Source organism: Manis pentadactyla, chromosome X (genome assembly GCF_030020395.1).
Source record: "Manis pentadactyla isolate mManPen7 chromosome X, mManPen7.hap1, whole genome shotgun sequence".
In the NCBI taxonomy this organism is placed as follows: domain Eukaryota; kingdom Metazoa; phylum Chordata; class Mammalia; order Pholidota; family Manidae; genus Manis; species Manis pentadactyla.
In genome coordinates this window covers 15754420-15826508 of record NC_080038.1, presented here as the reverse complement: position 1 = coordinate 15826508, position 72089 = coordinate 15754420, and the positions used below count along the sequence as shown (strand labels likewise).

Sequence of the window (72089 nt, the reverse complement as noted above, 5' to 3'; positions counted from 1 at the left end):
CATGTCCTTTATTCAGTATCAGGATACTAGAAATAAGAACAGAAAATAGCCTCAGCTTTTGTTAAGAAGCAAACTTAATCAAAAGGATATTGGTCCTCCATTATTAAACTTGTAAATTAAGACTATATCTTATACTAGTAACCATAAAGCCCCCTTGGCAAAAATAATAGTAAAAGCTATAGTCATACATGTGCCTCAAGTCTTTCTCCTTTTTCCCTTGGCAAGTGTGGAAAAATGGGGATGGGAAGCCAATATAGCTGCATGAAATGCTTCCGGAAACAAATGTTTTTCAATGTTTTTGTTCCAGAGGATGGAACAGGCTGTTGTAATAAATGGCTGAGTACAACGGAGTAGACACAGGTTTTGGAGTCAGCCAATCTGCTGAAGCACCAGGTTGGCCATTGGTTAGATAAAACCTGAAACTTCCACTTGGAGGTTTCTTTTCCTCCTCTGGATTCCAGCTACGCTGGCCTTCCTGCTATTCTTTAAGTATACCAAACACACTCCTCCCTCTTGGCCTTTGCTTTGTTGTTCTCTGCCAGAAATGCTCTTTCCTCAGATATTTCATGGCTTATTCTCTCATTTCACTCAGATCTCTTCAAATGCTCTCTCCTCAGAGTAGCCTTCCCTGACCTTTCTAAAGTAGCTCCTGATTCTATTTCTTCATCCTGCTTTATTATTTGTCATAATACTTCTAACCACTTAACATTATATAAAGTCATATTGTAGTATATTACTTCATATTATATCATTCTACTTATAAAAATAATGCAACTATTCATCTATTATTCTATCCCCTTTAAGGGAATCTAAGCTTCATGAGGTCAGGTCATTTGCTTGTCCTATATACAGTACCTTAAACAAAACAGTGCCAGACAAATAGCAAATGCCCAAAAATATATGTTAAATGAATCAATGAATGTCTGAATAATATTGATTTTGTAGGATTCCTTTAGAGGACTAATGAGACAGCCTATAAATAGCACAGCAGTAGATGTTCAGTCAATGTGAGCTGGCTTTATTCAGTGGTGGGAGAGCAATATTATCTAATTTCCTTCATGTTTACATGAAGAAAGATGGTAAACCAATATAGCTATATGAAATGCTTCCAAAAACAAGTGTTTTTGACTTAGCACTACAATGCTGAGAGGTGAGTATTTTTTTAATTGTGGTAAAAAACACACAAATTGAGATCTACCATCTTAAATTTTTAAGTATACAGTACAGTATTGCTAACTATATGCACATTGTTGTACAGAATACCTCTACAACTTTTCCATTTTGCATGACTGAAACTCTATACACATTAAACAGCAAATCCCCATTTTCACCTGCCTCCCTGCAGCCCCTGGAAACCACCATCTATTTTATGCCTTTATGAATTTAACTACTTTAGATACCTCACATAAAGTAGAATTGTGTACTATTTGTCCTGTGACTGGCTTATTTCACTTAGCACAGTGTCCTGCCAGTTCATCCATACTGTAGCATGTGACAGGATTTCCTTATTTTTAAGGCTGAATTCCATTGTGTGTGTGTGTGCATGTATATCACATTTCATTTATCCATTGTTCAAATATCAATGGACATTTAGGTTGTTTCCACATCTTGGATATAGTGAATAATATGTCAATGAACATGGAATGCAAATATCTCTTCAAGATTCTGTTTTCAATTCTTTTGGATAAACACCCAGAAGTGGGATTGCTGCATCATATGGTAGTTCTATTTTTAATTTTTTGAGGAACCTCCATACTGTTTCCATAGCAGCTACATCATTTTACTTTCCCACCAACAGTGCACGAATGTTCCAATTTCTCTACTTCCTTGCCAATACTCCCTACTTTTCTGTTTTTTCTTCTTTTTATAATAATAACCATCCTAAAACATGTGAGGTGACATCTCACTGTGATTTTGATTTGCCTTTTCCTAATGACTAGTGATGTTGAACATCTTTACATACACATGTTAGCCATCTGCATGTCTTCTTTGTAGAAATATCTATTCAAGTCCTTTGACTGTTTTTAATCATGTTATTTGGCATTTTTTGCTACTGAGTTATAGAAGTTCCTTATAGTTTTTTGGATATCAACCCCTTATCAGACACATGGTTTACAGTTATTTTCTCCTATTCCATAGGTTGCCTTTTCACTCTATTGATTGTTTCCTTTGCTTCAAAGAAGCTTTTTATTTTGATGTAGGCCCACTTGTCTGTTGCCTGCAAATTTGATGTCATATTCAAGAACTCATTGCCCATTTCATGAAACTTTCCCCTATGTTTTCTTCTACAGCTTTTAAATTTTAGGTCTTACATTCAAATCCTTAATCCATTTTTAGTTTATTTTTGTGTATAGGGTAAGATAAGTGTCCAATTTTATTCTTTTCCACGTGGAAATCCAGTTTCCCCAACACCATTTGCTGAAGAGACTATTTTTTTCCCATTGTGTAGTCTTGCCACCCTTGTTAAAGATCATTTTACCATATATGCATGGGTCTATTTCTGAACTGTCTCTTGTGGTCCATGGGTCTATATGTCTGTCTTTATGCCATCACCATATTGGTTGGATTACAATAGCTTTGTAATGTTTTGAAATCATAATGTGTGATATGCCTCCAGCTTTGTTCTTCTTTCTCAAGATTGTTTTGGCTACTTGGGATCCTTTGTGAATTTTAGGACCGTATGAATTTTAGGATTTTTAAAAATTCTGTAAAAAAATGCCACTGGGATTTTGATAGGGACTGCATTGAATCTGTAGATCACTTTGGGTCATATGGGTAAACAATATGTCTTTCAATCCATGAACACAGTCTATCTGTCCATTTATTTGTGTCTCCTTTAATTTCTTTCAGCAATGTTTTATAGTTTTCATTGTATGTCTTTAACCTGCTTGGTTAAGTTTATTCCCAAACCTGTTACTCTTCTTAATGCTATTGTAAATGAGATGATTTTCTTAATTTCCTTTTTGAATTGTTTGTTGATAGTTTATAGAAAGAAATTGATTTTTGTATGTTAATTTGCATTGTTCAACTTTGCTGAATTCAGTTATCAGCTCTAAGAGAGGAAAGTATAATTCAGAATACTAGATTCTCTGTGAATCTGCTAAATGTCCTCCAGGCTGGTCTGTTCATACCCTCCTGTTCTTTTTTCTTTAGTTAGTCTCTCCTATCTGCTTCTCCACTCCCCTAAGATCATGAAAGATATTAGGGATCTTTAATTAGGCAGAGCCAAGCTTCTTAAGTGCCAAGGAACCAGCCATAGTGAGGCCGTCCATGAGAACAAGACAGAACCCAGAACCCGGGGCAGGGCAAGCCAGTCCTGGCTGTTGGTGTGGATCTAGCCACGGTGCTTGGTTGTCCTGGGGAGCAGGAACCAGAAATGGCACCAGGCAACCTCTCTGTCCTAGCAAACCCAGATTTTATAAGGCATTGCCTCTGTTTCCTCAGTAACAGCCACCATGAAGAATACAGCCAGCTACCATTTTTTTCATGTTGCAGGCTTAAAGAATTTCTAAGGCATATTCCCTGAGGGTTTTAAAGTAGCCACACACTGTTTTTTGGAACTACATAATGATTCCCTTAGATTAGGGAAATTTTCTGCATTTCATATAAACTCTTTCAATGTACTGATATAAAATACTTTTTTCTTAATTCAGGAGGGCCATTTAAATTGGGCTTTAGATTAAGGTGGATTTTAGGTGAGAAAGGTAGCCTCACTTGTCAAAGAACAATAAAAATGAGAACAGTGTAATATGCCAATTGGCTTTAAAATGTTTATGCCTTGATATAATGATTTTACTTATGGAAACATAAACTAAGAAAATAACCTAAACTAGGGAAAAGTTTTATGCTCATATACATTTATTATAACATTATAATGGTGAGAAACTAAAAGCAACCTATGTAGCTAACACTGGAAGGATGGTTCAACTAACCATTAAAATTATGCTCATAAGAGTATGATAGCACTGAAAAGTACTTGTTATAATATTAAGAGAAAGAGGATATTTAAAAATAGCATATATAGTTTAATAACATATTTTCAAGAAATATACACAAAATTTTATACACAGGACTACATCTGACAAGAAACATACTATAGCATTGACTCCCAGCTTTTCATGTATGAGAACCCTTCTTAATATCAAAAATTTATCATAGACTTCTGGTTCCAGTCAAGATAGAATAGCCCCATTCCTCTGAGGTCCTCCCTCTTACACCTAAAAATTCCTGGATGTACCATAACAAACAAGCATAGGAAAACTCTGAAAGGTGGAAAGAAGAAAGCAGACTGCTTAGGGACCTTGGGAGTGATGAAAAGACAGTGGTGAAGTTCCATGGGTTTTCTTATTGCCTCCCATGTATCACCCATGATAACAGAGAAGTCTCTAAAGCAGAACCACCAATAAGCACAGACAGAAAAAATTTGAATAAAAGCCCGTTCCCCTTTTCCAAAGGACTGAGAAAGGTAACTTAACAACAGAAAACCCTTTTAGCAATACTGCCCTACTCCAGCTAAATACCAAGAGAGCAATTGCACACCTCCAACAGACAGTTTCAGTGGAGCCCAGCTGGGAGCTAAGCTTTTGTCCTCACCCTGCAACAACAAATCAGCATATAGTCAGCCCTTTGCTTCCCCCTTCCTGGTGTCAGCAGGGCCCAGAGAGAACATGCAATTATATGCCCACTCAAACACAAGGCAGTGAGAGTTGGCACCCCATTTTTGCCAGAAAAGTGTCATCAGGGCAGTGGGGCAGCTGGACTTCCACTCTACTCATTTCAGTGAAGCAGTATGAGATAAATTCATGATTCTAAATAATCTATGAATCAAAAAGGAAGTCTTAAAGGAAATTTAAAAAAATACAAAGAACTCAAAGCAAATGAACATACAACATATCAAAATATGTAGGACACAGCTAAAGCAATGCTGAGAGAGAAATTTATACCACTTAATGGTTACATTTGAAAAGAAGAAAGTCTCAAATCAGTAATCTAACTTCCTTCCTCAATAAATTTTTTAAAAATAGCAAAATAAACCCAAAGTAAACAGAAGGAAGTAAACAATAATTATGAAAAGAGAAATCAGTGAAATTAAAAACAGGAAGACAATAGAAAAAATGATGAAACAAAAAACTGTTATTTTAGAAAAAAACAAGTAACATTGATAAGCCTCTAGCAAGATTGACAATGACAGAAAAAAGACAAAAATCACCAGTATCAGAAATGAAACAGGATATCACTATAAATCTAGCAGAGAATACTATAAGGAAGTTTGTGCTCATAAACAAGTTCTTAAACTTAGGAAAAAAAAGAACATTTACTGAAAAACTATAAATGACCAAACAAACTAAAGATGAAATAGATTATCTGAATACCTCTATAATAACTAAATAAATTGAGTTCATAATTTAAAATATTCCAAAAAATAAATCTCCATATTCTTTTACTGGAGAATTCTACCAAACATTTAAAGAATCAGTACCAACTTTCACAATCTCTTCTACAGGAGAATGGAACATTTTACAATTCATTTTATGAGGCTTTAGTATTGCCCCTACATCAAAACCAGATAAAAACCATGCCAAAAAAAAGAAAAAGAAAATTATAGACAAATATCTTTCATGAACTTAGATATAAAAATCCTCAACAAAATATCAACAAATCCAGAAATGCATAAAAACATTTATTCCAGATATGCAAGTCTCTTTCAGCATTCAAAAAAATCAGTGTAATCCACCATATCGGTGGACTCAAGAAGAATTATCACATGATCATATTAATCATTGCAGGAAAAGTATTTAACAAATTCAAACACTCATTTATGGTAAGAACTCTCAGCAAAGTAAGAATAGAAGAGAATTTCCTGAACTTAATAAAGAACATCTACAAAAAACCTAATGTTTTCTCTCTAGATCAGGAGCAAGGCAAGGATATCCACTCTTACCACTGTTATTTAACATAATATAGCCATACCTCATTTTACTGCACTCCACTTTATTGCACTTCATGGATATTATGATTTTTTTTTTTACAAGTTGAGGGTTTGTGGCAACCCTGCATCAAGCAAGTCTATTGGCCGCATTGTTTCCAAAAGTGTTTGCTCACTTTGTGTCTGTGACACATATTGGTAATTCTCATAATATTTTAAGCTGTTTCATTATTATTATATTTGTTATGGTGATCTGTGATCAGTGATCTTTGATGTAACTGTTGCAATTGTTTTGGGGTGCCATGAACTGCACCCATATAAGATGGCAAGCTTAATTAATAAATATTGTGTGCGTTCTGACTGCTGCATCAACAGTCTGTTCCTTGATCTCCCTCTCTTTGGGCCTCCCTATTCCATAAGATACAACAATATTGATATTAGGCCACTTAATAACCCTGCAGTGGTTCAAGTGACACTAAGTGTTCAAGTGAAAGTAAGGGTTATGCTTTAAATCAAAAGCTAGAAATGATTAAGCTTAGGAAGGCATGTCAAAAGCCATGACAGGCTGAAAGCTAGGCCTCTAGCACCATACAGTTAGACAAGTTGTGAATGCAAAGGAAAAGTTCTTGAAGGAAATGAAAAGTGCTAATTTAGTGAACACATGAATAATAAGAAAGCAAAACAGCCTTATTGCTGATACGGGGAATGTTTGAGTGGTTTGGATAGAATACCAAAGCAGCCACATTATTTGCCCAATCCCGAGCATGGCCCTAACTCTGTTCAATTCTGTGAAAGCTGAAAGAGGTGAAGAAGCTACAGAAGAAAAGTCTGAAACTAGCAGGGGTTGGTTCATGAGCTTTAAGGAAAGAAGCCACCTCCGTAACAGAAAAGTGCAGGTGAGGCAGCAAGTGCTGATGCAGCAGCTGCAGCAAGTTACCCAGAAGATCTGGCTGGGATCATTAATGAAGGTGACTCCACTGAACAACACATTTTCAGTGTAGATAGAACAGCCTTCTATTGGAAGAAGATGCCATCTAGGACTTTCATAGCTAGAAAGAACTCAATACCTGTCTTCAAAACTTCAAAGCACAGGCTGACTCTCTTGTTAGGGGCTAATGCAGCTGGTGATTTTAAGTCTAAGCCAATGCTCATTGACCATTCTGAAAGTCCTAGAACCCCTAAGAATTATGCTTAATCAACTCTGCCTGTGCTCTAGAAATGGAGCACAATAAAGCCTGGATGACAGCACATCTGTTTAAAACATGGTTTACCAAATATTTTAAGCCCGCTGTTGAGACCACCTACTGTTCAGAAAAAAGATTCCTTTCAAAATATGACTGCTCATTGACAATGCACTTGATCCCCCAAGAGCTCTGATGGAGATGTATAATGAGATTAATGTTTTCATGCCTGCTAACAGAACAGCCATTCTGTTGCCTGTGGATCAAGGAGTAATTTTGACTTTCAAGTCTTACTATTTAAAAGATACATTTCATAAGGCTATAACTGTCATAGATAGCAATTCCTCTGATGGATCTGGGCAAAGTAAATTGAAAACCTTCTGGAAAGGATTCACCATTCTAGATGGTATTAAAAACATTTGTGATTCATGGGAAGTGGTCAAAATATCTACATGAACAGGAGTTTGGAAGACATTGACTCCAACCTTCATGGATGACTTTAAGGACTTCAAGACTTCTGTGGAAGAAGTAACTACAGATGTGGTAGATATAACTAAAGAACTAGAATTAGAAGTGGAACCTGAAGATGTAACTGAGTCAATTCTATCTTATGATAAAACTTGAATGGATGAGGAGTTGCTTCTTATGGAGCAAATAAAGTGGTTTCTTGAGATGGAACCTACTCCTGGTGAAGATACTGTGAAGATTGTTGAAATGACAACAGATGATTTAGAATATTACATAAACTTAGTTGATAAAGAAGCAGCAGGTTTTGAGAGAATTGACTCCAACTTTGAAATAAGTTCCATTGTGGGTGAAATGTTGTCAAACATCATTGCATGCTACAGAGAAATTGTTTATGAGAGGAAGAGTCAATTGTTATGGCAAACTTTATTTTAAGAAATCATCATAGCAATCCCAAATTTGTGCATCCACCACCCCAATCGGTCATCAGCCATCAACACTGAGGCAAGACCCTCCACCAGCAAAAAGATTACAATTCACTGAAAGCTCAGATGATGGTTAGCATGTTTTAGCAATAAAGTATTTTTTAGTTAAGTTATGTGCATTTTTTATACATAATCCTATTGCACACTTAAAAGACTATAGTATAGTGTAAACCTAACTTTTATATATACTGGGATGCCAAAAAGTTCATTTGACTGGCTTTATTGCAATACTGCAGTGGTCTGGAACTGAAACTACAGTATCTCAGAGGTATACCTGTACTGAAAATCCTTTTAATAACCGCATTTTCTAGTTTCTATATTTGATGCTTTAACCTTGGGCCTTCATGATCCTGGAGGGATTGCCCCTCCCATTCTTAGCCCATCCTAGAGATAGTAAAGGGCTTGCCTGCAAATGTGCCTTTCATGTGTAAACCAACCAACCAGGGAGCCCATATCCAACCACCTCCTCCGTTACTGAGGACATATACTCAGGGCCACTATTCCCCTGCCCTAAACACCCCAAGGCTAAGTATCAGACAGCTAGGGACAACCCCCTATACCTTAGAGCCCACAGAAATTATTCAAATTAGTCAGCCCTAAACCTGCTTACTCTGCCTTACCTGTTCCTTCCTGCAGTAACCACGGCTAAGGCTCTTACCTCCATTTTCCTCCCCACCCACACCTTGGTGCTTACCCATGTAACCCCGTCCATGGCATAGGATGACCCCCTCCTCTTGGGATCTATGAGCATAACAAACTCTTTTTTCAATGGCAATCATATCCTGGTCTTTTGGCCTTACACCCGAATTTTAAAACATAATTTTTATCATACCTACAATTTAAAAAAGTTGTAGATACTAAAGTTAGGCAGGAAAATGAAATAAAAGGCAAATAAAATTGGCAGAAAGAAATATAATTGTTCCTCTTCAAGATGACATGATTATCTACGTAAGAAATCTCAAGGAATCTACCAAAGGAAAAAACCCAACTCAGAGAATAAGTGAATTCAGCAAAGTTTCAGGATAAAAGATTAACACAAAATTCAACCACATTTTATACACTAACAATAAATATTAGAAATAAAAACACAATATCACTTAGAATTGCTCAATAAAAAGAAAATATTTAAGTCTAAATCTAACAAAACCAGTATAGGAGCTGTGTCCTAAAAATTACAAAATGCTGATGAAATAATCTTAAAAGGATCTAAATAAATGGAAATGCATATCATGTTCATGGATTGAAAGATTCACCATGGTAAAGATGTCAGTTCTTTTTAAACTGATATGCAAGTTGAGTGCAATTCCTATTTAAATCACAGCAAGGTTTTTTGTAGACATAAACAAGTTTATTTCAAAATTTGTATGAGAAGGCTCTGGACCTAAAATACCTAAAACAATTTTGAAAAAGAAGAATAAAGTAGGAAGAATCACTCTACCTGATGTTAAAGCTTACTACATAGCTATTGTGATCAAAACAGTGTGGCATCAGAAGAATGATGGACACATAAATTTATGGCACAAAAGAGAGAACCAAGAAACAGACACATATAAAGATGCCCTACTGATTTTTCCAGTTTTATTGAAAAATAATTGACATACATCACTGTATAAGTTTACAGCATACAGCATAATGGTTTTATTTACAGGTATTGTGAAATGATTGCAGTAATAGGTTCAGCTAACATCCATCTTCTCATAGAGATACAATAAAAGAAAAGAGAAGAAAAGGAAAAGAAAAAAAATTCTCCTTATGATAAGAACTCAGGATTAACTCTTAACAGTTGTATATATTGTACAGCAGTGTTAGTGCTAGTCATCAGGTCATACATTACATCACTAGTACTTATCTTACAACTGGAAGTTTGTACCTTTTGATCACCTTCCTCCATCTTTCCCTCTTCCTACCCTCCACCACAAATCTGATCTCTTTTTCCATGTTTTTGTTTTTTAGGTTTTTAATTTTTTTTTTGCTTCCAGACACATAAGTATTTGTCTTTCTCTGTCTGACTTATTTCACTTAGCATAATGCCTTTAAAGTCCATCCATAGTGTCACAAAAGGTAGGATTTCATTTTTTTTATGGCTAAATAATGTTTAGTTATATATATATATATATGTACACACACACATACACCACATCTTCTTTATCCATCCACCCATTGATGGACATCTGAGTTGTTTCCATGTCTTGGCTATTATAAATAATGCTGCTGTGCACGTGGGGATACAGGTATCTTTTCCAGTTAGTGTTTTCATTTCCTTTGGATATATTCCCAGAAATGGATCATATAGTAGTACTATTTTTAATTTTTTAAATATCCACCACACTGTTTTCCATACTGGCTGTGCCAATTTACAGTCCCACCAACAATGTATTTTTCTCTACATCCATGCCAGGATTTGTTATCTCCTGTCCTTTTGATGATGGCCATTCTAACAGGTGTGAGGTGGTGAGGTGATACCTCACTGTGGTTTTAATTTGCACCTCCCTAATGATTAGTGATGCTAAGCACCTCTTCATACACCTCTTGGCTTTTTGTTCATCTTCTTTGGAGAAAAGTCTATTCTGCCTTACTCCCTACTGATTTTGACAAAGGTACAAAAACAATTCAATGTAGGAAGGACAGCCTTTTCAACATATGGTGCTGGTACAATTTGAGCATCCATAGGCAAAAAAAAAAAAAAAGAAAGAACAAAAAAGAAAAAAAACTGTCAGCCTAAACCTCATATCTTATAGAAAAACTCAAAATGGAGCATGGGTTTATATGAAAACATAAATCTATAAACTTTAAAAAATAAACATAGAAAATCTTTGGAAACTTGGGTTGAACAAAGAGTTCTTAGACTTGATACCATAAACATAATCCATAAAAGGAAAAAATGATAAATTGGACTTCATCCAAATAGAAAACTTTTTCTCTGCAAAAGACCTACTGAAGAGGATGAAAAGATAAGCCAGAGATTAGGAGAAAATATTTTCATAGCCTATGCCCAACAAAGGGCTAGTATCTAAAATATATAGAAAAATCTAAAAAGTCAATGAAAAAAACAATTCAAATAGAAAATGAGCAAAAGACATAAATGGATATTTCTTTGAAGAAGATACACCAATGCAAAGTAAATAACACATGAGATGAATTTCTATATTATTAGCATTAGGAAAATATAAATTCAAATCATGATGAGACATTATTTTATTCCTATCAGAATTCCTTATATAAAAAATAGTGATAACATCAAATGTTACAAGGATGTTGGGAAATGGAATCAATCATATACTGCCCAGGGAAATGTGAAATGGTACAGCCTCTCTGGAAACAGTGTGTTGGTTTCTCACAAAATTAAACATCCACTTACTATATGACACAACAATTACATTCTTGTGCATTTATCCCAGAGAAATAAAAAGTAATAATCACACAAAAACCTGTACATAAGTGTTTATAACAGCTTCATTCATAACAGCCCAAACTAGAAACAATGCAGATGTCTTTCAACAGATGAATGGTTAAACAAATTTACATCCATACCATGGAATACTACTCAGCAATAAAAAAGAACATACCATAGCTATATGTAACAACTTAGATGAATTTCCTGGGAATCAGGATCAGTGGGAAAAGCCAATCCCAAGAGATTAATACTATATGATGCCATTTATATAGCATTCTTGAAATGACAAAATTAGAATTTGGGGATGTTTTGATTAACTCTGGGTTATTACATGTCTCATATATAAACAGTGCATGGATTAGAACTAAATTACAATAAAAATATACAACAATTAGAAATATCCAACAACAATAACACTAACACTTCACTGCACAGTTTAACTTTATTTTAGATTGAGAATCTTGCTGTCTTTCAGGACCACCGTCATCAGCATTTCTTACTGTGAAATGAATAATTGCCAATTCATATAAATTTCTTATCTGTAGAAGTTTGGATCAAAGAAAAGCCCTTTGCTTTTAAATCACTTATGAATATTAAATATAAGATTAAGTGTTTGTTGGGAGATTCTAAAAACTTCAGGTGATCAAATTATCCATTTGATATAAAGATTCACTATTCAAAATATTTCTTTGATAAAATCCCAATGCAATATTTTTTGTAAGTTAATATCTCATCTTCTTTGTGATTATGATAGTTGGTGTGGAGCAGGTCCAGGCCTTCTCCACAGCTGAGCCAGCTAATAAATCTTCCCTGGGACTTGCATTCCTATGCTAGTTAGGCCTGGGCTTTCTCCTGGACCCCTGGACCCTGCTCATTTATAGTGGCTTCTCCTCTCCTCCCACAACCCAACATTTTGTCAGTCCTAGTTGAGAGAGATGAGATAATTTCAGGTTAAATATTAGAAAGAAACATAGATCAATATTTTCTCAAGACTAACCTATTTGTGGGATAGAAAAGAACAAAAATAACAACAATAAGAACTACTTTTGAGGTCCTGCATGTTCCAAATAGCAAATAAAACCTCTTTGCAAGACAAACATCTTTTCTAAGACACAGAAGTTTTTGGTTCCTGTTGGCTGGCAGACTTATACATATGTATGTTACCTCTGCCTGTCAGTCTCCAATACCCCAGGGTGAATTTTTATTAATTACCTCAGGGGTCAGACATGGACCTGCATGATCCTTGATGATAAGTGCAAGGGATCCAGATTAGAAGCAGGGCAAAAACAGAGAGAGAAGTTTCATTTCTAAAACACTTTATGCCAAAACCAAGCATAAAAGCAAAAGAGTGGAAGGTAAAGAGTGGGGTAGGGCTGTGTGTAAGCATGTGGGAAAGCAGGCATTGGGCATGATTGCTCTCTGGCTGTTGATGTTTTCTTGTAGTAACTTTCCAAATACCTTTTATATTTTTATAAAAAGAAAACCAGGGTCAGTTTTGCTGATTGGGAAGGCCGACAACTACCTATGGGGCATGACTGCTTCAAAATACTACCCTCATGCAAAGGCCATCATACCATAAATTCCTCACTGGAAGTGCATTCCTTTGCCTCTGGAGTTTCTGGTCTTCAAGAGTTCCCTATTGAAATACTGCATCTGAAGTCCTTTCTGGAGTCAGTAAGCTATAAATTATAAATGAAGAAAGAAGGAAATGTTAAGAGGTGAATGCCTCTGGGACTCATAATATCATAGCTTGATATGCTGAGTTCAAGGCCCTGAGAATTTTGCCTCAAGTAGCGCTAAGTCTGAGGCCTTAAAACAACTGGAAGGAGAGATAGGCGGGGCCAAAGAAAGGTTCTGCTTTTTTTTCTAATACCAGCAGGAGCAGCAGCAGCAGCTACTGTCGTTGCATACTGCCTCCAATTCCTCCCATTAGGCTGATGTTAAGGTGAAAGAGCTGATCACAGCAAACAGGTGAGTTTATGGCTCTTATTAGCTCCAGGGGCAAGAAAGGAAAGTTCTAGGCTTTTCTGCCAAGAGCCACCCTTTCTGTTACTATCTATCCTAACATGAAGTAAAACTCATTAGTGAAGTCAGAGTCTCTTTGTTAGATAAAACCTGAAGGGATAAATAGATTAAAGCTTGATTTCCTGTTGATATGTATGTACGTATCTATTTGATTTAATCAAATCAGCTTTTTGTTATTTACAATCATATTACTTAAAATTATAAAAATTATAAATGTCTGATTATAAAATTAATAGGTGTTCATTAGAAAGAAAGAAATTTGGGGAAATGAAAAAAGGATTTTACAAAACCTCAGTTCTACCATCTAAAATTATCACTGCTGATATTTTAAACTTTAATTTACTATACCCAGAAGGAAACCAACTAAAGTGAAACTGAAGGAATTAAATATCTTTTCTTAAGTGATTTCTTTAAAGAAACCATAAAAATTATGAACAATAGGAAGAAGTGGATTATTATTTGATTTTGAAAAAACTTTCATAAATTTTCATAGGCATGTGCTTACATTTATAAGAATTAAAAAGCCAACTGTCCTATAAAAATTTAAAAACACTAGCAACAAAAAGCATCAGGATGATAGCAAGCAAGCCAATCAATTACTCTTTTTTAAGGACTATATTCACCAATGTCTACTTTTAAGATTATCTTTTTAGGAAATGATTTTGCTAAAGAACAGATTTATAAGCAAAATGCACCATAAATGAAAAATGACTTCCAGGGATCAACAAGCAGACCATGCATAAATGGCCTATAATTTATTGTAACCACAAAGAGATTACATAAGAATTCAGAGAATCAGTTGGCTCTCCCTTACTCCCTGAATTATCTGATCAGTGAAGGTATGGTTTTGTTATATATTGTTTATTATATCCATTTGTTTAAAATCAGACTGTATTGTAGGGTACTTATTTAAATCTTGACCTTCTAAAGTTTTCTGTTTTCCCCACATACCCTATTGCCATTGTTTTTTTAATTAGGAGAGCCAGAAGATATCTTCATCTAATTAGCCATAAGCCATAGGTGTAATTCTGTGATCCTAATCATGTAATTAATATGATTTGCAAATTGTGTCCACATTCCTCTTTAAGATGTTCACTCCTTGCAAGCTTCTTAACCCCACTCAGATGAACTGAAAAGGTCACAGCTTTATGCAGTCCCTTCCCTCTACCCCATTTAGGCTTCAAAAAAGATTAGGCTTAGGAAGTAAGGATAGAATTGTGAGACGTCGGGCAAGTCACTTTACCTCTGTCATTCTCAGTTTCTACCATAGGAAAAATGAGAGCATTGAACTAGGAAGTGTATTTCAAAGCTTATCATTATTACTATTATTGTTTATGCAACAGCCTTTGAAATGCAGAATTGTATGCACAATGCAACATGTAAAATGATGGTGCTCAATGAGAAAAATATGGAGCTAACTTGGTTAATGGCTAGAAAGCACAGAACACTGCTGACTTCCCTTTCCCTATATGTGCTATTTATAATTCACTTGAACAATTTTTATTGAGTACATACTGTGTGTCAGGAAATCTTGTAGATGCTGGAGATACTAATCACAGAGTTGAGAAAAGATGTGCATGATTGCCTCTTATTTGTCAATTCAAGATGTTTCCAGGACACCTCTGGGTATGAGGGAAAATGAGGGCTGAATGATGATTCCAAGTTTTTTTGTCCTGAACAACTGGAGGGATGGTGTGGTTATCAAATAAGATGTGGAACACTGGGTGGATCAACTTGGGGGGATCAACCAGGAATTCAGCTTTGTACATATTAGGTGGGGATGTCTCTTAGCCGTCCAAGTGGAGACATCAAGTAGATAGTAAGATATATTATTCTGAAGTTCAGAGAAGAGATTTGGGATGGATATATGAATATTATGAATATGAGAGTCATATTGTAAATGGTATTTAAAGCTGTGAAACTGGACGACAGCACCAAAAGAGTGAGTATAAATATTGAAGAGATAAAGTCCAAGGACTAAGCTCTGGGAAATTCAATGATTAGAGGTCTATGAGGGTGATGAGGAATCTTCAGGGGAAACAGAAAAAACAGCCAGGGAGTTAGGAGAAAAACTAGGTGAGTTTGATGTCCTAGAAGCACAGTAAAGAAAACATTTCAGGTAGAAATAATAATAAATTCTGTCAAATGCTACTGCTAGGTCAAGAAAGATGAACATTGAGAACTGACCATCAAGAAAACTACACAGAACCTGGAACTTGAACACTGTTTTAAAACTATGGAACTAAAATCCAATGACTCTTTTCTAGTCTGAATCTCTTCATGGGGTCCATGTGACCCATCATGAGAACTTCTTTGCTGCCAGGGCATTGTCTATCACCTTTGCTGCCTTCTGTGACACTGGCCACTCTTCTATCCTACATTGTATCACCTGCTACCATACTCTCTGCTAAGACATTGATCTGCAACAGTTAACTTCCTTCTGTCATCGATGACTGTATTCAAAATTGCCCCTAACTTGAACAAACTGAACCCTGCCCCAGGTTCCCAGGCCCAGGCCACACAAGGGTCACAGTGTTTTAGAATACCTTCCTTGAAAATTTCCAAGAGGTCCTCCAATAGCTGAGACTGGCTGTTGAAGCCAGCAGTCTCTTTTGGGAGGGCCATTCCTGGACCAGACCAAGGGCAAATATTCTTTCTGCTCTTCTCACTCTGCTCAAAGACTCTTTCTCCATCTTTCCCATGGTGGTGGTATGTGGTTAGAAGGGGTACAGTCAAGGTTAAGAGAGATCATATTCTTGAAGTGTAGTGATTGTGGAATAAAGGGTTCAAGAATACATGGTTAGAATATCTGTTGTTCTAAATTTGCTCTATAAAATTCTTAAATATAAGCTTATTATGACCAGAAAAATGAATTATAATTCATATTTTCCTGCATATTTTGGGTAATATTTACATGTATGGTCATCATCAGTGAAGCACAGTTAACAACCTCTGAGAGAATCATAGCATGATGGAGATGCAGGATCATGAGTAATGAGGTAACTACCATTAAATAAAAGATATTAGGAAGTAAAGAGGTAAAAAAAAGTATATTATTTCATTGTGAAGAGGTTTCAAAGAGTCATGGTGCTGTGAATAATAACAGTGTTGTTATCTTTTTCTCCTAGTGGGAGATATGATATTATCAAGGAATGGCATATTTGATGATAAAGAATATAAAGATATGATTCCTGGATCTGAACAAGAAATGGTGTCTGGATACTACAAAGAATCTTCATGTGCTTTGGTTGGATAACAAACAAGTATGTAAGCATCTTGTCTCTAAATAATTCTAAATATTCATTATTAAATCAAACAGGCCCATGAATTTTATCACACATTCTAAAAAATAAAATTGTTTGTATAGGCAGAGACCTTGCAAAAAATATTTGCTTGGGGCCCCACATACCCTAAGTGAGACCCTAACTGTGTCATCAGCATTTGGACACCCCCAGCCAATCCCGTGGGGCATACTGGCTTTCCAGCTCCTACACCTGCCAATGCCAAATAAGCTTGGAACATTCACCTTGACAGCCCATCTTAAATTGGAAAATGTCATGACTCACAGTGTGAATTTATAGTTTTGGAAGCATTCAGTTTCCTTGGGAGTTCTAAGGTAGGAGCATCCACCTTGCTTCCCCATCTCTTTCTAAGGCTGTCACCCATGAAAACAGCCCTAGCTCTTAATAAGAAGGTCTTATTTCAATTAAGGTCTGGTTAGAATTTTCAAAATCAAAGAACCTTTACTAAATGCTAATATATGTAACAACTACATGCTCTTTTGGAAACTAGTTGGTATAATGCAATATATAATTACTTCTAGAAGATCTATTAAGTAAACATGTTAATCAGAGTCTAAGAATGGAAATGCCCTAAGTGTTTTACTGTAGGTGAAATGGTTAAGTTTGGTATATTTACTTGATAGAACACTATGCTATCATTTTATAAAATGTATCAGCAGATTCTTTGGTGCTCCTGCCATTAAAAGGTGAAATCTGTTTTCCTTCTCTTTGAATATGGGCTGGGCTTAGTGACTCACTTCTAATGACTAGAAGCGATAGAAGTCATGTGTGATTTCTAAAGCTAGATCACAAAAGATAATACAGCTTCCACCTGGCTCACTCTCCTGGGAAGCTCAACCTTGGAATCTCACCACCATGTTTTGAGGAAGTTCAAGCAACATGGAGAAGTCACATGTGGTGTTTCTGCTGGTAGTCCAAACTAATGTCCCAGCTAGCAGTCAGCATCAACTGAAGACATGCAAGTGAGCAGGTCATTAGCCAATTCCAGCCCCCAGCATTTGAAATGCCCCAGTTAATGTTAAGAAGACCAGAGTTGAGATATCCCTACCAAGCCCTACCCAAACTGCAGATTCTTAATCCAAATACCTCTTCTTCTCTTGAGCCACTAAGTTTTGGGATGGTTTGTTATGCATCAATAGATAACTGGAACAGACTGTATAAAAACCGGGAATATAAAGCTTAGGATATATTAGGTGAAAAATTCAAGAATCTATATATAATTGTACCTATCTAAATGATTCTTTGCATAGTCCAAGGACTGGAAGAAAATACCAAAGTGCTAACAGAGTTCATGTTATAATGGTAATATCTTCTCTATTTTCCAAATTTTCACATACATATATGGAAAAAATAACTGAAAAACTCATTTGTTACTTTTCCTGAATTTTTCTGGTTTAATGTAAGTTTTGAAGAAACTGTTAAAGAGGGAACCTTCCTCCTGTGGGCTAACTCGGTCTTTCATTGTGTGCCAAAACATCCCCGACAGCTTTTATTGTTGATCAACCAAGCATACACTGAATGCAAGGCAGACATGATTGAAATGTATTCATTTATCATAAATTGAAGATCTTAATTGGAAACAGACACCCAATGCAGACATCTCCCATCTGCTGTTGCTAATGTTGACATTAAAAATGTCAGTACAGTGAAACTCATTAATTGCATATTCTGGGGACCACAAAACCATTAGCTTCAATTTGAAAGAGTTCAGACGATCAGCTCTCACATTCTGACTGCAGGACAAGAGGGTATTGCACATACCTATATATGACACTCAGAATTTTCTAAGAAATGAATGGTAAGCAGCCAAGATCTATTTTCAGAAGCTAATTCACCTACTCTCCACAATAAATCCAAAGGGGTACTCATTGAAAACTGACCAAATGTGGAGCAGGGAACAAATTCAGAGCTCTCTTGAATAAGTCTTCTGTACTACAAAACTTCCGAACCTACATGCCCAGCTATGAAAACAAAACAGTTTTCAGCAGTAATTTAATATAAGTCAATCCTTGCTTTGGCATCCCTCTATGGCTTTAGATCAGGGCTACTCAAAGTGTGGTCCCTTGACCAGCAGCATAACATCACCCAGAAGTTTGCTAGAATGTAAAATAACAGCTCCAATCCAAACCTACTACATCAGGATCTCTGTGGTAGGGCTTAAGTATCTGCATGTTTACTAGCTCTGCACATGACTCTGATGTTCACTAAAGTCTGAGAAACATTGATCTGGGTCACCTTCACACCAAAACATACCTCTAAATTTTGGACCTCAAGACATTACCAAGAGATATATGCCCATGTTTTAACACCTTTGCTTTCCTCCCTGCCCTGCCCCCCACCAAAATGGTACCCCTGGCCTGGGCATGGACAACCAGGGTGATGATACAGAAATAGTATTGTTCATCAGCAGGCAAAATTCTGAAGTAGTTTAAATGTGCATTTATTTTCCTCTACTCCTTTCTTCTCCCCTTCCTTCTACTGATCCCTGTTCTATTTCTTCTAGAGAATTCTTTCAGGCATCAGGGTTGTTTGTTTGTTTTTTTTTGCTTTTGTTTTTGTTTTTTTGTCCCAGGCTCCTCTAGACTCCTACAATACAAGGTAATGTTCAAGTCTACCTGAACCCCCCATGAAATATAACTGTCCTCTGTCTCTTTTTCTCAATGCCCTACTTATAAAATGATAGTGATTGGTTTGTTATTTAAATAAATTTTTCATAGGGGAGGATGGAGATAAGTTTTTTCTCAAATAAACTTTATTGAGGATTAATTTACATATAAGAAAATGTGCCAATTTAACTGTTCAGTTTTGACATATTTTTATACTCATGTAACTACCACACAATCAACATATAGAACATTTTAATCACCTCAAAAATTTACCCCCTGCCCCTTTGCAGTCAGTCTTCCCCTAGCTCTGGGAAACCACTGATTTGCTTTCTAGGAAAGATCAGATTCCCCATTTCTAGAATTTCATGTAAATGGAGCATATGGTATATAGCCTTTTGTGTTTGGCTCCTTTCACTTAATGTATGTTTTTGAGATTCATCCAAGTTGTTCTTTTCTGTAGTTGTATGGTATTTCATTGCATGTATATGCCATGATTTGTTTACCCAGTCACCTGTTGAGAGACATTTGGGTTGCATACAGTTTTTTTGGCTATCATTAATAAAGCTATGTACATTCACATGTAGAATGTCTTGGATATTTGGGTGTGAAGTAAAGTACACCTGGACTGACATCTGAATAATACACCATATTTTCCAGTGATAAATGATAGAAAACAATGATAAAAGAGCAGGACATTTAGATTCAAACATGAGAATGAAGGGTTGAATTTGAGAACATTCAAAGATCACTGTTCTTTATGGCAACATATCTCATTTGTCTGTGTTGTATATTTAAAAAGGACACAGCTATAGCTAGGCTCTTTAGCATTATCCTGTTGATTTATTTGGATACAGTGGAAGACAGTTCTTCTACCTTTTCTTTCCACTGCCTTGATGTACCTGTGTTTTGCTAGTAAGATGTTCAAATATTAATGTAGCCCCAGTGGCATGCATACAGAAGTCCAAATGAAATGCCAAAGGTTACTAAAGACTTTTGAACAAACTCTGCTCAAGTGGGCCTGTTCCATTTGTAAAAAAACATTTCCCCCCTAAGCTGTTCAGTAGTGTATTTTGTGGATGTACACAGCTGGCCTGTGGAATATCCTTTTAATTTGTCAATACTGATCCATGAAAGCTGGCATTATGTAGAGGCTATGTGAACATTAGTTCAAAATTATTCATTTTTTATTATGTGTTTAATTTTTTTACATCAAGATTGCATACTCCTTACCATGAGAGCTTATTTTCAAGCACTTTATAAAAAGAGGAAGGAGGACTATAAAATGGGATGGTTCTCATTCTTTTTATTGTAAAAGACAGCAAAGCTTAAAGCATCCAGCAGTACTAAAAAAGCTGCATTGAACTCAAGAATTTGGAGGATGGTGGAGTGATCAATAGGATTAATTACTAGATTCATTCTTCATTGACTTATTCCATGGAGATTGTCTTAATTTGGGATCCTTCCAAAAGCAGGGAGATTGTCTTAATTTGGGATCCTTCCAAGAGCAGACTCTGTACCAGGGTTTTGAGTGCAGTTACTTTCTTTGGAAGGTGAACCCAGAAAGCTCTGGTAAGAAAATGGGAATCGAAACAGGGAAGGAAAGGAAGCCAATGCAGAGTGCTTTATCAAACATGTCACTGTGAGCAACTGGGGCTCAGTTCCACTGATGAACTCTGGGAGACAGTGGAGAACAGCTGCTGAACTGTCCACCCCGTAGCCCACCCCCAAAGGGCAAGAATACTGGAGCGTTTATTTGCTGTCCAATGCCTTCAACATGCTCTGGAACAGTGTATGCTGAAGAGATATGGTCTGAGCACCAAGAGTATCTGCTATAGAGCTCATTTTTTGCTGTACAAGTTCCTTTTCATTTCAATCCATTTCAAAGTGATCATGTAAAAGAATTAGACCCTGTATGTTTTATCACACATATGTATTCTCAAACATCACCCACCACTCACAGTGTATTAATTTAGCTAAATAGGTATATAATAACTCATGGTTTTCAGTGCTACTTAATTTTAAAGGATTTGCTTCAAGATGTGATTTTCACAATACAAAAAAAGTATCCCTAAAGTAACTGAACATTTCATATATCATATTTCTTCCTGTGGGGAGACTATATGGTATTGTTTAAGAAAATTATTCAAGCATTAATTCTAAATGGCTTCACAGTTGACTAATCAGCTCCAGCTCCTTGAAATTTTATTTCTAAGCAAGAGTACATAAATCACTATTTTTTTCAGTACAGGGATTTTTTGTAAGGTCTAGGATCCACACCAGAAGTGCAATTTGAAAATATGAGGTTCTGTAAAGTTAGGAAGAAGAATTAAACACCATGGTGGCATAAATACATTGGGATAATAATAATTGTGTGACTGCATACACAATTCAACACAAAGCTTTAAGGAGTAAACTACCATCAAAAGACAACTTTCAGTCTCAACCTTTCTATTTTTACCACTCATGTTGCCAACTATTTAAGGACAGGATTTTATGAAAAAGGTATTTGTGAGAGTGAATGAGAAAGAGAGCGAGGTCAGCACTTTGCAGTATTTCCATGATCTCAGTATACTCCATACTTGGGGAACCTAAATATCTGGGAGCAAACAAAATGGTAAATAATATCAAAATGCACTGCAACATGATGCTGCACATATCTTTCTCTCAACCCTAATGCAAGATCTCATAGAGCTAAGAATAAATGTTGGAATATTTGCAAAGATCCTTTGCTGGAAGTTATTTCTCTGTAATCCTGACTTATGAGTTTTCATTTTAATAATCACTTTTGTGTCTGTATGAACAATTTGTCCCCTTAGTGTTTTTACTTTTGTTTTCTTTGTATTAACATACATATAAATGTTAGCACATCCTCAACACAGTGCTCTGTCAATGGTTTCCAAACAGATCTGGAAATCCTTGTGTCTCAACATCATAACAGAACATACATGGCATTGTTCAAAAGCCTGTGGAGACTGCTGAATTTAAAATATTTTTGTTTTTTCTTCTTGTAATTTAGGTAAAGACAATGCTAGATTGCCATTAATGAATGGAAAGGTCTACAGCAAGGTTTTTAACATGTCACCTTGGCAGCCAACCCTCAAAAGTAATATGCAGACAATTCTTTATGCACTAAATGATTAGTTAGTTTATTTCATGAGACACCTCCAAGTCAGGGCTGGACTAAGAGGAGTCTAGTGAGTGAGTAAGTGAGGGGAATGAGGCACTTAACCTAGGGTGCAAAAATTTCGGTAATCAAAATATGTAATATTTTAATGCAATGCCTCAAAAATCACAACTAATGCAAAAAGTCATCATGAATAAAATACAAGCATTTTTATCAAAGACAGGCTCAGTATTACTGATTTTTTTCTTCTGCCTCAGGCTTCAGTATGACTCTGCAAGACTCTGTTAGTCAACCTATCTTTATTTACAATGTTGATATTTTGTTCTGGATTCACTCAGAATGTTTGTTTATATTATTTGGATTGTATTGAACCTTTGGTCGTTTGATCCAGCATCCTCTTTTATCTCTAGTTAATCCAGGGCTGATTTGACCATTTGCACTTAAGACAGTGGTTCTTTTCATCAAGTTATTGACCAAAACAGATGCTGGCTATTTGACAAACACGTGCATAACAGATGAATGTCAGCCACCATCACATCACCAAGTACATTTCCAGGTATCATAAAAATTCCATGAATAACCAAGGCATAAATTCAATAAAATTTCACATGTTCTCACATCTGAGATCTTAGGTTTTACTTACCTCTTTCACTTTATTAATGCATTCAAAATAGCTTTATCATTTCCCTAATACACAAAATGTATGTATTTAAAAATAATCAAGAGGAAAAAAAAATAATAGTGAAATATCATAACTCAGACTTAAAATATATGAATGTTTTGAAGGAAGATCCTTCCACAAATCTTTCTAGGTGGACAGTCTATGTATGCAATTTTATATGCATGGGATCATACTATATATGATGCTTGGTAACATGCTTTTAATGTGCCATTCTGTGTTACCAGAATTCTCTAAGTCTAGAAGTATAAATACACAAAATTATTGCATAGCATTCCATTATATAAAGTATACCTGATACTGTCAGTGGACTATTCTTATCCTCTCAGATCCCTATAACTAATTCTGTTCCCCCATCCCCCAGTTTCAATATGCTTTGCTTCCAGTGGCTTGCACCTGTGAGCTTTAGAGGGGTGTCCCTTGGGCTACTGGAACTGCTTCAGTGCAATGCAGAGCCAGAAATGCCTGAGTGTATACATGCCCTCAGGGTGGACCCATAGCCAAGGACTAACTGATGTAAAGATATAAAGACCCAGTTCCCTTGCCTCAAAGTGGGACAAACTCTTGAGATACAATTTATACTCCAGAGCTCCCTGCAGGATTGGGCTGTGACTGAGGCTGAGACTTCATCTGAATCACACCTTTGCTCGGCTTCCTCTGATTCCTTGTCCTGCTTCTCTTGTTCTTTTTATGTTTCCCCTATGAAGCATTCCTTAATAAATTACTTGCATATAAATCCCTGTCTCAAGCTTTGCTTCTAGAACAGTGTTGTCACTAGAAATATAATGCAAGCCACAAATGCAAGCCACAGATGCAATTTAAAATTTTCTGGTAGCCACATTAAAAAAAGTAAAAAGAAACTGATGAAATTAATTTTAACAATGTTTTACTCAGTCTATAAAAATTATCATTTCAACAGAGAATCAATAAAATTATTAATAAAAATTATTAATGATATATTTTACATTCTTTTTTCATATTGCATCTTTGGAATCAGGCATGTATCTAGCCACATGTAAGTGTTCATTAGTTACATGTGGCTACCATTTCAGATACCACAAATCTGGAGAAACCAAGCTAAGACATAAACTACTATGTTTTACTTTGCCTGTGCCCTATTGATGAATATTGACTTTGTTTCCATTTACCTTTATTGTTTAATGCTCTGATGAACATTCTTGGGCCTATTATACTGTATGATTATTTCCTTAAGATAATCCTAAAAATTGGTTTGCTGTATCAGATCGCCCTCTGGAAGGACAACTGCCCATTTCCCTTTACTCTTGGCAGCACTGGGTCTTGTTAGTCTTTTTCATATTCAAAAATCTGATAATGTGAATTTATACTTCAAACATACCTTCACCTTAACAAACCTAGAGACAGTTTCCCTTTATTTTTCCTTTTTCATTAACCTTGAAGACAGTAGATTAATAGGGAATTCCTATTGCATTCTTATCTCAGGCATGGAAGAGTCAATCCTACACACATAAATATAAATATTATAGCACATAAAATAAAATTCTATACGGCACCCTCAGCCTCTATTAAATTAAGTTAGGGAATTATCTGAAAGTGGTCTTGTGGGACTTTTTATGTGATTCTTCCTACCCAGCACATATGTCAATTTCTGTTTTTCAAAGAGAAATTTGTCAAAGGGGAATAAGGAAACTAGAAGCAGTTACAGTTTAACAAAAACTGGGGCCACAGTAACAAAATTTGCTGTGTATTACCAAAGTACCCTCCAAGTATTCCAGTTTCATGAACTGCTTGCTGATATGTTTTGGGAGGGGATTTATCTAAAAATCCATATAGATATTGATTTTTAAATAAGGAAGATAGCCAAATGAATTTAATATAGCTTGCAAAACAATCTCGTGGGCTCTAAGTTGTTTATGAGTCATTTAGCAGTAAGAGTGAAGTCATTCATCATGACTCAGAGTTGATGGTTTCTCAGGCCCAGTGATGAATAGAAACACCCCATTCATGATACATATGACAGATGCCATTTTCCAGATGCTCAAGAAAGGGATTTCCAAATATTTAATTCTTCCATTTCAAAAAATTGTATCCACTGGATCAATGTGCCTTGTTATCTGAGGAACATTTTGTAACTATCTTTAATCTTCCCAGGACCGATATAGGGTATAGTTCTTAAAAGTAGATGTTCCGCAGCATTCACATGGAGAATCTTTTATTCACTCTACATCCCTGTCCTAAAAAACTGTGCAGGTTAAAAAGATTTCTTCAATACTATATGATGCCAAAATCTGGGAGTTTGAGCAAGGACTTTCATGATTCTGTAGTACACGTTTTTTTCTATTCCTATAAACTACTCATGCTTCTGATATAGGGGCCTCGTCTTCTGTTAGAGTGGGAATAAAAATAAGCCCTTAAAACAAGTCTTAATGTTCTTAAGAGAATAATGATTTGCCCCTCCCTCTGCCATCATCTATTACTAAAGCATTTGGCTGCAAAGTTAAAAGAGATAAAAGCCTACAGCACAAGCTAAAAGCTCATTTAAAACATCTAACACAAGATATCTGTATTAATTTATAACATTATAAATATGCCTGAACTACATCACTTCAACTGGCAGCAGATTTTCCTTCATTCAATTTGTGGATGATGTCATGGTCTACTAGGATCAGCTTACTGACATCTTATTTTTTACACACAGGAAAGTCATAATTATATTTAACCCCAAACTGAGTCTCATTCTGGGAGTCTGTTTTGTGGGACTACCCCTATACCAAGAATTTTATCAGACAGGGATCTGTCAGAAAATGGAAACTATGCTGGATACTTTAAATAGGAGGAACTTATTGCTGGAAGTTTGTCATAGACATGATCAAATATTTAAAGAACCAAATAGGAGACAAGGAGCTAACCCAGAGGTAAGAAACAGTACAATACCCTACCAACCCAAGGTTTGAAGGGAGAACAGAGCCCAGGAGTCAGAAAAGCCCAGCAGAAACTAACCAGAGCATGCCTGACCAGGGGAAGCTGGGAAGGGGAACCTGGAACAATGGAAGAGATACAGCTGCTGCTGGAGACACTGACCAAACAGCGAAAAGAAATGTTCTCTTGCGCCTCCCTGCTTTCCACTATCCAGTCCTGTACCAGTGCCTCCAATTGATTTATCATGCTTAGAAGCCAGTTGGCAAGGGAGCCTGCATATGTGGTTCCTTGACCTACAGAGAAAGGCAGAAAAGGGCATAAATGGATCTTGAGTGTAAACAGGCAAATAACTGGCATAGCAACGTACACATACACACATACACACACACATCCCACCTTTGGAAATGAGCTTGGTATTTCCCTTCCTTCTATATTTTGCAGATCCTACTGTCAATTTCCCAGTGGTGTCTGTGCATTTGTGAATTTCTGTATTTGAGAACATTTTGCCAAAATATAGAGGGAGGAAATATGTAAAAATATATGGTGTTTGTGTATGTATAATCATGCATATATGTTATATATCTCTGGGACATGCTGGGGAGAGTTACTGAAGCAAGGGCATTGGCATTTATTCATTAATTCCATATATAGATATACAGTTGCTCATACATATGTATATATGTATATATGTGTGTATATATATATATATATATGTATATGTGATACTCACATACAAACACAATTAGGTCATATATGTTGAGTGTGGCTACTGAATTACAGACTAGTCCACCACTCTCTTGTCTCAACTAAGAAAGGGAGGTACAATCTAGAAATAAACGATTAGGAGTAACAAGCAGAAACTGAACTTTAGTTTCTAGAAATGCCATTAGAAAGGATTACCCTTTCTTAAATATACATGTGATGTGATGTGTGTGGGGGCAGGGTCGCTATACCAGTTTCTCCATGCGCAATAGCTCCACAGTTATATTACATGGCACCCAGAAATACAAATTCTTGTTTTGCACATTTCTTACTGGTGAAAGCTGTCCAGTCAGCTGGGGATTTTCACTGAGATCTTTCAGTGTTATTCTGGTCTTCTCCAAATAACTTCTCAGAGGGCTGCTATAGTTCAATTTTTTCTCTTTTTTTTCCTGCAGACATTTTTTGGGTGAATCATTGTTGAGTTTGGCCCCAGAGCTTCCTTTGGCTTCATTTCCTTTCCATACAGTGTTGTCATTAAATCAGAATCAACAGAACTGATAGATCTTGCTTTTTAAAAAATATAATAATATACAAGAAAGGATGCCAGTAATCCCTTAAGTGTGTCCTAGCAGCATAAAAGATTCTCTGTCTACATGGTAACAAAGTCTCTACATTTTCTCAGATGCTTCCTTCTGCATCTTCACTGGACCTTGCCTTTAATAGATTGGCAGTAAGGGTCTACCAGTTTCTGCAACTTAATTTCCTTCTGATACAGTCAACTCTTGAAGTTAAATTCTCAATGCTCTCAGCATATGATAGTGATCTTGCCTCCATCACTTTAAAACCACTAAGTCCTTGATGGGGATAAAGAGATAGATAGTCAGGTAAAGAAACTGGTTAGTAAATAAAGATGCAACAATAATTGTAATAAACTTGAAGAGAGCTCAGTTAAACAAAGAATTTGTAAAACTGTTGCAGTTTGATGACTCATTGCTTTTCATGAGATTTTATGTTATGTATAGTTTTATATAGAACTCACTAAAAGTGTTGGCTAAAAGTTCCATGATTGGCCACTGAACACTGCATGTGATTTCATAAGAGAAGAGGGAAAAGAACTTTCTGCAAGATGTTGGGAGAATAACTTAAGCAAAGGCATGAGCATTTATCCATTATTTCCATAAATATACATTGAGGACCTACTAGGCACCACTAATGTTCTGTTAGGCAATTGGGACACCTCTGTAAAAAGACAGACATGACTCTTGTTTCATTTACTCTTGCTGAGTAACAAATTACTCAAAATTCACCAGCTTAAAGCAACCATTTTATTATGCTCATGGGTTCTGTGGGTCAGGAATTCTGACAGGAGAAGGGCAGCAGTAGCTTCTCTTTGCTTCATGATGTCTAGGACCTCAGAAGTCTCAATGGCTGGAGGCAAATAGACAGCTATAGATTAGAATAATCAAAGGCTTTTTTACTCATATGTCTGGCATCTGGCTGGAATGATGCAAAGCCTAGAACCGTCAATTGAAACACCTGTATGTGGCCTCTACCTGTATGAAACCATGTGACTTGGCTTCTTAGCACAAGAGCCTCAGGGTAGTTGGACTTCTTACATGGTGCTCAAGGTTCAAAGTGCAAGTGTTCCAATGAACAAGGAAGAAGTTGCATTACCTTTTATGCTTTGGCCTTGAAAGTCATACAGTGTCACTTCTGATGTAGTCTTTTAGCCAGAGCAATTATAGGCCTGCCCCAATTCAAAAGGAGAGGAATTAAACTCCACCTCTTGATGGGAGTAACAGGGTCACATTATAGAAAACCATGTGGGATAGTAGATATTACTGAAACCATCTTTGGAAAATACAATCCACCATAGACATTCTCACAGTTATAACTACTGGAGAATTCATTCATTAATTAAATAATCATACAAATGAGTTGTCTGAATGTGAAGAAGGGAAGGAATATGGTTATAAAAATACAAATAATAGGAATCGCACCCCAAAATGAGGATAATGTAGTTTCCCTGAGGAACCAACCCTTTAACTTCATCTAAATGATGAATAAGAACTAACCAGGCAAGAGGCTTGGAGATGCGATGAAGCAGAATGAGTACTTCAAATGAAGAGAACAAATGCAAAGTTTCTGTGTCAAAAGATACCATGACTTGTACATGAACCTGAAGCACAAAGGAGAGAATGTGAGATGAGATGGGGCTAGAGAAAGAGGCAGAAAAAGACCAGATTTGCAAGGGTTTGTAGGCCATGTGAAGGAGTTTGGTTTTTATCCTAAAGACAATGGTGACCTCCTGAAAGATTTCAATAAAGAAAGTAGCAAGGTCACATTTAGCTTTAAAAAGATTAATCTGATTTAAATATAGAGAATGAATGAATTGAGAGATGGTGAAGGTTCAGAAAAGAAACAGAGAGACCAGTTAGAAAACTGTTGCCATGATCCATGCAAGAGATGACAGCAGATTGAACAAGGTTGGTTGCAGGGTAAATGGAGAGAAGTGAACCATTCAAGGGATATTAAAAAGTCAAATTCACAGAATAAGAGAGTGAGGATGAATTGAAGTAAGGAAATAGATGTCTAGGATAACACCTAGTTTTGAGGATTGCACAATTGGAAGGATACTGATGCCACTAAGATAAGGAATATAGCAAGAAGCCATTTGATAGTGGGAGATCAAGAATTCAGTCTTGAGCATGTTGAATTTAAGAGGCTTTAGAACATCCATTTAGTGAAGGTGAGTAGGTAATTGGATGTGCAGAGGTAGCATCTGATTTGGAGATAAAAATTTAGATGTTATCTGCTTCAGGAGGGTTACTGAAATCATGAACATGGAGGACATGAAACCTATCATCTTGTTGAAACATGTTTGGAAACCTGAAATTTTTTACTGCTTGAGACACAAAAGGGAATCTTTACTCCTTCCTCATTCCTCTCCTATCCAAGATACCCATGTGGATACATGGAACTCTATAGGCCAGCAGAGCCCCATTGCAAAGTCTGATCTAGCTCAATCTGCTCATTTCTCAGATGAAGAAACATATTTAAAGACAAAATAGCTGAAGTGAAACTTGAGCCTAGGACTTCTAGGACTGCTACCTCATCTAGTCACTGCTCAACATACCCAAAAAGTTGCTGAAAGCTTTTATCTTTTGTTATCCTATAATAGAAAAAAAAACTTAGTTATCTTGTCTATCTGAAACTCCAAAGAAAGGAATACACCTTTCTTGCAATCTTACTGAAATAACTGTAAAAACTGTATTTACAAGATCAACCTAGAAAGACAAATCTTTTATAATATATTGATGCAGAACAATGGTTGGACAGACTTCTCTTTAATTTTCAGAGATCTGAGACACTAAAAAAGCCATTTCCTCCCTTGGTAATATCAGGAACTTCCCTTCCCATTCATTGTATCTGAGACAGCCATGAATACACTTCTGAATGTTTTAATTTCAATTATATCCCAACCAACATTGTCAACTGGAGACATCAGTGGCTCCCAAGATTATTCATTTTAGACAATCCTAATGCTGACTGGATACAACAGGCTTCCATGCTCCAACTTCATCAATACTGATTTGAAATGTTCTGTTGAGGACTGATATTTTATCAAATGGCTTTGCATCTTTATGAAATAAGCAATAGTTGAATTCAGGACCAAGTTATCTTCAGCCTTAGAATGTACCCTGATAATACATCAAAGAGTGGATTGTTTAGGTGGTCTCTAAAGTTTGGTACGAGGATCACTGGTAATCCCTAATGGTCCTTATAGTCCTATGGTATGAATGTTCTGTAAGTTAGTAATGACCATGTTTTCATTCCCTTTGAAAGTCATTAGTCTCTTTAATGGACAATCATGTGCCAGTCACCACCCCGTGCCCCCTGAACACACATAAAAGTATGGCTTATTTGACAATCACTGAACAATCTTAGGGAACCCAGTATAAATTGACTAGTCATATGCCCAGGTGAACATACTTTCCAATTTGCCCAGAACAGTCCTGGTTTGTACTTATTGTCCTGGCTTAATTATTAACAGTGTCTCTTTCACTCTCATATAAGTGTCCTGGATTGGACGATGCCTAACTGTGTATCACTAATCTATTGTAATTAGCTCTGCTCAAAGATTGAATATATTAGATTTTCTCTCTCTACCATTTGAATTGAAAAAAATGAGATTACACTCTTATGATTAATAAGGAAGACTGAAACTGAAAATTCATGAAGTAGAGAGAAGTGGGGTGGTCATAATAGGCCATGAGTGAGTCAACATTATGAATGATTCAAATTTATGAATAAGTAGGAGCTCCAAAGTTGATAAAAGATCTACAGAAGGTGAGAAATTAGTTTGGAAGGGAGAGAAAAGAAGTATGTTTTATGTAATTCCTCATAGCAAATACTCATGAGATACCAATGCCAAACTCACCTGCCCTGAGACTGTCATTCCAGTACCTTTTCTTTGATTCCTATGAGATAATTTCTCCCTTTCTGATTATCCTAGTTTAAGTGCTTCTTGCAGCAGACCTTAGGACAAAAATTTCAGTGCAGGTATTGGGATGTGATCCCAGGAAGCACCCATAAGGGAGTGGGGAACTGAGACAGGGTGGGGAAGGAAGCAAATACAGATATGTTCATGAACATATTCTTGTTCAATCATGCTGGGGACCCGTGGGAGCCTGAATGAAGGACAGCTCAGTCATCTTCCCAAGGGGAAAGGAAGCTGAGATATTTATTCACCACTCCAAATCATCATTGGTGGATGACTGCTCCCAGAACTGTTGATTCTTTGGCACTTTTGGCCTGCACTTTCTATGGGCTAGGCATGCCCCTTTTGCCAGAGGAAAACTCTCAGGCAGATAATCCAATGTGCTTGAAGTAAGACACCATTAACAGGAACACTGAGTACTAAAAGGATATAGATGGGCACCAATAGAACCTGCTATACTGATCATGGTTCAGGTAGTCTGAAGGTGTTTCTCTTTATTGCAAGAAAAATTGCCTTAGACAGTCCCCAAGCATTTATTTCATTCTTGCATTTCCAAAATACTGAACAGCATCTGTCCTCCTGTTAGATTTTATGAGTTTAATAGGGATAATGAAAAGAAGTAGTAAAGATCACTTTAATAGGGGTATTTGGCCCCACAATAGTATACTCTTAATTTATAGACTATGTGAGAAATACTAATTTATTAGTAAGAACCATAATTATGTTGAAATTTCCTTCAAATGTAGATCTCTACTTACTCAGTGCTAAAAAAAAGTCATTTTCTTTCTTTATTTAAGAACAAAATAAAATATTTTATTTCTCACTTTGTGAAATCTGTCTATATGTAATAGTAGAAAAAATGGACTATCTTACATTACTGTTTGTAACTAAGTAAAAAAAGTAAGAAAAAAAAGAGAAGATTTCTGTCTACAACAAAGATGGCTTATCCTGATTGATTTAGCTGCAAACCTAACATCAGACTGCCAAATTCCACTATTTGGGTCAGATGACAAAAATTTTCCATCATTGAGGCCTGTCTTTATTCAGTCTTTAATTTTCCTTTAGCACACTGTAACAGCTTTTTTCATCAATATAATAGGAATACTACACTGTACAACATTCACTGTTACAGAACCAAATTAACCACAGCACATTTTATTATAAATAAATGTTCTACCTACCTACTCACCATGCTATCTGCAAACCTGGCTTAGAACATTTTTTATCTTAGAACTTTGGCCATTAACAAGAGCTGGTTAGCCCTATCCATGAGCAAATAAGATGGTTTATTGGTAATTTGCTAGAGCCAGTGCTTTGAGAGCCAATTTTGTACATCTTTCCCCCCCTACTCTGCGTTCAGTGACATCATGTTAGAAGCATAACGTTAAGCACAGTCTCTGTCTGACTTATTACTTAGCGTAATGCCCTCAAGATCCATCCATGAGGTCATAAATTGCAGAATTTCCTTCTTTTTCATGGATGAGTTATATATATATATATACACACACACACACACACACACACACATATACACACACACAAAAAAACTTTTTATCCTTCTTCATCCATCCATCAGTGAACACTTAGGTTGTTTCCGATGTCCTCACTAATATAAGTAATGATGCTATGAACATGGGGGTGCATATATTTCTTTGACATAGTGTTTTCATTTCCTTTCAATATATAACCAGGTGTGGAATTGTTGAATTATAAGGTAGTTCTATTTTTCAATTTTTTTAAGGAACCTCCACACTGTTTCCCATAGTGGCTGCACCAATGTACATCCCTATCAAGAGTGCCCAAGTGTTGCCTCTTCTCCACATCCTCACCAACATTTATTACTTGATTTTTTGGTAATAGCCATTCTAAAGGTATAAAATAAGATTTAAATATAGTTTTGATGTACACTTTCCTGATGATTAGTGATGTTGAGTATCTTTTCATGTACCTGTTGCCTATTTCTGTGTCTTCTTTGGAAAAATGTCTATGCAAGTCTTCTGCCATTTTTAAAATCACATTGTTTTTTGCCATTGAATTGTATGAGTTCCTTACATATTTCAGATGTTAACCCCTTATCAGATAGATGGTTTGCAAATATTTTCTCCTATACTGCAGGTCTCCTGATCATTTGGTTGATTTTTCTTTTCACTATGAAGAAGATGTTTTTACTTTGATGTAGTGCAATTTGTTGATTTTTGCTTTTGTTGCTTGTGCTTTTGGTGTCATATAAAATAAACCATTGCCAAGACCAATGTCAAGAAGCTTTTCCCTAGATTTTCTTCAAGTACTTTTATAGGTGTGGGTCTTACATTTAACACATTAACCCATTTTAAGTTTATTTTTATGAGTGGTGTAAGAAAAGGGTCATTATATTCTTCAACTCCAGTATTTCTGTTTGGTTTGTTTTAATGCTTTCTATTTCTTTATCGAACTAATTTCATTTATGCATTGTTTTCTTAATTTTATTTAGTTGTGTATTCCTGTAGTTCACTGATTTTCTTTAAAACATTATGATTAATTTTTTATTAAAGTCTCATTGATAAATTTACCCTAAGAATGCAGCAGCCCAGTTTGAAAAAGACAGATGCACCCCTATGTTTATCACAGCACTATTTACAATAGCCAAGAAATGGAAGCAACCTAAGTGCCTATCAGTAGATGAATGGATAAAGAGGATGTGGTACATATACACAATGGAATATTACTCAGCCATAAGAAGAAAACAAATCCTATTATTTGCACCAACATGGATGGAGCTAGAGGGTTTTATGCTCAGTGAAATAAGCCAGGTGGAGAAAGACAAGTATCAAATTATTTCATCCATCTGTGGAGTATAAGAACAAAGAAAAAACTGAAGGAACAAAATAGCAGCAGACTCACAGAACCCAAGAATGGACTAACAGTTACCAAAGGGAAAGGGACTGGGGAGGATGGGTGGGAAGGGAGGGATAAGGGGAAAAGGGGGCATTATGATTAGCACACATAATGTAGGAGGGTGCACGGGGAAGGCAGTATAGCACAGAGAAGACAAGTAGTGATTCTATAGCATCTTACTGTACTGATGGACAGTGACTGTAATAGGATATGTGGTGGGGAATTGATAATGGGAGGAGTCTAGTAACCATAATGTTGCTCATGTAATTTTATATTAATGATAAAATAATAAAAAATAAAAATAAATTAAAAAGTCTCATTGATATACAATTGTGTGAAGGTTTCACATGCATAACTTTATTGTTTCAACATTCACCCATATTATCAAGTCCTCACCACCCCCATTGCAGTCACTGTCCATCAGCATAGTAAGATGTTATAGAGTCATTACTTGTCTTCTCCATATTGTACTACCTTCCCCATGACCTACCTATATTGTGATTGCAAATTATAGTGACCCTTAATCCCCTTCTCCCTCCCTCCCCACCCATCCTCCCCACCCCCTTCCCTTTTTTAATCACTGGTCCCTTCCAGAGTCTGTGAGTCTGTTGCAATTTTGTTCATTCTGTTTTGCTTTGTTTTTACACTCCACAAATGATTGAAGTCATTTGGTACTTGTCTTTCTCCACCTGGCTTATTTCACTAAGCATAATACCCTCTAGCTCCAACTATATTGTTGCAAATGGTAGGATTTCTTTTCTTTCTATGGCTGAATAATATTCCATTGTGTACATGTACCAACTCTTCTTTATCCATTCATGTACTGAGGGACACTTAGGTTGCTTCCATATCTTGGCTATTGTAAATAGAGCTGCAATAAACATAGAGTGGATATGTCTTTTTGAATCAGGGGTCTTGTTTTCTTTGGGCAAATTCCTAGGAGTGGAATTCCTGGATCAAATGGTATTTCTATTTTGAGTTTTTTGAGGAACCTCCATACTGCTTTCCACAATGGTTGAACTAATTTACATTCCCACCCACAATGCAGAAGGGTTCCCCCTTCTCCACATCCTCACCAGCATTTGTCGTTTCTTGTCTTTTGGATGCTGGCCATCCTAACTAGTATGAGGTGATATCTCATTGTGGTTTTAATTTTCTTTTCCCTAGTAATTAGTGATGTAGAGCATCTTTTCATGTGCCCATTGGCCATCTGAATTTTTTCTTTGGAGAAGTGTCTGTTCAGATCCTCTGCCCATTTTTTGATTAGGTTATTTTTTTTAAGGGGGTGTTGAGGCATGTGAGTTCTTTATATATTTTGGCTGTTAACCCCTTATTGGACAAGTCATTTACTAATGTATTCCCCCATACTGTAGGATGCCTTTTTGTTCTGTTGATGGTGTCCTTTGCTGTACAGAAGGTTTTTAGTTTGATATAGTCCCACTTGTTCATTTTTTATTTTGTTTCCCTTGCCCAAGGAGATATGTTCAGGAAAAAGTTTCTCTTGTTTATATTCAAGAGAATTTTTGCGTATGTTTCCTTCTATGAGGTTTATGGTTTAATGACTTACATTTAGGTCTTTGATCCATTTTGAGTTTACTTTTGTGTATGGAGTAAGAAAATAATCCAGTTTCATTCTCTTGCATGTAGGTGTCCAGTTTTTCCAACACCAGTTGTTGAAGAGGCTGTTTTTTCCCCATGTATATTCATGGCTCCTTTACCGTATATTAATTGACCATATATGCGTGGGTTTATATCTGCACTCTCTGTTCTGCTCCATTGATCTATGGGTCTGTTCTTGTGCCAGTACCAAATTGTCTTGATTACTATGATTTTGTAATAGAGCTTGGAGTTAGAGAGTGTAATCACAGCAGCTTTGTTCTTCCTTCTCAGGATTGCTTTGGCCTTTTGGGGTCTTTTGTGGTTCCATATGAATTTTAGAACTATTTGTTCTAGTTCATTGAAGAATGCTGTTGGTATTTTGATAGGGATTGGATTGAATCTGTAGATTGCTTTAGGCAGGATGGCCATTTTGATAATATTAATTCTTCCTATCCATGAGCACTGGATGTATTTTCATTTATTGGTGTCTTCTTTAATTTCTCTCATGAGTATCTTGTAGTTTTCAGAGTATAGGTCTTTCACCTCCTGGTAAGGTTTATTCCTAGGTATTTTATTCTTTTTGATGCAATTGTAAATGGAATTGTTTTCCTGATTTCTCTTTCTTCTAATTCATTGTTAGTATATAGGAATGTAACAGATTTCTGTGTATTAATTTTGTATCCTGCAACTTTACTGAATTTAGCTATTAGTTCTAGCAGTTTTTTGGTGGAGTCTTTAGGGTTTTCTATGTATAATATCTTGTTGACTGCAAACAGTGACAGTTTAACTTCTTCCTTACCAATCTGGATGCCTTTTATTTCTTAGTGTGTCTGATTGCTTTGGCTAAGACCTCCAGTACTATGTTGAATAAAAGTGATGAGAGTGGGCATCCTTGTCTTGTTCCCGAACTTAACAGCTTTTCACTGTTAAGTATGATGTTGGCTGTAGTTTTTTTTGTATATGGCCTTTATTATGTAGAGGTACATACCCTCTATACCCATTTTGTTGAGAATTTTAGCATGACTGGATGTTGAATTTTGTCAAATGCTTTTTAGGTGTCTACTGAGATGATCATGTGGTTTTTGTCCTTTTTGTTGATGTGTTGTATGATGTTGATTGATTTTTTAATATTTTACCATCCTTGCATCACTGGAATAAATCCCACTTGGTCCTGATGGGTAATCTTTTTGATGTATTTTTGAATTGGTTTGCTAATTTTCTTTTTGAGTATTTTTACATGTATGTTCATCAGGGATATTGGTCTGTAATTTTCTTTTTTTTGTGTTGTCTTTGTCTTGTTTTGGTATTAGAGTGATGCTGGCAACATAGAATGAGTTTGGAAGTATTCCTTCCTCTTCTACTTCTTGGAATATTTTAAGGAGGATGGGTGTTAGCTCTTCTTTTGATAAAATTCAGTGGTGAAGCCATCTGGGATAGGGTTTTGTTCTTAAGTAGTTTTTTATTACCAGTTCAATTTCATTGCTGGTAATTGGTCTGTTCAGATTTTTTGTTTCTTCCTGAGTCAGTCTTAGAAGGTTGTATTTTTTAGAAAGTTGTCCATTTCATCAAGGTTACCCAATTTGTTGGCATATAATTTTTCATAGTATTCTCTAACAATACTTTGTATTTCTGTGGTGTCCATTGTGACTTTTCCTTTCCCATTTCTGATTCTGTTTATGTGTGTCCACTCTCTTTTTTCTCTTGATAAGTCTAGCTAGGGGTTTATCTATTTTGTTAATTTTCTCAAAGTATCAGCTCCTGGTTTCATTGATTCTTTCTATTGTTTTATTCTTCTCAATTTCATTTATTTCTGCTCTGATCTTTATTATGTCCCTTCTTCTACTGATTTTGGGCCTCATTTTTTCTTTTTCTAGTTTCATTGATTGTGACTTTAGACTGTTCATTTGAGATTGTTGTTCTTTCTTGAGGTAAGCCTGCATTGCTATATACTTTCCTCTTAGAACTACCTTCAGCCCATCCCACAGATTTTGCGGCTTTGAGTTATTGTGGTCATTTGTCTCCATATATTGCTTGATATCTGTTTTTGTTTGGTCATTAATCCATTGATTATTTAGGAGCACATTCTTAAGCCTCCATGTGTTTGTGGGCTTTTTCATTTTCTCTGTGTAATTTATTTCTAGTTTCATACCTTTGTGGTCTGAGAAGTTATTTGGCACAAATTCAATCTTTTTGAACTTATTAAGGCTCTTTTTATGGCCTAGTATGTAAACTACTCTGGAAATTGTTCCATGTACACTTGAGAAGTATGTGCATCCTGCTTCTTTTGAGTGCAGTGTTCTGTAGATGTCTGTTAGGTCCATCTATTCTAATGTATTGTTCAGTGCCTCTGTCTCCTTACTTATTTTATATCTGGTTGATATGTCTTTTGATATGAGTGATGTGTTAAGATCTCCTAAAATGAATGTGTTGCAATCTATTTCCCCCTTTAATTCTGTTAGTATTTGTTTCACATATTTAGGTGCATAGATGTTTATAATATTATATCCTCTTGTTGGATTGACCCTTTTTTCACTATGTACTATCCTTCTTTGTCTCTTGTTACTCTCTTTGTTTTGAAGTCTATTTTGTCTGATACAAGTACTGCAACTCCCTATTTTTTCTCCCTATTAGTTGCATGAAATATCTTTTTCCACATCCCTTCACTTTTAGTCTTTGTATGTCTATGGTTTGAAGTGAGTCTCTTGTAGGCAGCATATAGATGGGTCTTGTTTCTTATCCATTCTGCAACTCAACTCTGTTTTGATTGTTGCATTCAGTCCACTTACATTTAGGGTGATTATCGATAGATATGTACTTATTGCCAATGTAGGCTTTAGATTTGTGGTTACCAGAGGTTCAATGATAGCTTCCTTACCATCTAACAGTCTATCTTAAATTGCTTATTTTTCTATTTTAAACACCAATGTAAAGGTTATTTTTTTCTCTCCCCTTCTTATTCTTACTCCTCCACTTTTCATATACTAAGTGTCATATTCTGTACTCTTTGTGTATCCCTTGACAAACTTTTTGAGTAGCTGATTTAATTTCATATTTGCTTAGTAATTAATTGGTCTACTACCTTTACTGTGGGTTTATTTTCTCTGGTGACAGCTATTAAGCCTTAGGAGCATTTCCATCTAGAGTAGTCCATTTAAGAGATCGTGTAGAAATGGTTTGGTGGTAATGAAGACCCTCAACTTTTGTCTATCTGGAAATTGTTTAATCCCTGCTTCAAATTTAAATGATAATCTTTCTGGGTGGAGTATTCTTGGTTGAGGCAACTTCCGTTTTATTGCATTAAATATATCATACCACTCCCATCTGGCCTATAAGGTTTCTGCTGAGAAGTCTGCTGAAAGCCTCATGGAGTTTCCTTTATAAGTGATATTTTCTTTCTCTCTGGCTGCTTTCAGTACTCTCTCCGTCTCCTTGATCTTTGCCATTTTTATTATTATATGTCTTGGTGTTGCCTTCCTAGGGTTCCTTTTGTTGGGAGATCTCTGCACTTCCATGACCTGAGTGACTATTTCCTTCCCCAGATTGGGGAAGTTTTCAACAATTATTTCCTCAAATACACTTTCTATCCCTTTGTCTCTCTTCTCCTTCAGATACCCCTATAATGCAAATATTGTTCCATTTGGATTGGTTGCACAGCTCTCTTAGTATTTCATTCCTAGAAGTCCTTTTTTTCTTTCTGTTCTTCAGCTTGTTTTCCTGTTCTCTAATTTTGATTTCATCTACTGTCTCCTCTACTTCATCTAATCTACTTTTAAATGCTTCTATTGTATGTTTCCTTTCAGGTACTGTTTTTTTTCTAATTTTCTATCTCTTTGTTGAAGTCTTCCCTGAGATCTTGAACATTTTTCAGTAGCTCCATGAGCATGATTATGACTTTAATTTGAAATCTTTATCAAGGAGATTGATGATTTCCATTTCACTAAGCCCTCTTTCTGGCGTTTTTCGTGAATTTTTGTTTGGACCCAATTCCTCTGTCTCTTCTTTTTTTTTTTTTTTTAGTGTTTCCTATGGGATAAAAGATTTGTTTAGCAGGTGCTCTCTAGTGCCTAGAGGTCCGTTTCCTCAGTGGAAGTCCCAGTGGTTTGTGTGAAGTGGGTGTGTGCAATGGTTCTGCCTTGTTCACGGTGTTCTGATTTCAGGTAGGCTGTGTGGGCTTTCAACTGATCACTGAAGTGGGGACACTACTCTCTGTATCTTCTGTCTGGGCCTGCCGCAATGGTGCAGGCACAGGTGAGTGGGACCAGTGCCTACCAGGAGGAAAGAGCTCCTAGGGCTGGTTCCTGCATGTAGTTCCCAGCTGGCCCAAAATAGGGTTGAGCAGGCTGTGGGTTCTCCCACTGCCTACCTGGATGTAATTTTTGATTTCACTGTCAGCTGACAGGCCATGTGTCACTGCGAGGAGACTCTTGGCTGTTGCCTTTGAGGGGAATGGAGTGTCTGAAGCTCCTGAGGGCTCCCAACCTGATGGGCTTAAGGTTGTCTGGGAAGGTATTTTCCACCTGACCTTTCTCCTGAATAGAGTCCTCTGCAATCCTTGCCCCTCCAAGCACCCTTCTCACTGCTAGGAAGGCTTTCACACTGTCCCTTCTGCTTTCTTTCTCAGAGGGTCTGGTAGATCATGCTTGTTCTCAATGTGCAGCTGGGATCTCAGCCTCCCCAAGTGTTCCACCCATCTCTGTTGTCCAGCCCACCACTCACCAGGGCACCATGCATTGTGGGCTTGTGTTCCAAGAGCAGATTTCCAGGACCAAGTGTTCAGGGTCCTGGGCTTCTACTACCTCCCAGCTCCATTCTTCTTCCTCCTGCCTGTGGGCTGGGGTAGGGGGAGGGCTTGAATCCCACTGGATCATGGCTTTGTGACTTTATCCTTTTCTGTAGGGTCTTCTCTTCTTCCCCAGATGTAGGTGGTCAGTTCTGCAGTCTTCAGATTGATTTCAGGCCTAGTTGTACTTGCTGTGTTTTCATGTTCTATGTGATTTTGGGAGATGGTTTTAACCTTGCCTTCCTACACCACTATCTTTTTTTCCCTACTTTACCCAAGAGGATTATTAAGAATTCCTTGTCATTTCATGGATCTCTATTTCTTTAGGATCAGTCAATGGAGTTTGTTTCCTTTGGTGGTATCATGTTTCCTTGATTATTCATGTCATTGTGACCTTTTGTTGGTGTCTGCCCATTTGAAGAAGTGGGCACCTCTTCTAATCTTTACAGACTGGCTTCAGCAAAGCCCTTCACCATTTAGCCCATCCAAAGATTCCATGGAGGCTGTCTGGTGGTGTCTGTGGGTAGGTTTGCTGTTGGAGTCCTTGGGTGGGCAGGTCTGATGCCCGGGTCAGCAGGTGAAGAGCTTAGAGCTGGGTTCAGTGGGATGGGCCTAAGACTTGAGTCCATGTTAATGGGCTTGGGACCTGGGTCTGTGTGGGCATATCTGGATCCTGGGTCCACAGGAGTCAGCCAAGCACTGGGGACCACTGGGGTAGGCCCAGCATCTTGGTCCCTGGGGGCCAGTCTAGTACTGGGATGGTTCAGGAGTCTGATTCCATATAGCTGGCCTGGAGGTTGGGTTCATGGGGGCCACCTATAAACCTGGGTCTCCAGGAGCTAGTCTGGACTCTAGGTCTGGAGTAGGGGCTGGCCTCATGCTGGGATGGGATGAAAGACTGGGTTTGTAGTAGTTGGTCTGATGTTGAGCCAAGTAGGGAGACTGGATTTGTGGGGGCTATTTCAGATCCTGGGGTCACAGAAAACACCCAGGGCCTTGGGAGCAGGCTGGTGCTGGAATGTGCCCAGATTCTGGATTCATGGGAACTCTCTTGGAGCTTGGTGCCATGGGAAATGGCTTGTACTAGGGTGCACTGGGAGCCAGGTTTGTGGGAGCTCCCTGGGAACCAGGTTTCATAGAAGTTGTCTGGGGCTGCTGAAGCCATCAGACGTCTGGGTGGGTCTAAGGTCTAAGTTTGTGGAAGTTCAGTGCGAGCCACCTAGTATCACAGGAATTGGCCTGTTGTTGGGGTCAGCTGGTGCTGGGTTTCCCAGTGAAGCTGGGTGTTCCCTTCATTCTCCTTCTTCTATGGGGAGGGTGTCTTTCTCGATACTGGGCTGCTTGGGCTTGGGGGAAGGGTCACTGGGTCATCTGAATCTATCTTTCCTTGCCTCCTCAATGTGTCTTTTATTATTTCTTTGCTTCACTCAGGTGCTCTAAACCCTCACCTGGAATCCTTAGCTTTTGTGAAGTTATTTTCATGTGCAGAGAATTGTTCAAATTGTTGTTTGTGGGAGGGGATGAGCACTAGAAATTCCTATACTGTCATTTTCCTGACATCACTGTCTCTCCAGAAGTCAATTTCAAAGCATATCACAGAATCATGGAGTTGAAAAAGCCCTTACGAATTACCTAATGCAACCTCTCCCTAGTGCAAAAATTTGCTCTACATCAATAGATGGACATCCCTTTTTAGCTTTAGGTAGCTAAAAATATGTCAGTGGAATATTATTTTCTGAACTGGAGTTAAGTTGAAATTTATTTATAGTGACATACTTTGGTTAGGGGTGAAATTTATAAAATTCCCAGTCAAGCTATTAAAATATGTTAATATGTTCATCCAATTTTGATAATTTTTTTGCCTCAACACAGTTTATTATTTTCACCTAATTAAGAAAATAACATGAATATGGACATAAATATGTGATTTAAATAAGATAAGTAGCCACTCATCTTGTCTTCTGAATAGGATGGTTGGAATCTATTATTAAAATAATGGAACTTTATTTAGGAATAATTAACTATTTTAAATCAAACCTCTCTTTAGAATTAATTTTGCTTCATGATGAGCTAATAGCCACAATCATTTAAAGTACTCAAAGCCATTTTCTAAATATAATACATTGAAATATGCTTGTGGTAGGTGTTTATTGAGGTGATTAAGGCTTTTCTAGTAAAAAAAAATTTTTTCTATACCCCAGCTGTTGGGTTTTCTTCCCACAGGTGTTCTGAAAATATGCTTTCTTTATGGTGCCTTTTTTTATTAAAGTATAGTTGATATACAATACTATATTGGTTTCAAGTATATAACAGTGATTCAACAGTTATCTACATTATTAAACCCTCACTCCAACTAGTGTAATTACGTATCTGTCAACATAGAAATTATGTTACAGAACTATTGACCATATTCTCTATGCTGTACTTTCATCCCTATGACTACTTTATATTATGATTGAAGTTTGTGGTAAAATATACATAAGAAAAAATTTACTGTTTTAACCATTTTTAAGTGTAGAGTTCAGTGCCATTAGTTACATTCACATTGTTGTGGAACCATCAACACTATCCATCTCCAGAACTTTTTCTTCTTCTAAAACCAAAACTAATAAATATAGGTAATACATTTCTATTTCCCACCCCTACCCACCCCCACCCAGACTCTGGAAACCACCATTTAATTTCTTCTCTATGAGTTTGATTATTCTAGGTACCTTATATAAGTGAAATCATATAGTATTTGTCTGACTGGCTTAATTTAAAATGTGCTTCTTAACTCCTCCTTCCAAAATCACTAACCTTGGTACAGAGTGTCAGGGACTGGGGCTTTCCAGTGAACTCAGGCTCTGGTGAAAATGCATGTATATCTAATGCATGGTAAGCTCACTGCTGGTTAGAGAACAACAGTGCATTTCTTAACCTCTGGCAAAAAAAGTAATTTCATTGTCCTTGCAAGAAGATTCACAGAAGGCCCATCCAGGTGATTTATATAAAAATAACAGTTCCCTCCAGCTACCTAACCTAGATTTTAAGTTTTATAAAATTAGTTGCTTGGAAGTAAAATGCTGAATAAACACATTCTAGGGTGTGGTACTGTAGTTACCCTGTTTCTTTTCATGGGTATATCCATCCCTCAAAAGATCCAGGAGAAAATTTTGATTGGTTTCTGCAAATCATAGCCATCCCATTCCCCTGCCAGTGATTGGTTTGGAGGGAGGTGTGAGCCCCAGTTCTGGCAAGTGACTGAAAGGAGGTCAATGAAAAGGCTTCTAAGATAGGGTGTCTTGCTCTTAAAAAAGATTCACCTGGGAAGTATCAGTCCTCTTCCTTTTGCTGGACATTTTCACATGGACATGTGATGCCTGCCATCCTGTATCTGTGAGGAATGCTAGGCTGAGATACAATTCCACCATGCTGAGAATGACAGAACAGAAAGAGAGAGACTTGGGACTTAAGGTTTTAGTGAGTCATGGGATTAACTAAGCTTGAAACAACCCCATGTCAGGACTGAAGGTAATGTGAGATAACAATATTTTTTTATCACTTAAGACAGCTGAGATGGAGTTGTCACTTACTTGTAGGTGCTTAACTGATAAAGGCAGATTGCAAGATGTCACAGGGTGGTTTCCCTTGGAAGCAGATTCAGAGAGGCAGTTTACTTCACAGGAGGTTTCTTAAGCAGTGCCTTGTGGAGGGGAGTTAACAGAAGCAGAACTGAGCAGAGGAAGTGAAGCTGTGAGATAGGCAATGATAGCCAAGAGAGGCCTCATAGCAAGGTACTAATTGTGCTTAGATAGCCAGGCCTTTATACTCCACTCTCCATTAGCCATTGAAATGCATTCCCCTCAGAAGGCCATGACCTGGGGCCTAGTGGCTTTCAGCAGCTAAGGCAATCCCTGAGGGGGCAATTGAAAGCTGTCTTCAGGTGGCACTCTCAGCCTCTGGGGCAGGAAGTTCTTCATCCATTGAAGTGTATTACAATGTATTAGAATGTAGTTGGTATACTTTTCATAAGAGATCTGCTTTAACTCCCAGTATTTTAATGTTAGCTGGACAACTGAGGCATATTTGAGGGGGCTGATAGAGGTACATTTAAAATAGAATAATATAATGTACAGTTGCCTGACTAGTTGTGAGGATCTTCTGGATAGAAGCATGAGAGTGCCCACCACACGTGCTTATTGGGACCACTCAAAGAACACACACCTGTCCCAGGCCCAGAAAAAACATATGTCCCTAAGACTCCCTGGACCTGTCCAACTTCTGGTAGGCTTTGGCTTATGCTAGGGATAGCAGTCATGTATATTTGCTATCTTTGCCTTCATTTAACTTCATTTTGCTTGATTTCCAAAGGCTAATAATTGAATTGCCCATAAATGTCTGTACATTATAACTAAGCTATCATTCATTTGTGTTTCATATGACCAAATCAGTTTCCTGTTTACTGAATGACCAGCTCATCTGCTTGACTTCCATGTCAGCCAGTCCCCCTCTTGAAACTCCTCTCTTGGCTTGCTGCACACCTCTGACCCTTTTGTCTTCTGTCCCTATGTCACCTCTTTCTCCTCTTGATCTCTAGTCATAGATGCTATCTGAGGCACTATCCTTGGCATCGACTTGATTCTTTCATCAATATTTCCCTTCTTGAGCATGCCCTGCCCATGGCTCTCAATTTCCTCCAAGCCTACCAATTCTCAGATGATTTCCAACCCTGGCCTTTAAACCAAACATCAACCCTTAATCTTCAAGGACCTCCTAGATGTCTTTGCAGGTCCTAACCACTTCCAAATTAATATGGTCTAGAAATAACTCACTGTCATTCACTATAAAACAAACCCATCTTCCTAACCTCCTAGTTCTCTTGATTTTTATCATTTCTCAGTCAACCTCATTCAAAATCCTTTTTGCAAACTACTCACTTTATGTAATCGGTCATTTAAATTTCCCCAGGCTGTTTAATATTCTTCAGCACTGTTGTATTCACATTTGGAGGCTGGATGTGAGAGACAGGGGAGATGAATTCATTTACCTGATTTGACTAATTAAAATCTCTTTACCCTTTAAAATCTCTTTACTTCTGGTTTTTGCTCTCTTTTTCTGAGCACTTGCATTTATTTTGATAATATTCTAAATATATCTCTGTGATAATACTACATTCTAATTACTGTATTTATTTTTTTACTTTTTTCCATACTAGACTGAAAGTTCCTTGAAAGCAGGAACAATATCATTCTTCTTTGGATTCCTAGTGTTTAGAACATGCTTACCATATACTAGGTATTCAATAAGTATTTTTGGAACAAATGAACAACTTATCCTAGTCCAAGATTTCATCACTTCTGCACTGCATCAGTGGCCTCCTTTTAGTCTCTGTAGATGTTTGGGGCATCTTGCATCACATCCTCTCCATCCTCCTCTTACTTCAGCTGCAACTGTGCTGGATAGTTAGTGTAGGATCAGACTACTGCCAACACATCTCACTCCAAGTGCTCTGAGCTGCTCCAAGCTTTACTGCCTCTGACTTCCTCTGAAGCTTTTGGAAACTGCTCATCCCAAAGTGATATGCAGCCCAGATGTGTAAGGGTGGAAAAAACTTCTTCTTCTACCCTCTTAATTCAGTGCCCAGGGCCCTGCAAATTAAATTGACAAAGGCAGATTGATAGGAGAAAAGTCACACAAGTTTTATTTGATGTTAATAATTTTACATGATATGGTGGTCTCACAGAGAATGAAGTCAGACCTGGAGGCTTATGTACCATTTTAACAAAGGGCAATATATTTGTGGAGAAGTAACAAGACAAAACAAAAGGTTTTGAGTTTCTAGGGGCAATAAATTGTGGGAAGGTAAATACATGGCGAAAATGAATGGAAGATAAGGGTTATTTAGTAAGGTTTATTATGCAGATTCCTCTTGATGTTGTTTTTGGAATAAGAATCTAGTCATCTCCAGTGATTAAGAGTAGTTCTGTCCCTCCTATTATGAAAGAGGGGAGGGAGAACACCTTCACAGAAGGAAATTTATGCCATGCTTTTAGACAAATAGGGGGAGGGTAGAGGGCTTTTTTCTGTATCTGCTGTTTTTCAATGACCTTCAGCTCAAAATAATTATGCCAAAGTGGAATATTTTGGGGTGGAATATTCTGATACCCTTCACCCCTGTGGGTAAAATTGTAGCATTTCCAGAATCTCTCACCTGGCTTTAGTGCATCTCCATATCAACAGGCATTCCTAAGGGATGGAGAAAGGTAGTTCATCTCCATATCAATGGGTAATTACCTGGGCAACTGGGGGCTTATCTGAACCTGAGAGATTGGTGGGGTTTGCTTGCTTCTGCTGGAGCAGGAAAGAGATGGCCCCCGGACCGCAGTTTGTAAGCAATAAACTGGCTTTAAACTTTATTTCTCCCTTTGACTGATTTCAGTTTTAGAGTGATTTCCTCCCCCTAGAGTTATATCTGGCAGTAGTCAGAAGGACCTCTGACCCGAAATCTGTCTAAATGGGTGCAACCTTTGGGAGGGCTTCCCCTAGAGATAGTGGGGAGATGCCCAGAACCCCCTGCTGTGGATACTTGGGAGGCCCCAGTGGATGCAGTGGCAGAGGGTAGAGTTTCACCTGTTATCGTCCCCCTATCTGTGGGGCTTCCAGTTGGGGAGCTCCTAGTGGGGAATTGGTCTAGAGTAAAGTACCTCCTACAGTGGTGGGGCCTTCCCCAGAACTGGGGAAGGGTGGAGACATCGGAAGCTGCAGAATTAGCCCTCCATGAGTTAGAAGACTGCTTAGAGGCCCTGAGTGGCCATGTAGCAGCTGGCTTTATAGGGTCTCTTTTTCTTGAGAGAGTGGAAAATGTTATCGAGGAGAAAGAGAGGGTTATTGAGGAGAGAGAGGGACTTTGGCAGGAGAGACACACTTCGGCATCGCTTGGAGAAGCTGGGCAATGACCTATGGGATGCCCTTAAGGAAGAGAGACAGTTATTGAGAAAACGGATCACACACTCCTGGAAGATTCCTTAGCAGCAGCTAGTAGGGAGGTGGCAGGAAAAGCCGCACTGCAGGAGGCTGTAGGGGAGGGGAGGAAAGAGTGGTGCCTTCAGCCCCAGAGATGGTGGAGAAGCCATGGGGAGAAGATGAGGAGGCAGGGCCATGGGCTGATCTGCTGCCAAGGCCACCATCGGAGGCACCAGCCTCTTGTGTATTAAAGGCCCATCCAGCTGTAATTAAGAAAATAAAAATGAAACAACCACGGGCTCTTCAGGGGGAGGAGCAGCCCCCTCCCCAGGTTGTGGAGCACTCCATGCTCCGCCCTTGTACCCAGGATGAGCTGGTGGACATGAGGGTCAGGTATAGGCAGAGGCCATCAGAATCTCTGCCTACATGGCTTTTACATCTCTGGGATATGGGGGTGGAGTACGTTGTTATGTTGGGTACTGAGATGAGTAGACTCACTCCCCTGATGACTCACCCTTCCCTCTGGCAGTGGTTGCAAAGTGCCTATTACACCTCAGGGAATCAGACATTTCTGGAATGGCCGAGTACTGCCATCAGGGCAGTTTGGCCTAATCAAGGTGATTTGCCATATTTACCCACTAGTTGGGAAACATATGTAGAGCTCCAACAGGTATTGTAGGAATTGGATATGAAAAATATCTTCTATAATATGGACCCCTAGGGCCTTGATGAGGAGGTGTTCACCATAAGAATGAGAAATCTGGTGCTGCATACAGCTCCCACATCTCTCTTTGGGTCCCTAGTGAACACTCTTGCCCCCACATAGGGAAACCCATAAGTGAGGCTACTCGTGTGTTAGCAGATCTGGGGGAGGTTGAAACAATAAGGGCACGGAAGGAAGTATGGGCTACGACTGATAGGAGAGGTGCAAAGGGCCCCTTGAAAGTCTTGAGGACCCAGATGAAGGTTGATTAGATAAAGGCCAGGGTAGTGAAAGAAAAACTCGGTGGGCAGCCCAATAGAATCTTGTTAGAACTGTGGCACCAATTAAAGCCAGAGCAGCACTTCCAGCCACTGAGGTCCAGGACACGGAAACCAGGGTCAAGGCCTCGTGTCCGGCCTGTGTTCCTGCAAAACTTCATGGGAGACAGTACTCAGGATTTGCCCGAGCCCTCACCCCCACAGGAAGACGATAGGGCATCACGGTTTGACTGAGGGTGGGTGTCAAGGTCCCCACCTTGGGGGATGTTGGGGGGACCAGAGGCCACATGTAGAATTAGCAATTCATTGGTCCCCTGTGAATGTACAACGTGTTCTGGTGCTGGTGGACACAGGAGCTGAGTGTTCTTTAATTCATGGCAACCCTGAGTATTTTCCTGGGACCCCTGCTGTGATAGATGGCTATGGGGGTAAGGCAATTAGAGTGAAGAAAGCCCAAATCCCATTGGGGATAGGGTGTTTATCCCCAAAGGAGTATATCGGGTACATTTCTCCCATCCATGAATATATTTGGGGGGTAGATATCCTGCAGGCCTGTGCTTGCAGACCACTGCAGGTGAGTTCAGACTGAGGGTACGTGTGGTAAAGGCAGTTGCGAGGGCACATGCTAAGCACCCACCTGTAACTCTGCCTGTACCTCAGTGGGTGACAAATACTAAGCAATGTAAATTGCCTGGGGTGCCCAAGGAAATTGGAGAAACTTTACAGGAGTTGAAGAAAGTGGGCATCATAAAGCCCACTCATAGCCCTTTTAATTCCCCAGTGTGGCCAGTGGAAAAGCCAGGTGGCTCCTGGAATATGACCGTGGACTAGGGAATTGAATAATGTCACACCCCCTTTGCATGCTGCCGTCCCCTCTATAGCAGCCATTCTGCACACCCTCAGCCGTGAGGTGGGAACATATCATTATGTAGTAGACCTTGCTAATGCTTTCTTCTCTATTGACATAGCACAGGAAAGTCGGGAACAGTTTGCCTTCATGAGGGAAGGCCAGCAGTGGACATTCACTGTCCTTCCACAGGGATAATTCCACAGTCCCACCATCTGTCACAGACTTATAGCCCAGGACTTGGCCACATGGAAGAAACCGCAAATGGTGCAGATGTATCACTATACTGGTATTATGCTCCCATCTGATTCTCTTGCAGATTTAGAAGGGCTGGTTCCTAGACTGCTGGAACATCCACAGGAGAAAGGATGGGCTGTGAAAAGCACCAAGGTTCAGGAATCTGGTTTGTCTGTAAAATTCTTGCGGGTTGTCTGGTTGGGGAAAACTAAAGTTATCCCAGAAGCAGTCATAGACAAGGTCCAGGCTTTTCCCACCCCTACCACTGTGGCAGTATTACAAGAGTTTTGGGGTCTTTTGGACTACTAGGGAGTGTTTATCCCACACTTGGCACAAATTCTGAAGCCCTTATACCAGTTGGTATGAAAGGGCATCAGATGGGACTGGGATGAGACATGTGTAGGTGCTTTTATGCTGCTAAGTGAGCAGTCAAGCCATACAGCCCTTGAGTGTAATGGACTCATCAAGGCCCTGTGAGCTAGATGTTCATGTAACTGAAGATGGTTATGGATGGGGTCTTTGGCAGCGGCTTGAATGGATACACCAACCTATTGGATTCTGGTCACAACTATGGAAATGAGCAGAGGTCCAGTACACCTTGATAGAGAAGCAACTGGCTGCTGTGTACCATGTTTTCCTGGCTATGGAGCCCATCGCCAGAACAGCTCCAACCAAGGTAATAACCACCTATTCTATCATGAGGTGGGTGCAAGACTGGACCCAAAGGCCATGGAGTGGCATGGCACAGACACCTACACTGGCCAAATAGGGCACATATTTAGAGCAGCATAGCGTCCTCTCAACTAGCCCCTTAAGTGGAAAACTCCAACACTTATTGGGGCCAGTGACCTATACCAGTGGAAGCCAGGAAGAACTTGCTTTTGAGCCATTGGTAGCCAAGAGTCCTTATCAGGAGGGAAAAGCCCCTGTACCTGAAGATGCTTGGTATACAGATGGCTCCAGTCATGGGCAGTCCCTGAGGTGGAGGGCTGTGGCTTTCCATCCTAAGACTGAGACAATATGGAAGGAGGACAGAGAGGGGAAGGGCGGCCAATGGGCTGAGTTGCAGGCAGTATGGCTCATGATAGCCCAGGAGTCCTCCCCTATAGTTATCTATACTGACAGCTGGGCTGTCTATCAGGGCTTGACCCTGTGGCTACTGACATGGTACCATGCCAACTGGATGGTTGGTCACCCGCCCCTTTGGAGGCAAGACCTATGGGCCTCTGGTCAAACTAAGACTTACTGTATATCATGTGACTGGCCATTTGCCTTTGGCATCCCCAGGGAATGATAAAGCAGACACATTGGCCCAGGTGGGCTGGCTAGAAGGAAAGCCTGCCTCTGATGTGGCCCAATGGCTACACTAGCGTTTGTTGCATGCAGGGCAAAAGACAATGTGGGCTGTAGCTCATCAGTGGGGCTTGCCACTGACCTTTGAAGAAGTCAGAAGAGCCCAGAAGGACTGCCTTGTGTGCTCTAAGAGGGACTTACACTGAGTCCTGCAGCATCATGGGACAATAGTAAAGGCGCTGATACCCTTGTCAGGTGGCAGATAGAGTATATTGGGCCTCTGGCCATATCAGAAGGATTTTGGTATGCTATGACTTGTGTGGACATGGCTACTGGCCTGTTGGTTGCTTTTCCTGCACATCATGCAGATCAGCAAACCACCGAAAGGGGCCTTGCCAGCCACAGGTGATTGAGAGTGATCAAGGCACCCACTTTACTGGACATGCATTTTAAGGATGGGTACAGCAATTAGCAATAAAGTGGAAGTTTCATGTACCATATAACCCTACTGGGGCAGGCATGTTAGAGAGATACAGTGGTTTGTTGAAATCTGGTCTGAAGTCAGACACCAGCGGACAGTGCTTATGGACAGTGCTACAGCGTTTGAATGAGAAGCCCTCAAAAGGAGCCTTGAGCGTCATGGACACACTAACACACATTGCTGCCTCTCCTATACAACTGTATGTGCAAACCAAAGAGGAGTTATTAAAGCCCAGATATGGCCAGCAGAGCAACATCCTGCTGCCAGCCCCTACTGCATTAAACCCTGGAGACTCTGTTGAATGGACGTGGCCCTGGACATTTTGACGTACGGACCAGCCATGGCTGGCCCTTCTGGCAACTTGGGGGAAAGGCCTGGAAGCTGGCGTCATGTGTATTCCTGAAGTAACAGCTGAATGGCCCCCAAAGGTCATGGTAGTGCACCCAAAATGTCCAGGAGGTAAGAGCATCTTACAGGGACATTTTGTTTTATCTTTATGGCCAGTGCATGTACCTCCATAGTCCTATATATCGACACATCTGTATCTCCCACAGGGAGGGGGGTGGAGATGTGGTATACTAGACCAGGATGAGATCCCATTCCTGCCACTGTTTTAGCACAAGACCACTCTCTTGCATGTATCCTACCTGATGGGCCAGATTTGCCTATGCTGGTGTCATTAAAACATGTATCTTATCACCCTTAAGGTTATTTTCTTCTACAGTCCTTGTGGCCTGGATGCACCCCCTTGCTGTGGCTGCCATGTGATAATTGCTCTGAACCCCCTACCTCTTCAGCTACTGCCTGCCTGCTGGAATGAGCGAGCTATGGACTTAATCTGCATAGTAGTCTGAATTTAGCTGAATCCTCCAACTTGAGGATTATCATGATTTTATTGCTGTTGCTATTGTATGTCATTAGTCTGGTCACAATGCTCCAGTTTTCTCACCCAGGGACCATTGCTGAAGAGGGGGAACAAGTAGATTGTAAGGCAAGATTTCTGGAGGGGTGCCCTGTGGGTAAAATTATAGTATTTCCAGAATCTCTCCTGTGGCTTTTGTGCATCTCCATATCAACAGGCGTTCCTAAGGGGTGGAGACAAATAGTTCATCTCCATATCAGTGGATAATTACCTGGGCAACCGAGGGCTTATCTGAACCTGAGAAGTTGGGGGGAGGTTTCGCTTGCTTCTGCTAGAGCAGGAGAGAGATGGCCCCCAGACCGAAGTTTGTAAACTATAAACGGGTTTTAAACTTTATTTCTCCCTTTGACTGATTTCAGTTTTAGAGGTATTTTGCCCCAGGATTTCCTCTCCTGGGAGTAACAACACCCTAGGGGAAACCCTTAATTGGTAGGGGGCTGGGAGCTGTTGGATAAATGCTGTATCATTCCTCTGAGAAGTCATTGGTAGGTTTTTCACTAAAACCAGTGGAATCCAGTCCTCGCTGCCTACAGCAGTGAATTACATAATGTACCCTTAGAGTGGCTTTCACTTTTCTCCCTTCCTTACTAGGTTTCCTGGCCTCACCTCTCATATAAATTACTGCCCTTAAATCCTTTCTTAGGCTCATTTTTTAGGGGAACCCAAACCAGAATAGTCTCCTTGCTTCCAGTCCTTCTTGATCCCCATATTCCTATAATAGTCCTGAACCATTGCTTTCATATGTCACTTGCTACCCTTCAAAGAATTCCCTCATTTGTTAGCATTGCCTGATTTAGTTAAAAAAAATAGAGTACACCCAGTCAAATTTAAATTTCAGATAAACGACAGATAATTCGTTAGCACAAGTTTGTCCAATGCAATATTTGGGACATACTTATACAAACAAATGATCTGTTGTTTATCTGAAATTCAAATTTAAGTGGACATCCTATATTTTATTTGACAATCTTACCAATTGTACTCTATCTTTAAAAAGCCATCTAAACTCACATTTCATCCTTTAAGAGTATCCATAATGTGTCCCTCATTCTACCAATGTAACTTCTTTCACTTTTCCAAATGCAAGCTCTCCCTTCCAACTAGAATTTGAAAGCAAGAGGACTTATCATCATCCCCATTATTGGAATTCCTTTGCTCCTCTGAAGTGTTCCACTGTTTTCAAATGTTCTTGCCTGTACATTATCTTATTAGTTTCTCTCAACATCTCTGTGATATAGCTTGGATAGAAATTTTGATTTCAAATTTAGAATTTGTGAAAACTGAATAAGAGATATGGATTTGCCTAAGGTGGGTGTGTTGGAGAAGGGAGCTTAAATCCAGGATATTGATCTCCAAGTCAAGTGGTCCTTCCATGATATCAGGTTGCTTCCTATTCATATTCCATCATTTTACAGACTAGGCAACTGAGGCACCTAGAAGTTAAATGAGTGAAGCATGGGTCAGCCCTAGTTCTCTGCTATTTGTTTGATGGTTGGCAAGTCATTTACTATGGGTGAGGCTTCATTTCCTCATTGATATGAAGCTCTCAGAGTAGAAAACTTCTTATTATTTTCTGTAGTTTCTAACTCTCTATTGTTTGTCCAGTTTCATGCAGCCAAGTAATCCAGAACTGAAAATAGAGCATAGCTCCTACCAGCTTGTCAGGGATGGAGTCTCTTAGCTCTGTCCTTTTCCAGATATTTTTTCTACCACATCTTATACTTGTCCAGCCTTCATAATGAACTAAAAGTATTTCATGTTATTTGTTCTTATGAAAAAATATTCTGTTCCCTGTACTTAAATTTAAAAGTGGGCAATTAGTGTTTTATACTCTAATGGAAACCATACTAAATTAAGTTGCTGTTGGTTCTTGATGAATTTCGCTTTTTTCACCTTTTCTTTTGGATTGATTCTTCTATCCAGGGTTAAGCAAAGAAAAATGATCTAAAAGTCAAATAGTCATTATAAGTTGTGCTTATTGATCATTTTTTAAATAAATTTTTAAAGAAATTAATACCACAGAATAGGACCTGTTTTCCTTTCCCCAAGCTAAATGAGCAAATGCCTTCTTAGAACATTAGAAAAAAATTCTTGTTAATAGCAAAGGGAAAGGAATCCCATAACATAGTTTTGTTTCCATCATGAACTTGACTATCACCATAGAATTTCCTATTATGTTCCTAACTTCCTATTTGAGGGGTTATGAGAAAAAGGTTGAAGAGTATTGGTTTTGCATCTGGGTTCAGTTGTAGCACTGCCACATAGCTGTGTTATCTTTAGCAAGTTACTGAACCCTAAGAACCTTAATTTCCTCTTCCTCATGAGGTTGTATTGAGCATCAAATAAAATGGTATGACAGTCCACAGTGAAAGGAGAGAATTTGCGTGCTGTGCTCACTAGTTGCCTACTTAGTGTGTACTCATCCACTAACATTTGTAACCAATGTTATTTCAATTATGTAGTAAGCCTTCTACTGAAGAGACAATTTCCCTGGTTATTTTAGAGGAATATCATCCTTCCCTTGGCATTAAGTGCCACCTACCCCTGCACGTAGGAAAACATAGCCTTCAGTGAACTGGTTGTCCAGGCTTGTAACCACATTTGAGACATTTTAGAAAACAAATATACAAAAGTGCAATTCACAGAACAGAATGTCTTTTCCCATCTTCATGGTCTCTCAGTTCTCTGGAATCACTCTCTTTCTGGGTGCTCTGCTTGTTGCCTCCTTGGGCCTAGTCAGGCTCTCTGCTCACTGACATAGCTTCTGCCCGGCTGCCTCTTAGAGGAATCCCTATTATGACTCCCCCAGGCATTAGCCAAGTACTCTGTTGTGACTGCAAATTATTTCCCAGTTACTCACTGGGTGGAATCAGTAGCTTTGGTAATATAGATGAAGCCCTAGAACAGGAATATTCACACTGAAGCACCACTTACATTTTCCAAGTTTAAGAACAAGTCAAATTTGGCTCTTAAGTGCAGAAGCAGGGGGATACTTGCACCTTCCCTAAATAGGTCTCATATAATGGTTTTCAATCTAGGAAGGCCCTGTTTTCACTTTGATGGGGTCTTTTTTTTCAACTGGGCTGGAAAGTGCTTTTTAACTAGGGAGGAAGGTCCAAAAGGTCACTTTTCTTCAAGCTTAGCATAAGTGCCAAGGAATTCATTTCATTATTCATTGCCTCAGACTGTCCATGTGTACGACAGGATATTTTAGGGCAGTGGATGCTTTGGCTGTGGGGAATTCAGGCAAGGCAATACTTCCACTGGTTAAGTTGAGGTGTATCTGTTTTCTTCTATTTTTTATTCAGTAACTCCCTAGCTGTTTTCATCAGCTTGCCCAGATGTGGGCCAGGAGGAGAAGAAATGAGGCTTAAAAGCTGTCCCTATTCAAACATAAAAAATGGAGTCAAATTCATTATTATACACTGCCACCCCCATATATCACCCCTCCCCCAACTGAGGCACCCCCACAAGACACACACAGAAACACCAATTCTTTTTCTTACCTACAAGTGGGATAAAGTATTAAGGAGGAAATTTGTCCTCACAGTGCTCAGTCCTCCCCTCGTCCTTATTCCCAGTGACTGGCTGACTGTGGGCTGGCTGGTCTGGGCCCCAAACTTGCAGGATTCCACCTCTCCCCCTTCCCACACACCTGTCCCTTCCCTTCCTTCCCACCCTATCATCAGAGAACAAAGACACACAACTACTTTTGGCAACTGCTGGTGTTTTCATCACTGACACGAGTTCTTTATTTGGTCTTCACACAGTGACCATTGGTAAAGTTTTATCATGCTCTTAAGGGACCGTTTCTCTTTGTAGTTTCAGGCAAGAATGTGGTCACTGCCTCGGTTCGTAGCAGGTGGGCATTATGGCCTGGAAGGCTCTTGAGGGCGGTCTTCATTCTTTGCCTTCTTACTCTTACGCTGCTTGAACCAGGCTCTTACTGTGGTGGACTTTCTCACTTCCTTGTGCTTAACCTCGGTGGTTCGTGTGACTTTGGTTTTCCTCGTCACTATCTTTATCACCTGGTAGGAAAAAAAAGGCGAGCCCAGAAAGGCATTAGTTTTGGGGGAGAGGATGGAAAATAGATGGGAAAGGGGACTTGCAGAGAATGGGTGTGGGTTGAGGAGGGGTTTTGTGCCAGGCAAGAGCAGGGTAAGAGTCTTTGGTGGGAGACGGATGGGAAAGAAGAGTTGGCACATGAACAGGGTAAACTGACCTCCTCCTCCTCTGCATTGGGTTGACATGATGTCCTCCTCCTCTTCCTCCACTGGTTGCTGGGTAAACTGACCTTCTCTTCCTCTGCCTCATGTTGTAAATATATACATCTTCTTCATCTATTCATTTATTGATGGATATTTAATTTGTTTCCATATCTTGCCTACTGTGAATAATGTAGCATTTTACCTAGTATTTTGGATGTCTTACTTAAGCCTTCTGAGCTAATGTACCCAAGGGTTGACATGACACCCTCCTCTTCCTCCACTGATTGCTGGGAGCCAGATGTTTGTGGCTCCCGCCTGTTTCCGCAGCATCTGCCATCTTCAGTAAGAGCCAGTTAGGGCTCCCTGACCCCTCTATTTATACCCTCCCAAGACAATGAGGAGCCACACCCTTCACCTGATTGGTCAGCAGGACAGTCCTCCAGCCAATGGTAGCCATGGACTGGCTTGACATCACAAAGCCCCACCCTTGGAAATCCATAGGGGGGCAAGGGAAGGAGCCCAGGAGTCCAGATATTCTGATTAGAGATGGGGGAACTTCCTCAGCACCCCCTAAAGGGAGGCTCCCCACCTGACCTCGCACTCCTCCAGGTCTGTTCCCACGGTGCCCCCGGCAGGGAAGGAGTGTTTCCTCCCAGCCGTTCCCCATGGCCGCCCCCAGTCAGTGGGCATCCTGTTGTCTCCCATCTTTCACCGTTATCTACCCTTTTATGTTTCTTAAATAAACTCATCATTTTAGAACAGTTTTAGATTTACAGAAAAATCGTGAAGATAATACTCACATATCCCGCACACAATTTCCCTTCTATTAACATCTTAACAGCAGTATGGTACATTTTTACCCTTAGTGAACCAACATTGAAGCAGTATTATTGACTCCAGTCCGTAACCTAGTCGGATTTCCTGAGTTCTCACCTGACGTCCTTTCTGTGCCCCAGGACCCCGTCCAGGACACACATCAAGGTAAGTCGTCGTGTAGTGTCATTCCTCCTTAGGCTCCTCTTGGCTGTGCCAGTTTTTTAGACTGCTTGTTTTTGAGGACTTTGACAGCTTTGGGTTTTTATTTTTTCTTTAGTTTTATTGACATTGGATCCTCAAATATGATTGATTTTATAGCTGAAAGTTTGTACCCTTTCCCTCTTCTCCTTATTTCCCATACCCCTCATTCCCTGGCAAATACTTTTCTGCTCTCTGTTTCTGAGTTTGACTTTATTTTTCTTTTTTTAGATTCCTCATATAAGTGATACCATGCAGTGTCTGTCCTTCTTTGTTTGGCTTATTTCACTCAGCCTAATACCTCAAGGTCCATCCATGTTATCACAAAAGGCAGGATGTCCTTCTTTCTCATAGCTGAATAATATATTACATTGTAAATATATACATCTTCTTTATCTATTCATTTATTGATGGACATTTAATGTGTTTCCATATGTTGCCTATTGTGAATAATGCAGCATATCACCTAGTATTTTGGATGTCTTACTTAATCCTTCTGAGCTAATGTACCCATATTTAAGTCTCAGCAGAGAAATCAATTGTCACACTTGCCTTCAACACTTGGTTCTACTAGGCAATTTCCCAGGTAGCATGTATGTGTATCTTTGGGGTTACTGGATATACTTCCGGGAGGTTCCTCTCCGCTGTACTCATATTTATAAACTTCTTTTCCCAGAGAACCTTAATCAAGTCAGTATTATCAGGGTTATAGACCTCCGCATGACAATGGCTGAATTAGTCCATTGGCTTTGTCAGAGGGGTGCCAAGGATGTTTCTCTCTGGAAACCTGAGATCAAGATTGTGTGTGTGTGTGACAGAGGTGTAAGTACCAGAAGCATTTTTGTAAGGTCACCCTAGGGAGTCATGTGCTTTTAGGAGTGTGACTCCAGCATCCCACATAGTAACTGTTATTCTTCCACCTGAGTCACCATCCAGTGGGCTTATATATTCAGCAGTCTTTTCCCTGAGCGCTGTATAGAAAGGGGGCCAACAGCTGGTTGAGACAGAAGCAGTGTTCACAAGGTAAGAGTCATTCCCCTGAGTTTAGTGTTCATTACATTTTGTTTTAGAATGAAGACACATGATTCAATTAGACTCACAAATAAGTCCAGGTTGAGAAACATGACCTATGGCTGCTTTAAGAAGGCTCCAGTCCAATCATCCTGTCACTACATGCTAATTTGCTAAACTGACTTATGTCAGTCAAATCTTTAGCAGATAGTTGGTAGGACTCACAAATGCAGCATAAAGTTCAAAGCTCAAGCTAAGCAGCAGACAGTAAATGAAAAAGCATACTTCCTAGCATGCAGTGGACCCAAGGAAGAAGCCAAAGCAAGAGAAGGAGCCCCCTCATGGTAGTGGGGAACTCCTTGATGTCCTATTCACAGGGCCAACTGTTGTGATCACTCCACAGAGACAGAATGGACCCTTCACCCGAGATTTGGTCTGGATGTCAAGATGAATGATATATGCATGAAGAAAGCATAAAAAAGTTTAAAATGAGGCCTTCTGGGGATAGCAGGACAGGCTCTCCAGCAGTTCAAGAATGGATTGAGAGAGCAGAGAAACGAGACTGGCTTGGCTTTTATGGTAAGAAGAGCTGAAGCTGGAGTGTTCCCACATACAATTCAGAACTTCCTACTGGCTCCACAGAAAAGAGTGCCCAGGCTTTCTTATCAGGTACAGATAAACAGGGGAAAAAGAAATTGTGGGGCTATTTTATAGAATGTTGTTGTAGAAATGCAAGATGTTCTAGCACACTTTAGAATTCTCATAATCTTTGTAACCAAGCTTTTCTCATATCATTTTCAGTTTAAGCTGCTTTTCATTAGCTTAGTAGTTCACAAATAATGGTACTTTAAATATTATTTAAGGTGGCTTAGAATTATCCTGGTTCATCAACAAAGAAACTATATAGAAAGAAAAAAGTCTGCTAGCATCAGCAAGGCTAATACCCTGTCTACAGGAAAACAGACGTAATTGTACTATCTGCTGAATTATATGGGATTTCTTACATTTTTCCTACCCCACATGATTACTATAGCATCCAAAGACTATAATACTAATACAGAAACTAACGTTTATTGACCACTAATTCTATGTAGGAATTCCACTAAATATTCATAGCCGTATTTAGTCCTCATCACAACCCTATTGAGGTAAGTGGCAAAATAGCACTTAAAGCCGCATCTGCTGGGGCTTCTCTGTCCCAGCTGAAGAAGCAGAAGAGAACATGGGGGAGGGCACATTGGAATACTTATGGGCCAGGCTCAAAAGGGGCACGCGTTACTCCTGCTCACATTTCACTGGCAAAACTCTTATAGCCACACCCAACTGCAGGTACAAAAAAGAAATGTAGTCTACCCAGAAGAAAAGAAGCACTTGACTGTTGGGGATCAGCTAGCGATCTCTGTCTCCACTACCCTATTCATCACAATCCCCAATATTTAGAATAAGAAACCAGGATCTTGCAGAGATACCTGCACTTCCATGTTCATTGCAGCATTATTCCCAATAGACAAGATGTAGAAATAACCCAAGTGTTCACTGACAGATAAAAAAGTAAATTATACATATAAATATAGTGTAATATTCTTCAGCATTAAAAAAGAAAAAAATGCTTCCTTTTGCAACAACATGGATAAACCTAGAGTGAAATAAGCCACACAAAGATGAATATTTCATGATGTCACTTATACGTGAAACCTAAAAACATACAATTCATAACAGAGAGTAGAGTGTTGGTTTTCAGGGGTTGGGAGTGGGGAATATGGGAAGATGGTCAAGGGTACAAACTTTCACTTATAAATGAATACGTTCTGGAGACCTAACATAGAGCATGGTGCCTATAGTTAATAATAATGCATCAGATACTTAAAGTTTGCTAAGAGAGTAGATCTCAAGTGTTCTCACCACACAAAAAAGGGTAACTAAGTGAGGTGAGAGATATTTTAATTAGCTTGATTGTGGCAATCATTTCACAATGTATTACAGGTATAAAAACATCACTTTGTACACCTTACATATATAAAATTTTTGTCAATCATACTTCAGAAAGCTGGGCAGAAAGTACACATTTTTTCAATATAAATGAAGTACCTCTTAAAAAAAAGATCTAGATCTAGTAGATAAAATTCTCCCACACGTTTAGAAAGGATTACCTAGGAATACATTGCATATACCTCACCAAAAGGCATCAGAAAAGATGACTGCAGTGTCTGTGAGTGTAAAGTCGTTGGTGACCCTCCATATATACCTGACTTTAGTTTAGAAAGTACAAGAATTTAATCAGTATTATTCAGTTATCATTAGAAATTGATTTTATTGCATGTGAATAGCAATAATGATATTATAGATATGCACCTGAGCCCAAAGCCGATTGGCCTATCTATGAACCTAAATGAATTCAGAAAAAATATATCAGTGTAACTGGTAAACTAGTGTTTCTTGAAGGAATTGTCTACTTTTCAAACAATTACTTGGATGTCACGTTCATCACAAGCTCACGCTCTAAGCTATGAGAGCTGAATAGATGGAAACATGGTGGAACTGGCAGGGGACGGCATGGGCAGACCTCATTCACATCCACACTGATTTCTTTTTTTAGAAATAGTGACTGAGCAAAGTCACGTAAGCTTACTGTGGCAACAGAGAGCCTAACATAACTTTGCCTGAATAAAATGAAGGCTTCAGTTTGCCCCTCCAGCATCATAGGTCATTTCATTTCTGAAAACAGCCTTTTAGGTATAAGGTAGACACTATGTGAAAGCTCTGGGGATAACTAGCAGCATTTCACCTTTTCTCTTTGTGTTGCTTAGAAACACATGGTGAGTCATGTCTGTCCTGCAATGTCATTTGTTTACCACACTCATCTATTAGCATATTTTAGGGAAATTCTTTTTCTTGTATCAAAAGATAAGAAAATGACCCCCATAACCAGAGAGATGAGACGAGACCAGTTATAAAATCTAGCTAGCCAACTTATTAACAAAACAAGCTCAGGCATGCTCAGAGCGGTTGTCTGTTCTTGGTTTTTGGAATGCGCACTTAGTGAAGAGTCTAAAACACCATACCACCTCTGGTCATTTTGCACATTAGGAGTGAGTACCAAGGAAAGTCTTAGGATCTTTTTCTTTGAGTCCTATAAGCTTTAAAAAGAAGAAAACAGGGATTATGCCTCTTTTCCCTCTCATCCTCCCTCTCTTATATAGTTCTTGGGAGTTAACTGATAATCAGTACAAGTTTTGAATAAATGAATCAATCCAGCAAGTGTCCAGAAATCATTAACTGAATGCTCGCGGTGGTGCTGCCATAATGGCAAAGCTCTCCGTCATCCAGAGTCATCCGTAAGCTCTAGGTTCTCTTTTTAAATTAAAAAATCATAGGTTTATTGAGGTATAACTGATATACAAAAAACCCTGTACATATTTAATATGCACAGTTTGATGAGCTTGGACAATATATACACCCATGATACCATCACACAATCGAGGTCAAGTTCTTTTGATTACATAGAGATGAGTAACAAAAGCAAAGAGATAAGTACTTACCTTATGGCAGAGGCATTAAGTCTAATAACATAAATTACTATGCAAACTCAGAAACTATTTCTATCATAAGGTGTTTGGGGAAGCAAAATACACGAGTTAGTCAAAAGAAAGCTCAATTGTAAAGCATTTACAGATAAGGTTAAATGTAATTTCTTTTTTTTTATTTTGGTATCATTAATCTACAATTACATGAGCAACTATGTTTACTAGACTCCCCCCATCATCAAGTCCCCACCACATACCCCATTACAGTTACTGTCCATCAGCATAGTAAGATGCTATAGAATCACTATTTGTCTTCTCTGTGTTGTACAGCCCTCCCCATGCCCTGCCCCCACTACATTATCTGTGCTGATCGTAATGCCACCTTTTTTCCCCCTTATCCCTCCCTTCCCACCCATCCTCCCCAGTCCCTTTCCCTTTGGTAACTGTTAGTCCATTCTTGACTTCTGTGAGTCTGCTGCTGTTTTGTTCCATCAGTTTTTTTTCTTTGTTCCTATACTCCACAGATAACTGAAAGCATTTGATACTTGTCTTTTTCCTCCTGGCTTATGTCACTGAGCATATTACCCTCTAGTTCCATCCATGTTGTTGCAAATGGTAGGATATGTCTTCTTTTTATGGCTGAATAATATTCCATTGTGTATATGTACCACCTCTTCTTTATCCATTCATCTACTGATGGACACTTAGCTTGCTTCCTTTTCTTGGCTATTGTAAATAGTGCTGCGATAAACATAGGGGTGCATAGTCTTTATGAAAATGGGCTGCTGCATTCTTAGAGTAAATTCCTAAGAGTAGAATTCCTGGGTCAAATGGAATGTCTATTTTGAGCTTTTTGAGGAACCTCCATACTGCTTTCCACAATGGTTGAACTAATTTACATTCCCACCAGCAGTGTAGGAGGGTTCCCCTTTCTCCACAACCTCGCCAACATTTGTTGTTGTTTGTCTTTTGGATGTTGGCCATCCTTACTGGTGTGAGGTGATATCTCACTGGTTTTAATTTGCATTTCTCTGATGATTAGCGATGTGGAGCATCTTTTCATGTGTCTGTTGGCCATCTGAATTTCTTCTTTGAAGAAATGTCTGTTCAGATCCTGTGCCCATTTTTAATTGTATTATTTGCTTTTTGTTTGTTGAGGTGAGTGAGCTCTTTATATATTTTGGATGTCAACTCTTTATCAGATATGTCATTTATGAATATATTCTCCCTTACTGTAGGATGCCTTTTTGTTCTATTGATAGTGTCCTTTGCTGTACTGAAGCTTTTCAGCTTGATATAGTCCCACTTGTTCATTTTTGCTTTTGTTTCCCTTGCCCAGGGAGATATGTTCATGAAGAAGTTGCTCATGTTTATGTCCATGAGATTTTTGCCTTTGTTTTTTTCTAAGACTTTTATGGTTCCATGACTTACATTCAGGTCTTTGATCCATTTGGAGTTTACTTTTGTGTATGGGGTTAGACAGTGATCCAGTTTCATTCTCTTACATGTAGCTGTCCAGTTTTGCCAGCACCATCTGTTGAAGAGGCTGTCATTTCCCCATTGTATGTCCATGGCTCCTTTATCGTATATTAATTGACCATATGTGTTTGGGTTAACATCTGAAGTCTCTATTCTGTTCCACTGGTCTGTGGGTCTGTTCTTGTTCCAGTACCAAGTTGTCTTGACTACTGTGCCTTTGTAGTAGAGCTTGAAGTTGGGAACCAAGATCACCCCTGTTTTATTCTTCCTTCTCAGGATTGCTTTGGCTATTCGGGGTCTTTTGTGGTTCCATAGGAATTTTAGAACTATTTGTTCCAGTTTGCTGAAGAATGCTGTTGGTATTTTTATTGTGATGCATTGAATCTGTAGATTGCTTTAGACAGAATGGCCATTTTGACAATATTAATTCTTCCTAGCCAAGAGCATGGGATGAGTTTCCATTTTTTAGTGTCCTCTTTAACTTCTCTTAAGAGTGTCTTGTAGTTTTCAGGGTATAGGTCTTTCACTTCCTTGGTTAGGTTTATTCCCAGGTATTTTATTCTTTTTGATGCAACTGTGAATGGAATTGTTTTCCTGATTTCTCTTTATGCTAGTTCATCATTAGTGTGTAGGAAAGCAACAGATTTCTGTGTATTAATTTTTTATCCTGCAACTTTGCTGAATTCAGATATTTGTTCTAGTAGTTTTGGAGTGGAGTCTTTAGGGTTTTTTATGTACAATATCATGTCATCTGCAAATAGTGACAATTTGACTTCTTGTTTACCAATCTAGATGCCTTGTATTTCTTTGTTTTATCTGATTGCCATGGCTAGGACCTCCAGTACTATGTTGAATAACAGTGAGAGGAGTGGGCATCCCTGTCTTGTTACTGATCTTAGATGAAAAGCTTTCAGTTTCTCTCTGTTAAGTATGATGTTGGCTGTGGCTTTGTCATATATGGCCTTTATTATGTTGAGGTACTTGCCTCTATCTATACCCATTTTCTTGAGAGTTTTTATCATGAATGGATGTTGAATTTTGTCAAATGCTTTTTCAGTATCTATGGAGATGATCTTGTGGTTTTTCTCCTTCTTTTTGTTGATGTGGTGGATGATGTTGATGGATTTTCGAATGTTGTACCATCCTTGCATCCCTGGGATGAATCCCACTTGGTCATGGTGTATGATCCTCTTGATGTATTTTTGAATTCTGTTTGCTGATATTTTGTTGAGTATTTTTGCATCTACATTCATCAGGGATATTGGTCTGTAGTTTTCTTTTTTGGTGGGGTCTTTGCCTGGTTTTTCTATCAGGGTGATGTTGGCTTCATAGAATGAGTTTGGGAGTATTCCCTCCTCTTCTATTTTTTGGAAAACTTTAAAGAGAATGGGCATTATGTCTTCTCTATATGTCTAATAAAATTCAGAGGTATATGCATCTGGCCAAGGAATTTTTTTCTTGGGTAGTTTTTTGATTACTGATTCAATTTTGTTGCTGGTAATTGTCTGTTTAGATTTTCTGTTTCTTCCTTGGTCAGTCTTGAAAGGTTGTATTTTTCTAGGAAGTTATCCATTTCTTCTAGGTTTTCCAGCTTGTTAGCATATAGATTTTCACAGTATTCTCTCATAATTCTTTCTATTTCTGTGGTACCTGTCGTGATTTTTCCTTTCTCATCTCTGATTCTATTTATGTGTGTGGATTCTCTTTTTCTCTTAATAAGTGTGGCTAGGGGTTTATCTATTTTGTTTATTTTCTCAAAGAACCAGCTCTTGGTTTCATTAATTTTTTCTATTGTTTTATTCTTCTCAATTTTATTTATTTCTTCTCTAATCTTTATTATGTCCCTCCTTCTGCTGACTTTGGGCCTCATTTGTTCTTCTTTTTCCAGTTTCAGTAATTGTGACTTTAGACTATTCATTTGGTATTGTTCTTCCTTCTTTAAATAGGCCCGGATTGCTGTATACGCTCCTCTTAGAACTGCCTTCGCTGCATCCCACAAACATTGGGGCTTTGTGCTGTTGTTGTTATTTGTCTCCATATACTGCTTGACCTCTGTTTTGATTTGGTCATTGAGCCATTGATTATTTAGGAGCATGTTGTTAAACCTCCATGTGTTTGTGAACCTTTTTGTTTTCTTTGTACAATTTATTTCTAGTTTTATACCTTTGTGGTCTGAGAAGTTGGTTGGTAGAATTTTAATCTTTTTGAATTTACTGAGGCTCTTTTTCTGGCCTGGTATGTGGTCTATTCTGGAAAATGTTCCATGTGCACTTGAGAAGAATGTGTATCCTGTTGCTTTTGGGTGTAGAGTTCTGTAGATATCTGTTAGGTCCATCTGTTCTAATGTGTTGTTCAGTGCCTCTGTGTCCTTACTTATTTTCTGTCTAGTGGATCTGTCCTTTGGAGTGAGTGGTGTGTTGAATTCTCCTAGAATGAATGTATTGCATTCTATTTCCTTCTTTAATTCTGTTAGTTTTTGTTTCACATATGTCGGTGCTCCTGTATTGGGTGCATATATATTTATAATGGTTATATCCTCTTGTTGGACTGTTCCCTATATCATTATGTAATGTCCTTCTTTGTCTCTTGTTAGTTTCTCTGTTTGGATGTCTATTTTGTCTGATACAAGTACTGCAACACCTGCTTTTTTCTCCCTATTGTTGCGATGAAATATCTTTTTCCATCCCTTCACTTATAGACTGTGTATATCTTTGGGTTTGAGATGAGTCTCTTGTAAGCAGCAAATAGATGGGTCTTGCTTTTTTATCCATTCTATTACTCTGTGTCTTTTGATTGGTGCATTCAGTCCATTTACATTTAGGGTGATTATCGATAGCAATGTAGTTATTGTCATTGCAGGCTTTGGATTCGTGGTTACCAAAGCTTCAAGGGTAGCTTCTTTACTATCTAAACGTCTAACTTAACTCTTTTATTAAGCTATTATAAATACAGTCTGATGATTCTTTATTTCTCTCCCTTCTTATTCTTCCTCCTCCATTCTATATATGTTAGGTGTTTTATTTTGTACTCTTTTGTGTTTCCTTTGACTGCTTTTGTGAATAGTTGATTTTATTTTTTGCCTTTAGTTAGTATTTGGTTGGTCTGCTTTCTTTGCTGCTATTTTATTTTCTGTGGTGACATCTATTTAGCCTTAGGAGTGCTTCCATCTAGAGCATTCCCTTTAAAATATCCTGTAGAGGTGGTTGGTGGGAGGCAAATTCCCTCAACTTTTGCTTGTCTGGGAATTGTTTAATCCCTCCTTCATATTTAAATGATAATCGTACTGGATACAGTATTCTTGGTTCAAGACTCTTCCTTTTCATTGCATTAAATATATCATGCCGTTCTCTTCTGGCCTTTAAGGTTTCTGTTGAGAAATCTGATGATATCCTGATGGGTTTTCCTTTGTAGGTTATCTTTTTTCTCTCTCTAGCTACCTTTAATACTCTGTTCTTGTCTTTGATCTTTGCCATTTTTATTATTATATGTCTTGGTATTGTCCTCTTCGGGCCCCTTGTGTTGGGAGATCTGTTGGCTTCCATAATCTGAGAGACTATTTCCATTTCCTCCCCCAGCTTGGGGAAGTTTTCAGCAATTATTTCTTCAAAGACACTTTCTATCCCTTTTTTTCTCTCTTCTTCTTCTGGTATCCCTATAATGTGAATATTGTTCCTTTTGGATTGGTGACACAGTTCTCTTAATATTCTTTCATTCCTGGAGATCCTTTTATCTCTCTCTGCCTCAGCTTCTCTGTATTCGTTTTCTCTGATTTCTATTCCATTAACAGTCTCTTGTACCTCATCCAGTCTACTCTTAAATCTTTCCAGAGATTGTTTCATTTCTGTAATATCCCTCTGGACTTCATCCCTTTGCTCTTGCATATTTCTCTGCAGGTCCATCAGCATGGTTATGACCTTTATTTTGAATTCTTTTTCAGGAAGATTGGTTATATCTATTATATCTATCTCCCCAGGCCCTCTGTCTGGGCTTGTCTGAGTGATTCTTGACTGGACCAGATTCTTCTGCCTTTTCATGGCGATAGAGGTGGTTGTAGGCAGGTGGCACATGTGTCAGCTGGGAGAACAAAGTCCCTTCCTGCTTGCTGTTTGCCTTGCCCTTCTCCACTGTCTGTGTTGGTTACACACAGACCGGGAGCAGGCTCCAGGTTAATTTCCTGAACCGCAGTGGGTGGGGCATCCAAGAGCCCCCTTCATGAGGTGCTGAGTTCTCTCAGGTGTAGATGTAGTCTGGCTGTTTTACTTTATCCTCTCTTCTCTCTGTTAGGCGTAGTTTTATTTTTTGTATTTTCAAAAGTATATATGGTTTTGGGAGGAGATTTCCGCTGCCCTACTCACGCCGCCATCTTCCCCTCTCTTCTCTCTTAATATTCTTTCATTCCTAGTGATCCTTTTTTCTCTTTCTGCCTCAACTTCTCTGTATTCCTCTTCTCTAATTTCTATTCCATTTACTGTCTCCTCTACCTCATCTAATATGCTTTTAAATCCCTCCATTGTTTGTTTCATTTCAGTTATCTCCCTCCTGAATTTGTCTCTTAGCTCTTGAATATTTTTCTGTAGCTCCATTACATGCTTATGACTTTTGTTTTGAGTTCTTTTTCAGAAAGATTGGTGATTTCTGTCTCACTGAGCCCTCTTTCTGGTGTTTGAGGGATTTTGGATTGAACCAGGTTCTTCTGCCTTTTCATTGTCCTGGAGTGATAGGAATGGTTCCCGGTGAGTGCTGTGGGTGTCAGCTGGGAGGATAAAGTCCCTTCCTGCTTGCCCATCACAGCACCTGTCTCTGTTGTCTGTGCCAGTTAACCACACACAGGGAGCATCCTTTGGGTTAATCCCCTATGCTGCCATGGACAGAGAGGCCCTCAGGATGTCCTAGGGTGATGTTGGGGATTGCAGGCAAGTGGCGTAGGTTTTGCCGTGAGGATAAAGCCCTTTCATGCTTCCCAGTCACAATGCCTGCCTCTGCTGTCTGTGCTGGTTAGCTGTGTGCAGATATCGGCCTCTGAGTTAATCCCCTAAGCTTCCATGGGTGGGGCTGCCCTCCTGGTGGCCTAGGCAATGGCAGGTTTGCAAGCGAGCGATATGGGTATTTGCATGGAGGGCAAAGCTCTTTCATGCTTCTTGGTCATCATACCTGTCTATGCTGTCTTGGCGGGTTAGCCACACACAGGGAGAAGCCTCTGCATTAAGCTGTGTAGTTGCTGTAGGTGGGGCTGCCCTCTGGATGGTGTGCAGCAATGGCAGGGACAGCTGGTTTGCATGCAGGTGCCAGAGGTGAGGAAGGAGTGGCAGGTTGTTTATCACACTGAGGGTCCTTGGGGCTGGGTTGCCAACCAGGAGATAGGGTGCCTGAATATCCTGAAAGTTCCCAACCTGCTGGGCTGAATGTGCCAGGACGATTTTGTCCACCTGTTCCTTCTCCTAAACCCTTGCCCCTTTAGCAGCCTTCTGATTGTTGAGAAGTCTTTTAAAGTGCCTGTTTTTCTTTTGTCCCAGGGCAGCTGGTTGTGGGAACCTGATCGCAGTCTTAGTGTCTGATTTTGTTTTTCAACCCGTCTAATCTACAGAGCACCATGCAATGTGGGTCTGTGTTCCCAGGGTAGATTTCTAGGGCTGATTTTTATCAGTCCTCTGCTTCTACTCTCTCCCTGCTCTGATTCTCTTCCTCCCCCAGTGAGCTGGGGTAGGAGGATTGCTTGGGTCCTGCTGGGTTGCGTTCTTTACCCTGTCCTATAAGATGTTCACTTCTCCCAGATATAGACTTGTGTACTCTTACTTCTGGTCACTCTTTTAGGAATAGTTGTATTTGCTGTATTTTCAAAATATACATGGTTTTGGGAGGAGATTTTCACCACACTTCTCACACCACCATCTTTTCTCCTCTCCAAAGTTTGTTTATTTTATAAACTATACTGAAAATTACCTAGGGATCAAAAAGTTATCAACATAAATGTAGGGTTTTCCTTCCCTTTTCTGGAGAAAACAGGTTCATATAATTGGAGGAAAGTGTGGTGGTCATAGTCTATTGGAACTGAAGTGTAGACAAATAAAGTAGACAACATTTCTTGAAGCATTTCAGGCTGGTGAGCCCCTCCTACAACTCAGTAGTCCTTGGTCATTTCTTAGGATAGATTGGTTTGTTCACTGTTCTGGCTTCTCGTTTTTTCAATTACTAGTTCTTTCTGACTACATCTCTGAAACAGAAACCTGTCACCAATGATCTGCCTGTTTTCTCTCAACAGGCCATCTTCTAGAATATTCCTTTAAAATCTCATCTTGCTTTCTCCTTTCACTTTGACCTTACTCAATGCCCTTTTATCTATAATCAAAAACATATTTCTTGGATTATGTAAAAGTTATGTTCTTTAATCCTTTATATAAGCTTCCTCAGAATTAAGAAATTAAGACTTACAGTCTGACAAATTGAGATTTGAATTTACAGTAATGACCTTTGTATATCAGTGTTCCCCATTTTTAGTGAAATCTGGTAATAAAATTGACCTGACATACAGTGTTGCCTTCAGTTCAAGAAAACTGTTAAATGTTCAGGAATTTTGTAAGTTTATTATTAAATACCACCATTATTAAGAATTAAATTATATAAACTTTCACTTTAAAATTACATTAAAACAAAAATAATAAACATTCAAAACTCGTCACTTTCTAATTATCTTACTAAATTTTTAATTATTATCTGTGCTCTTGAGGTGATTTATGTCTACTGTATCAGTATGGCAGAAATACTATATACCGGTAGGCTACTTTACATCTCTTCTCCCTGTTTCCTACCCCTTCTCCCAAACAAGGTAGAAATATTTACACAATGGAAAAGAGCAAATGCTACAATCAGGGCTTTTTGCTCCCTGGGATAGTTTGTTAAGCATATACCTGCACGCCACTGCTCATGTGATATAAGAATTATGAAATAATGTGCAAAAGGTGTGGCTTATAATATGTACTCAATAAATGGTAGTTGTTCTTATTAGTATTTTAATTACTATGATTTTATCAATCAATGATCAGTTCTTTATTGTCTAGTTCAATGCACTGAAAGAATTCTTAGAGCATGTGAAAATGTCATGCTATGATGTTTCCATAATGACATAGATTTCAACTTGCTTAACATAATAACCTTATTATCTACAGTTTGTCCTACTTTTGAGGAGTGATGTGCCTTTTATGGAAATCAAAAAGAAATTTTGAGTTCTAGTACAATCCACTCATTGGTCAGGGAAGGAAATAGAGGGTCCCAAAAGTCTAGTGTTTTGCCCCAAATCCCACAAGCATGTAGTAGTAAAAATGATAGTAATATGTGTTATCTCTGTATCTTATAGTGTTTTGACACTTTTAATAAGCCAATGAGTTGTTTATTAAGAGTGGTATTTATGATATCCTTGTGAAAACTGGGGACAACATATACAATAGATGTTGAACCATAGGAAATTACCATTTTTGTAAATATAAAATGGTCAAATATTGGCACTGTCATATAGTTCGACCTAATACCATATTTTACCTAACAAAGGAAATATTCAAACTGATATGATCTTTATTTTTCCCAGTCCCATCTTGCAAACATTTAATTAAGATAAATTCAGTCACAATACATTTGAGCTATAGATGTTTTTTGTGGTATTATTTGGCTACAAGAAGTTTGTGATTTCCATGCTAAAGAATGATACTATGCTATCATTATACTTCAAAAAATTCAGAACAGAAGAATTATCCCCAGGCTTCACGATGAAGAAGGATAGACAAATAGTTGATACATGTTTGTGTGGAATTTGTGTCATTTTCTGGTTTGGGTTTAAGACCAAAGAATGGCTAAATTATATGTATTAGCCAAGACTTTAAAAAACACTCACCACATAAGCATTAGCTTAGAAAACCCTAAATTGCTTTAAAAAAAATGGTCAAGCCAAAATAGAAGAAAATCCGTGGTTTTGTGCCCAATATACAATTACACAATTACAGAATTTATATGCTTGCAGTTGGATTTACAAAACCTCCTTAATGTACTAAAGTGTGGTCTAATTGCTTACTAATAAAAGGGGGGAAACACTCTCTAATTAGATAAATACTTTCTATAGCAATCTTAGTAAATACACTCTGTTTGCCAGGAGGTAACAAGAGTTGGGAATGTGTGCTCAATGCCTCTTTTCACTCTGTTGTTCTGGTCGGGCAGGGTCAGCCTGGAATGCAGTGTCCTTGCCCAGAGCTGCTCAGCATTCCCAACTAACAGCTGTAATCAGAACTCCTTTAGTCAACAGCATTTAAGAGAGGAATAGAAACAATGGTTTCCATTTTTTTCCCAGATGATTGGAGTCAAAATAGTAATTGAGTCATGCTTGGTTTTGCCAATATACCCTCTGGGAATAACCTCAGGGTCAAAGTTATTCTCAGTGTCTGCAAATCTTTCCCCAAAACAAGAACTAGTAGGTTTCTATTTTCATTAGTTCTTGTAGATCCTACTTTGGTTTTGTTGCTGTTTTTGTTTTGTTTTTTGTTTTACTTTGGGTTGAGGGCTCTTATTATGAAAAGCTTAGGAAAGCAGCTGTCCTCCCTTTAGCAAACTGAGTTGCAAAACCC

The 72089-nt window shown here is 38.6% G+C and overlaps 1 long non-coding RNA gene across 1 annotated transcript; it reads right to left on the bottom strand.

Moving 5' to 3' along the window:
* Window positions 1-12781: 12781 nt before the first annotated feature.
* On the bottom strand, window positions 12782-55026 carry LOC118926239 (uncharacterized). The gene is made up of 4 exons (XR_005030378.2): window positions 54891-55026; window positions 43847-43955; window positions 26248-26378; window positions 12782-13130 (listed from the first exon to the last, which is right to left on the bottom strand). It is a non-coding gene; the product is annotated as an uncharacterized LOC118926239 (long non-coding RNA).
* Window positions 55027-72089: the final 17063 nt, after the last annotated feature.